Source organism: Capsicum annuum, chromosome 8, assembly GCF_002878395.1.
Source record: "Capsicum annuum cultivar UCD-10X-F1 chromosome 8, UCD10Xv1.1, whole genome shotgun sequence".
Classification (NCBI taxonomy): Eukaryota; Viridiplantae; Streptophyta; class Magnoliopsida; order Solanales; family Solanaceae; genus Capsicum; species Capsicum annuum.
This window is the reverse complement of record NC_061118.1, coordinates 165,785,723-165,854,851: the sequence shown is the minus strand read 5'-3', so window position 1 is coordinate 165,854,851 and position 69,129 is coordinate 165,785,723. Positions and strand designations below refer to the sequence as shown.

General features: G+C 32.9%; 3 protein-coding genes and 1 pseudogene across 4 annotated transcripts; all 4 read left to right on the top strand.

Annotated features, from left to right (window-relative positions):
• Nucleotides 1-8,218: 8,218 nt before the first annotated feature.
• Nucleotides 8,219-10,167, top strand: LOC107840247 (scopoletin glucosyltransferase). Its single transcript, XM_016684051.2, has one exon. The coding sequence runs from the start codon at nt 8,631-8,633 to the stop codon at nt 10,050-10,052; it is 1,422 nt and encodes a 473-aa protein (XP_016539537.1). The 5' UTR covers nt 8,219-8,630; the 3' UTR covers nt 10,053-10,167.
• Nucleotides 10,168-26,889: 16,722 nt separating this feature from the next.
• On the top strand, nt 26,890-60,070 carry LOC107840246 (scopoletin glucosyltransferase). Of its 2 annotated transcripts, XM_047395045.1 has the most exons (2): nt 26,890-27,586; nt 58,669-60,070. In XM_047395045.1, the coding sequence occupies exons 1-2, from the start codon at nt 27,521-27,523 to the stop codon at nt 60,025-60,027; spliced, it is 1,425 nt and encodes a 474-aa protein (XP_047251001.1). In that variant the 5' UTR covers nt 26,890-27,520; the 3' UTR covers nt 60,028-60,070. The 2 variants fall into 2 exon arrangements, with proteins under 2 accessions (XP_047251001.1, XP_016539536.1); XM_016684050.2 differs by lacking the exon at nt 26,890-27,586 and having other exon boundaries at nt 58,419-60,070.
• On the top strand, nt 27,585-29,019 carry LOC107840248 (annotated as a pseudogene).
• On the top strand, nt 46,172-47,876 carry LOC107840244 (scopoletin glucosyltransferase). Its single transcript, XM_016684048.2, has one exon. It carries the CDS (start codon nt 46,199-46,201, stop codon nt 47,732-47,734), a length of 1,536 nt encoding a protein of 511 aa, XP_016539534.1. The 5' UTR covers nt 46,172-46,198; the 3' UTR covers nt 47,735-47,876.
• Nucleotides 60,071-69,129: the final 9,059 nt, after the last annotated feature.

Here is a 69,129-nt window from a genome sequence, read left to right as displayed (position 1 = left end):
TTTTGAGGAGATGGAGAACTCTGAGTTGGGGTCTGGGTTTGTGCATCAGTTTTGCTCACGGGAGTCTGTTGTCTGAGTTTTGTTTCTAACATTTGTATGTGTTTGATTAGTCTAGTGTTTTCCATGAGCAATGACTCTTTCTGGGCATTGAGTGTTTTGAAGTTTTCAGTCATGGAAGAACAGTGATTACAAAAAATAATCTTTCCAGTTTCCTTTTGTAAGTTGTACTGGGGTATCTGATCTGGATTTTGTCTCAGAGAAGGAGATATGTAATAGTTTGGGCCGGATATTGCTGACTTTTTCTTTTATCTTTTGGACTAATTTAATATCTTCTATATTAAAATGTTTTTGTCCTTTGCTACCGGTTTTTGCATATAATGGTCCTGCGATTTTTCCTAAATCTTGAATAAAATTTCGTGCATAATTGACTAATCCTAAGAACTTCCTTCTTCTTCTTCACAACCCCTACCCCCTTCGTTCTTTCATAGCCCCCACCCCACCCCAATTTCTTCTACTTCTTCATTAGACAGCAGCCCCGTCTCCTCCCCTTCCTCCTCCTCCTTCTTCTTCTTCACATAAAAGCACCACTTTTTCTATTTCTTTCACCATTACCACATGTTTTTTCAATGAATTTTTTTCTTCATCAAGTGCAAAATTAACTTGAATTAGTTTGAGCAAATTCATCAATGAACTAAATACAAGTACATGACCACAAAAACACATTAATACACAAAATCTTAAATCCAAATTCTTTCACATTAATCAAAACCCAAAATTTCAAAATTCGTAAATTCCTAAATTTTCAATTTTTTACTCAAAAATGTCTACAGAAATGGCATAAACAGTCCAAAATTTGAAAATGACATAGATGATATTCGCATGACATGAAATTCTTGGCCAAGAATCAAACTTGTTCATCAATCTTGAACCTTTTTTTTATTGTCGAAAAATAAAATTTTGAATTAATTAGGACTTGATGGGAAGGGAATAACGAAGAAACAGGGTGGGGGTTTGAAGAAGATGAAGAAATAGAGTGTTAGGGGTGGGGGTGGGTGGGGAAGGGGAGTGATGAAGAAGATGAAAATGTCTTCTATGAAGACATTTTTCTTTTAATGTTATATATATATGTATGTATATGTATGTATGTATGTATGTATGTATAATAATAATAATAATAAAAATAGCAATAAAGTGGTCTTTTAAAAAAAATAAAAAAATTCACTCGCTTTTTTTTTTGCCACGTCAGCTATAGGAGGGAATTTAATTCATTTGAAAGTTGTTAAGGGGGTAAATAAACGAAAGTTAAATTTAAGTGGCAAAGTAAGTTGTGACGACAAGTTCAGGGGAGGAAAGATATCTTTTCTCAATTATTTACCATGTATGTTATGTTTTATAATATTTCAATGTCATGATAGAAACTAAATGCTGGCAAGTGAAAGAAAGAAGCAGTGTGTTTTATTGTTAATCTTTGCATGAATTTTACTTTAGACCAAACCCATTGATAGCCCCTCAAAGTGGTTCTTAAAATTTACTTAAACCTCTAATTAAGGCTTGTATCTATTAGATCCCTAAATTCTCGAATTTGATTCAATCAGACCTTTTTTGCTTATGTGGCATTCTGCGTGTTGTCCACTCACTAGGAGCGCATGAAGCACGTTTTTTTGAATAATTATCCAATAGAAAGGAGCCAAGTGGCACTGAGGCTCCAAAAAATATTAATTGAAAAATTTATATTTAAATTAATTTAATAATATAATTTTTAATTTCTTAATCTTTTTAAAAAAAACACCCCACCCCCACGGGTGTCATCTTCCTCACAACACCCCACGCCACCCCCTACGTCTTCAACCCCAACCCACCCCACGTCTTCATCGTCTTCAACCCCACCCCACCCCCGCGTTTTCACATGAACAATTTCTTTTTAATCCACCATAATTATTCCAATTTCTTGAACAATTCCAACAAAAATTTCACTTTTTTTTCCTCCACTTGTATCACCATTTCTTGAAAAATTACAACAAACATCATTTTTTTTTTCATTCCTTGTAATTTTTTGCAATAAAGGTCACTTTTTTCTCCTTTAATATCATCATTTTATGAATTTTTTTTAATAAAAATGATTTTTTTAGACCCTCTTTTAAATTCTTGAAGTAGATTTTAAACAAAAATTTTGTGTATGTGTGTTTTTGAGCTTCACAGTGAAGCAAAATTTACTTTAATGGTGAAAAAGATGAACGCGGGGAGGGGGGCAGTGAAGATGAACGCTGGGAAGGGGACCTTGCGGGTAGGTGGGGATTAGTTTTTTATTTTCATTTTTTAAATAATTTTATAATCAATTTTTTATTTTCATTTTTTTAATAATTTAATAAATTTTCATGTAACAATTTTATAATTTCTTTTTAATAATCATTCTTTTATTTTTATTTTTAAAAAAATTTTATAATTATTTTTTAATAATTTGGATTCCTCAATGCCATTTTTTATTTTCATTTTTTAAAATTTTATAATTTTATTTTTAAATAAATTTATAATTTCTTTTTAATAATTAATTTTTTATTTTTATTTTAAAATAATTTTATAATTATTTTTTAATAATTTGGATACTTAATGCCATTTTTTATTTTCATTTTTATAAAATTTTATAATTTTTTTTAATAATCAGTTTTTTATTTTTATTTTTAAAATAATTTTATAATTATTTTTTAATAATTTGGATTCAATGCCATTTTTATTTTTATTTTTTTAAAATTTTATAATTTTATTTTAATAATCAGTTTTATTTTTATTTTTAAAATAATTTTATTATTATATTTTAATAATTTGGATCCTCAATGCCATTTTTTAAATTTTTTATAATTTTATTTTTTAAAATAATTTTATAAATTTTTTTAATAATTTTTTTTTAAAAAAAATTATAATTTCGTTTTAATAATTAGTTTTTTATTTTTATTTTTTAAATAATTTTATAATTATTTTTTAATAATTATTGAACCCACAATGCCACGTGTCAGCTTTCAATTAGTTTTTTTTGCTACATCAGCATGTGTGTGAAACACACACTTTGAGCTTTTAGCTGATTGGGGGGAAAATGCCCAATTGAAATCAAATTGGGAGGGGTTTAGGAATTTAATAGATATAAGCCTTAATTTAAAAACCTAAGTAAATTTTTGGAACAAATTTAAGACACTATAAATGGATTTGGCCTTTACTTAACTACATAAAAGCAAAATTTTGACTAGTTGCTCCAAAGTCGAGTGGCTATTGCTGGCTTCCTCTTTTGACCACATTTCCTCTACAAGTGAGATTTTTTGTTACGTTAATACTCTAAGCCTCTGTTATATTTGTCGCCCTTTGTTTTTTTTTTTAGTCTCTCAAACATAATAAACATTTTAGTATAGTAATAAATAAGACAAAATGACTTTTTGGACTCTTAATTATGTCGTCTTTGTAAGTTAGACACTTCTACTAACATTTTATTATCCGGATCCTTAAACTCATCAAAAAACAACATTTCACACTCTTTGACCGTTGAACTTGCCTATGTGGCATTGAAATGGTGACTAAGACAAAAAGAGTGTAGCCACTCGCCTGGGATGCGAGTAGGGATCAAATTTTGGCCAATTTTACATTAAAATAATTAAAAAATAAAATAAAAATAATATTAAAAATTTAAAAGGATCCTTTTTTTCGCTCTATCTTTTTAAATTTAAAAATATTTTTAAAAATTTAAAAATAATTTAAAAATACTTTTAAAAATTTAAAAATCATTTTAAAAATATTTTAAAAAATTAAAAAAAATTCCCTCCCCACCCCACCCCCACACCTCACCCAGCCCCATCCCACCCTACCCCCACCCCACCCCAACACCCGTCCAGTCCTTCCCCACGCCCACCCCAACCTGTCCCCACCCCCCACACCCTACCCAGCCCCATCCCATCACACCCCCAGCCCCTCCACCCCATCCCATCCCCATCCCTATCCCTCCACACCTCACTAGCCCTGTCCAGCCTCTCCCCACCCCACCCCTCCCCTCCCAGTCCCGTCCCCACCCTACCCCCAGCCTCTTCTAGCACCCCACCCCACCCCAACACTCTTTTAGCCCCCATGTTACTTTTTATTTTTTATTTTAATTTTTCCTCTCAATTCAATTCTTTTTTTTTAAATTAAAGTTAAAATTTGAAATCTTTTTTTTTGGGGGATTAAAATTTAAATTTAAATTGAAAGTGAGTGATAGTGAATATTGAAAAAAATTAGTGAATTTCGCTTGAAAAAAATTAAACTTTTTGTGAATTTGTTACAAATATTCAAATATAAAAAATCAAAAATTTATTATGTTTGTATATATGAATTAATAGTTAAAAATTTAAATTTGTTGGAGAAGAATTTTAATTATTTATAATGGATTTGATGTTTAATTTGTGAGCAAAAATAAAAACATGATTATTCAAATTTTTTTACAATTTATAAATTTTTCATATTTAATTAAATTAATTTTAATATTTAATTTGTTATGTAATATTTTAAAAATGGCTTAGAATTTAATGTAATACCTTTTTTTTAATGACGTGATAGATGACTTGACAGCTGTGGCAGCTGACGTGGCAGCTGACGTTGGGGAACCTGTGTTACACTCACCAAAAAAGAGTTTAAAATATTGTTTTTTAATGGATTTAGGGGTCCAGATGATAAATATGTAACTAGAATTATCCAACTTACAAAATAAGAGTTTAAAATATTGTTTTTTAATGGATTTAGGGGTCCAGATGATAAATATGTAACTAGAATTATCCAACTTACAAAACTGACATAGTACAGGGGTCCAGAAGATTATTTTGCCTATAAATAATTTAATTTAAAATACTTTTTTCCTTAATAAAATAATTTACAATCATACAAATATGAAGAAGTATTTTAAATCAAAAACTTTTAAAGTCTTTTTTTATACATAGTGTTAAATTAAAATATATCATATAAAATGAGACGGAAGATGGGGGAGTGGAGATTAAGTCGGAGATGGTTGAAACTAGAGGTGTGGCGATGGTTCGTCGATAGTACGTTTTCGATAATAACAGAGATGGTGGCTACGTGGTCAGAGTCAGAATTTCAACGAAGGGGGTTCCATATTCAAAGAAAACTTAGTCGAAGGGAGTTCAACACCTACTATAACCACATAAAAAATAATTTTAATCATATACAAATAGTATATTTTTCCATCGAAGGGAGTTCGACCGAACTCCCGAACAGAAGGCTAGCTCCGCCCCTGGTGTTGACCGTTGGTGGGCAGCATTTTCCCAGCAAAATTTTGCTATAAATTAAAACATGAGGGATTTAATTTATTCGGTGTTGTTTTTGGGTGTTGCATTTTTTTTTAAAAAAAAAAAACTTGTTGCAGTGGAGTGGAATTTGTGGTTGCATTTTTTCAAAATTGAATTTGAGGAGATGGTGTAATTAGTTGTTGTTCATTATATTGTGGTTATTGCTGGTGTATTATTATTGGTGTTTGTTGGCAACCCACATCGATGAATTAAAATTCTTGATCTCCTTATATGATCTTGAACTATCCTCCGTGCTAGCTTTTGGATTGAGTTAAGTCTTTTAACATTGGCAGAGGTATGGCCTGATAAAACATCATGAAGATTCCGTATGAAGTAATCACGGTAGTCTGCAGGCAATGACATAATGTACCTCCCATCAAGATGAATTCAACCTTGTCAACACTGTGACCCAATCTCTTTAGTTGATCAATCCAGCTTGGAGCTTGTACATAAGGGTTGTATCTAGCTCGAATAGCTCGCATACTAGTAGGTTCATATCCAGTATACGACTGTGTACTATACTCAAAATCCTAATCAGGTCCACCAGTACAATAAACACAAATATTCCCCGTAGTAGCTATATGCGGACAACCGATGAGGCTTCGACATCACAGCTACAACCGCAGTACCCGAAGCTGTACGAACCGGCTTAGCTCGGAGTTTAGGAAGCAACATTTCACGTTCAGAGTCCGGTAAAGCAGCGATCATCTCTACTAACTTCGGTGCTCTAGAGAGTCCGTATTTCCGGCACGCTGCTGATTTTAACGCGTTTAGGTCAACGTCTTTGCCTCTCCGTGAGAGTTCCACCATGTTAAACCATAACCCACTTTGGGTGTTGTCAAACTCTTAGCATGGGGCGACAAAGTGCATTGGGATGACAATTGAAACGAGGCCAGACTACTGCCTTGGACCTCATCTGAGACAGATGCTTTCTTACAGTTGTATGCGGCTAGAAATTGGAGTCCAGAGCACATATGAGGATGTTGCTCGTGACACCAATAGAGGCCACACTGTAGCAGCTGTGGCTGATTGCTTTTGTTTGGCAAAGGATGCTGGCTTCAAGGTTGTTGCTCATATGATGCCTGACCTCCCAAATGTTGGTGTTGAGAGAGACTTGGAGAGTTTTAAGGAATTCTTTGAAAGTCCTTCATTTAGAGCAGATGGACTTAAAATTTATCCTACACTTGTTATTCGTGGCACGGGACTTTATGAACTGTGGAAAACGGGAAGGTATAGAAATTATCCACCTGAGCAGCTTGTAGACATTGTTGCTAGGATTCTTTCTATGGTGCCACCTTGGACACGTGTTTATAGGGTCCAACGAGATATCCCTATGGGCTATGCCTCTGGTGACTTCTGGAGTTGAGAAAGGGAATCTCCCAGAATTGGCTTTAGCTCGAATGGATGATCTTGGCTTGAAATGCCGAGATGCCCAACACGCGAAGCTGGGATCCAGGACATTCACTACAAGATAAAGCCTAAGAAAGTTGTAATCTTGTGGGACTTAGACAATAAACCACCACGTGGGACATCTTACGAGGCAGCCATGTCGCTGAAAAAGGTCGCACAATGTTTTGGCGAAGTTGTGGATATGTCTGCCTATGCCAATCGCCATGCTTTCATCCATCTTCCTCGGTGGGTTGTTGAACAGAGGCATGAAAGACGACATCTTGGTATTCTTGAACGTAAAGGGGTTGTTACCCCGTCGGAACCTTATGTGTGTTCTGTCTGTGGACGAAAATGTAAGACCCATTTAGACTTAAAGAGGCATTTCAAGCAGTTACATGAAAGGGAAAGGGGAAAAAAGCTCTGTCGTATGAGGTCACTAAAAGGGAGGAAAAGACAGAGATTTGAAGAGAGGTTTGTTGATGGTAATTACAAGTATAGAGATTCCATGTTGGCCTCCATCCTATATTGTCCACGCTTCAAATGTTTAGTCCTGAGCGTGAGGGGGTGTTGGAGTCCCACATCGATGGATTAAAGTACCTTTGATCTCCTTATCTGATCTTGTATAATCTTCCCCTCATGAGGCATTCTACATCGGCGAGTTAAAGAGTCTTTGGTCTCCTTATACGGTCGTGAACAATCCTCCTCTCATGAGAATGGAGAATTAGATAGTCTTGGGCAATACTCCTCTCATGAGAATGGAGAATTAGAAGCGGGTTGTTGGTTGTGAGTTAGGCATAAACATTTTTTAGATTTAATTAGGAGTGGATCGGGTAATAGCCATATTAGGTCGGTTAGTGAGTTTGATTAATTATTTGAAATAAAAATATAAAAATGGAAAAAGAGATAAATATATTTCAAACTATGATAAATGGTGCGCATCTACACTTCGTCATACTTTGGTTACCTATATGAGTCATATACGTATCATTTCATTAATATACTTACCATTTATGATAGTTCGAATTTATATTTATTTCTTTTCCGATAAAACAATGTTAAAGTCGGCTGCTAGTAGGATATACACTTATCAAATGGTCCACCAGCATGGTAATTATCGATTCCAACTACTATATGTCAACCGCTAATTAACAAAATGCTTCTAGATGATTTGTAAACGGTATATACTAGAATCCCATGTCGCAGTCGAACCGAATTCTCAAACGTTAAACGATGTTTTCGTCTTTGAACAAAACACTGCTCTTGCTCTTAAATTATAGGGAAAGGTCTAGGAAAAGGCAAAATTGGGTTGTCACTTGCGAGTTGTGACGGAAGAGCGTATGTCATTGATCCGCGTTTGGGTCTTTGTACAAACCCCTGTTCTGTAAGTTGCATTTCAAAAGATTGGAAATCACACACACTGGTCCCCACCACTTTTTGGTTGATTGGTTTCTGTTCCCTCTGTCAAAACAAACACGTTAGAGCTTACGTTATAAACTCTGCTTCAATCAAAACAAGTTAACTAACCCGGCTAGAACTTTTGTTGGACGCGATTTTGATAAAGCACTGAATTATAAGGAATGATTATATACAGTTTTATTTTATATTTTTACAAGATGCTATACTCACATCTTCGACCACGATGACCTGATCTCATACGTGAAAAATAACTTTAACAGTTACATTAAAGCTCGTTGCTCTACCAAAGCAATTGGAAAAAAAAAAAATATTTCTTCGAGGACAAGTTAGTCTTATGCACCTTCAAAGAAAATTACAAGTAATTCGGTGTATATATAGTGCCGTTGATGCATTAAACACTCGTGCAATTATTCCACACATAACGACCGAAAAGAACCACTCTAGCTTTGCTTCCATTTCTATTTTCAGCCACAACACGTTTCTTTGCTTGTTTCAAAACATTTTAACAAAATGGGTCAGCTCCATTTTTTTCTCTTTCCCATGATGGGTCAAGGGCATATGATTCCCATACTAGACATGGCCAAGCTCTTTGCTTCCCGTGGTGTTAAGGCCACCATAATCACTACCCCTCTCAATGAATATGTTTTCTCCAAAGCTATTCAAAGAAACAAGCATCTGGGTAGCGAAGTCGATATCCGTTTGATTAAATTCCCAGCTCTGGAGAACGGCTTGCCTGAAGATTGCGAACGCCTTGATCGCGTTCCTTCTGATGACAAGCTCCCCAATTTCTTCAAAGCTGCAGCTATGATGAAAGAACCACTAGAGCAGCTTATTGAAGAATGTCGCCCAAATTGTCTGATTACTGATATGTTCCTTCCTTGGACTACTGATTCTGCTGCCAAATTTAACATTCCTAGAATTGTTTTCCACGGCACTAGCTACTTTGCGCTATGTGTCGGAGACAGCATCAGGCGTAATAAGCCTTTCAAGAATGTGTCTTCTGGTTCTGAAACTTTTCTGGTAGCAGATTTGCCTCATGAAATCAAGCTGACTAGAACACAATTGTCTCCATTTGAGCAATCGGATGAAGAGTCAATTATGTCCCAGATGGTAAAAGCTGTCAGGGATTCAGATTCAAAGAGCTATGGAGTTATCTTCAACAGTTTCTATGGGCTTGAACCAGATTATGTCGAACATTATACCAAGGTTCTTGGTAGAAAAAACTGGGTTATTGGCCCGCTTTCGTTGTGCAACAGGGATATTGAAGATAAAGCTGAAAGAGGGAAAAAATCCTCTATCGATAAACATGAGTGCTTGAAATGGCTTGATTCGAAGAAATCTCATTCCATTGTTTACGTTTGTTTTGGAAGTGTAGCAAAATTCACTACATCACAGATGCAAGAACTCGCTATGGGACTTGAAGCTTCTGGACAGGATTTCATTTGGGCTGTCAGGACAGACAATGAAGAGTGGATGCCTGAAGGATTCGAAGAAAGAACGAAAGGAAAAGGATTAATTATAAGAGGATGGGCACCCCAAGTGCTAATTCTTGATCACGAATCTGTTGGAGCTTTCGTGACTCATTGTGGATGGAACTCGACGCTTGAAGGAGTATCTGCAGGGGTCCCAATGGTGACATGGCCAGTGTTTGCTGAGCAATTTTTCAACGAGAAGTTGGTGACTGAGGTTATGAAAACTGGGGCTGGCGTTGGTTCGGTGCAATGGAAGAGAATAGATAGTGATGGAGTGAAAAGTGAAGCAATAGCAAAGGCAATAAAGAGAGTGATGGTGAGTGAAGAAGCAGAGGGATTCAGAAGCAGAGCTAAAGCTTATAAGGAGATGGCAAGACAAGCTATTGAAGAAGGAGGATCATCTTACATTGGATTGACTACTTTGCTTCAAGATATAAGTTCCTATAGTTCCACTAATTAAGTAGTGATTGAAAAAAATATGTATGGTTTCTGTAGTGTGTGTGTTTTGTGCGCTTATTTTGACATTACCCTTGTTTTTAATAATTAATGTCATGAAATGAAGTATTGCAGCCCAAGATGAGATCGAAATCAACCGATCAGTCATCCCTAAATTCAACGTATCAGACATATCCATTATCAACATTAATCTTTCGTCACACAGCATACCGATGACGAACACAAAGAAGATGTATGTTTAATTAAGAGCAAATACATAATTACTCCCTGATGTTAATCGAGATAAATATATAATTACTCCCTGATGTTAGTCGAAATTTTTAAAAATATACCTAATATACCTAAACTTTGAATTCAACCTATTATCTCACGATTCTTACTTAATCCGTTACAAATACATAATTTTTTGCTGAATTTCAGTCACAACAAAGAAAGGGAATACACGTATCAATTAAGTGCTGTCACGTATTAAATATGTTTAATTTATATTTTTTAATAAAATTTTACTTTTTATTAAATTTAACACTCCATTCCACCCCTTTTTCCCCACCCCAACCCTTCTTCCCCCACCCCCCCTCATCCAGCAAATCCCCCCCCCCCCATCCTCTTCCCCCACCACAACCTTTCCCCCACCCCACCTCATCCTGCAAATCCTCTCCCCAACAGAAGCTCCCCTCCACCCTCCACCCTCCACCCCTATTCAGTACCCGTACCCCCGTCCAAAACCCCCACCTCATCAGCATCTTTCCCGAACCCCCAAACCCCCACTCCATCGGCATGCATTTTGTCGCACCTCTTTTTCGCCCGAGAATCGAAGTCGAAGAGTTTTTTTAATTAAAGTGACAATATCGAGTAAGGATTATATTTATCAGAGTCGTCACTTGAAATTGAGTTATGGTGTTTTAAGTCACCCTTTTAAATCTCTAGTAAAAAAGAAATGACTCTTTATCATGGTCTGCGAAAACAGAAGACCGGGTAAGGATTCTGTTGACCGAGGAGAAGGTGTGAGGCACCCCTTGAGTCCCGTGGTTCAAGCACGGTCGCTTTATTGACTTATTTTGACTTAAACTATTTTGGATAAATTATGTTATAACCTAAATTCGCTTTTTTTTTTGTTTTACACTAAACTTATCATTATCATATATTAAATATCAAAGAAAAATTAATTTTAGAAAAATATTTATCAAGGTGCAATTATTCAATCCTTGAATTTTAAAATGTACTGGAAAGATGCGGACGCCGCATTCTTTATTGAGACAAAAAAAATATAAACATTCCTAAAATTTGCTTAGGCTTAAAGATATTTGTTTCGTCTCTTTTAAACTTGAAATAATTTTTCTTATTGATTTTTTACTTTTTTTTTCTCAAATTGACAGTAAGTTTTAGATTAATTCACAACTTGTCTCTCTCATTTTCGCCTTTATTACATATTAAATAATCGAATAAGCCTTTTCAAATGGTTTAGTACCCAGAAAATTCAAATGAGATCATGACTCAATTCCAACGTTTGACCAATTCAAATAGTGATAATTAAAAGTTAGATCAGTTAAAATTCATTTAACTCAATTTTAAAACAAATTGGAGATGAAGTACTCCAAATAGCCATGTCTAGTAAAATATCAAGGTAAATAAATAATTTTTCCAGAAAAGCATATAATAAATAAGTAGTAATATTTTGTGAAATAAACCTAATAGAATTAACCATTAAAACTAGTGTGGATGAAAATTCCATATTCAAACCTAAGGACTTTACTAAACTTGATAAAATCATCCTCTGTCGCTTGTTTTATAAAAGAGAAAAAAAAACTTACGCTTTTAAAACTCAATAGAGGATTAAAATCTAAATCACTAATTTTGAGAATAATCATCTAAGAAAAATTTAATTCACACATGGTCAACAATATGATTAATTATAGTGGTTACATATTGATTTTAAAACTAACTAAATCTAGACCTTGAATTATATCAAAATAAATAAATAAATAAATAAAATGTTTCTGTATCTAGACAATCTTTAACAAATCCTAAAATTTGTTTATTATATTAAAATACTTGAATATTTGGGTAATCCATTTAATAACCGTGAGAAAAAAAATCAATTACCATAAACCACATTAAACAACTCATTACATTACTCCAATCTAACTTTATATGTATTTCAACTACGCAGAAAAACTAATCGGAACAAGAGCAACTCAATAATACATCAAATATCTATTAATTTTGAATTAAAAAAAATTGGTTATGATAATCACAGAGATTTTATATCAAATTCAAATTTAATCGGATCTCAAGAATTCTATTGTATTCTCTTATTGCTAATTACAATCGATCATATACTTGAAAGGATAAAGCACAAACAATCAATTTTTTTTTCTCACACCACATAATATAAGAGATCATCTAAATAACTTAACTCATGTTTTGATTTCTAATAAAATTCATACAATAAATATCATAGGATCAAATAAGAACTTGTGTAATAAGTTAAATAGAAGAGAAACACGAACTCGTCACTAAAAACACAAACGAAAACTTGAAACTCAATTCAGAACTCTTTCTTCTCTTTATTGTCTCATGTTTTTTAGTGCTTCACTCTCTGTTATTTCTCCGTCTATTCTTTTTTTCTGATGTTGTAGTATGTAAAAGTACGTAGGTTTTCTCTCTATGTTTTTTTTTTCTTAGTCTCTGATAGTGTTCATCCGTGTTTTGTCTGGGAGTTGGAAATTTATATGCTGATGGAGAGAGAGGTTGAAAGAAGTTGGATACAGATAGGGTAGGGTAGTTAGATTAGGATATTATTCAATTTCTCTCTTTAAAAAATAAATAAATAAATAATAATAATAAATTAATTTTTATATTTAAAAATATAATAAAAGTTTATAAATAGTCTAAGATAAATATAATTAAGAATAATAAAATTACTAGTCTATTTATTAAAATTAAAAGAAACATATATATATATATATTGAATTTTCGTACTATATAAAATACTAATAAACTAAAAAAATATATATAAGAAATGTAACTTTATTTATTAGTATTATTTTTTATTTATTTTCAACTAAAATTTATCAAAATAAAATAAAAGCTAAGATAAACATTTGACAAAAATAAATATATTTAATGCCAAATATATATATATATATATATATATATATAGAGAGAGAGAGAGAGAGAGAGAGATAGATATTAAACTTGGGGAGGGTAAAAAAATCACATGTCTACATTTTGCCCCTCTTTGTGTGAAATCTCGAAGAGTTTTCATACAAAGAAGTAGACAATATATGATTTTTGATCCTCCGATTATTCAAAAAGTGAGGAAAAAAATAAAATAAAATAAAAGATGTGACCGAGTCCTGGTTTTGGACCGCCTACATATCCCGGGTTTTAAGGAAATCAAGTCACATGTAGTTCAAATGGAGTAAAATGATGTGGCAGTGAGTTAGAGATCGAGTCAGGTTCCATCGAGTTTCCGGTTCACGACATTCTGCTTTTACATTGAAATGAATAACAAAAAATAAAATGAAGATACAAGTGAAAGGTCTTATCTATACTACTTTTCTGGAATCTTGACTTGAATCTTCATGACTTCTCAAATGGTGAGATAGTCGTTATTCTGAGTTGAACTTGAAACACGAAATGTCCCTTCTCGTTGGCTTTTGGCATTAGAGAGGAACTTGATAATTGATTTATCCTTCAAATTTTTCTCTGACTTGAACTTGACAATCTTCACTTTATTCTTTAGGCGGGCTCCTAAACTTGCAATTGATAATGTTCACCCTATTCTTTAGGCGGGCTCCCGGACTTACAACATTTTACCCTGTTCTTTAGGCGGGTTCCTGACTTGTTATTTCTTCACTCTGTTCTTCAGACGGATTCCTGGAGTTACTTTTTCTACACCCTATTCTTCAGGCGGGCTCTTGAACTTTTTTTTTTCACCTTGTTCTTCAGGCGGGTTCCTGGACTTTCTCTTTCTGATTTTTCAAATGTGTTCCTGAACTCAAAATAAAAGGTGACACGAAAAAATAACATCCCATTCTTCAGGAGGATCCTGAGAATAAAATTAAATTTTCATTCTTCAGGAGGGTCCTGTTCCATTCTTCGGGAGGGTCCTGAGCATAAAAAATAAATTTTCATTCTTCAGAAGTGTCCTGAGCATAAAAATAAATTTTCATTCTTCAGGAGGGTCCTGTCCTATTCTTCAGGAGGGTCCTGAGCATAAAAATAAATTATCATTCTTTAAGAAGGTCCTGTCCCATTCTTCAGGAGGGTCCTGAGCAAAAAGTAAATTTCCACACTTCAGGAGGGTCCTGTCCCATTATTCAGGAGGGTCTTGAGCATAAAATAAATTTCCATTCTTCAGGAGGGTCCTGTTATATTCTTCAGAAGGGTCCTGAGCAAAAAATAAATTCTCATTCTTCAGGAGGGTCCTGAGCATAAAATAAATTTCCATTCTTCAGGACAGTCCTGCCCCATTCTTAAGGAGGGTTCTGAGTATAAAATAAGTCGAGTACACGAATAAAATTTTGCTCCAATTTGCATTAATAAATTTTGTGAGTGTAATCAGATCATAACTTTTGAAAAGTAGAGAAAAGAGTGTGAATCAAAGTCCTGCTAAATAAATGGGTCTCATCAGAGTAAAACTGATGATCAAAATTAGGAAGTGTGTCTCCTAAGAGTTAAATTGAAGGACTCGACTAGAAAATGCGTCTTCTAGGAGAGATGGTTCAAGTTAGGAAGTGTTTCTCCTAACAAATGAAAACTGACTTATTCAGACTAGGAAGTGCGTCTCCTAAGAGTTGAATGAAATGACTCGACTAGAAAGTGTGTCTTCTAGGAGTGAAGGTTCAATTTATAAAGTGTTTCACCTAACAAATGAAAACTGACTTATTCAGACTAGGAAGTGCGTCTCCTAGGGGTTGAATGAAATAACTCAACTAGAATGTGCGTCTTCTAGGAGTGATGGTTCAAGTTAGGAAGTGCATCACCTAACAAATGAAACTTGAATTATCCAGACTAGGAAGTGCGTCTTCTAGGGGGTTGAATGAAATGACTTAACTAGAAAATGCTTCTTCTAAGAGTGATGGTTCAAGTTAGGAAGTGTTTCACCTAATAAATAAAAATTGACTTATTCAGACTAGGAAGTTCGTCTCCTAGGGGTTAAACGAAATGACTCAACTAGCATGTGCGTCTTCTAGGAGTGATGGTTCAAGTTAGGAAGTGCATCACCGGCCGGACTAGGAAGTGCGTCTCCTAGAGGTTAAAATGATGAGTTTTTACCATTATTGATTACAAAATCTGTGTAACAGTACTGCCTCTTGTATTTGCAGAAGTGAGAAATTGCAGCTTTTAATAGTTAAGCTTTGAAACCTTTGATATGAAAGTAACATATGTTTTTGTTTCATATAAAGAAAACTTTTTAATTTAAAAATACGGTGGTTGATTTGTGGCATTTGGCTATTGAGACGATCTCTTGCACTTGTCATGTCCAGTTCCATTGCAAATCATTGATAGGTATTGTTGACTTATTCTAGTATTGACCCCAAATTCTGACTACGAAAATATTTTGACTCAAATCATATTTCTCTTGCATGATGCCTCGGGATTCAGCTTTAAATACATCTTTTATACTTTTACGAGTCCAAAAACTGTCGGATGACAAGCATTCTCGAGTACTTTACTTTATTTTTGAAACATGTTATCTTTGTGTGTTGGTCTTTTGTCTTGCTTTGCACAACTAAAGGAGTTGGTAGCAAGTTTTGAAGTCCTTCCTCACTTATCTTGATAAAATTTTGACTCAAAAATACATGAAAGATGATGATAGTGATTTTCTTTTGACCACAAAGACATAAAAATAAAAAATAAAAAATAAAAATAAAAATAACAAAAAGAATAGGAAAGGACAATAGATATCTCTTCTTTACAAAAATTGTCAAAAAGAAAATTTTATCTAGGTGTGGCAGCTGATTCTAGTGATTATGACATGCATTTTGAATTAAACAATCTGAACTATCCAAACTAATCAGTATCACTTTTTGCCCACTTATTGAATTCGAAAGGGAGCCATTCTTGAACTTGTTCCCTCTGGATTATAATCCTCTTTAGGCTAGTGACACCTCGATGGGTTTTCGCCAACAAGCCGCTCTCATTTTCTTTTTTTTCAACTCATTATCGTTTTATGGTGCCCACAAAGACTTTTACCAATAAGACTCTCATTTTTATTGATCTCACAACTCACGGTTGCCTTATGATGCCCAAAAGAGTTTTCACCAATAATACTCTCTCATTTTTTTATTTTTTTTTAGAAAATAACACTCAAAATATGAAATATCATGCACCCATAACATGTTTAGCCTTGACATTCTCAAAGATTGATCTGAAGGTCTTTCTTTGGTTGTAACTTGACTTTTGAAATGGGATAGAAAGAAAGGTCGGCATGGGGATCAAAATTTACACAACATTGGGTAAAATATATAACTTTTGGAATCGACTCTTTTAAGGAAATAAACTTTTTCCCCAGTGTTATTTCATTCTGAGTAACTTGAATTTTTTTGTTAGACCGAACCGCAGAGTAGGGCTGCCTACGTATCTTGTCATAGCAAGAATCAGGTCAAACGTAGTTCAGACAAGTCATTCTCTTATTTTTTTTTGAAATGAACCTGGGCTCTCTCGTTTTTTTTCTTTTCTTTGATTCTTCTCTTTTTGAGATCTTTTTTTTCAAGTTTATTTCTTTTCTTGACATTTTTTTCTGACTCCATTTTTCTTGACACCTTTTTATTTTTTTCAAACTCTATTTTGATTCCGAAAGAGGGGTATGAAATAAAATAAAATAAAACTAAAGCTCCAAAGGGGTAACAAAGGATGACACAACATTTGGATAGCAAAATGAAATGCCTTCGTCATATCAATCCTTAAAAATGCAAGCACTTAACATGCAATCTGTGAGTGAACATAAAGATCATGTATAGTCTTTTTTCAATATTGACCTTTACTGAATACGTATGTCACTATTTCTTATGCACTTGTCAAACAGAAAGGTCCAATTATATTCGCATTCCTCCCACTAAAGGACTCATGCGTTTTTAAGCTAACTTCTATTTGCTTCTCTTGACAATGAAGACTATATATCTTCTAATCGCTCTCATTTAAAGTGTTTGAGATTGACCTTCTCATTGATGACCAAGTCATTTTTAATTCACAAAGTGATTGCCTCAATACATTCAAAAGAGATTGTAACTACCTCCCCAAATACCTGAACACTTTACTTATTTTATTATATATTTTTTTCTTTCAACTCTATCTTCTTATCAAATGTTTCAGGATTAGATTGAATTTAAAGATCATTTTGTGAATTCAAGATGCATATCACATCTCTAGAATCACCATAGAAAGAGCTCTCTAAAGAAAAGAAAAAAGATAACAAAATAATATATAATAAAAAATAAAATAAAAATAAAAAGGACACACATTTGTTGACCAAAAGATAAAAGGTTTTGAATGGAAATTATAATAAAATAAGATAAGATATATCTCAAATTCCAACCCTAAAATAATTCGGAAAGTAGAAAGAAAATAAAAAGGACTACAAAAAATTCTTCCTCGTGGGGAGCAGATTGACTTCTAAATTACCGAACTTAATATTTTAGCCATTGAATTGCACGTCGGCCTTAATGGAGTCTCCACAATTATTGCTACATCATCTTTTTTTTTTCTTTTTGAACTCGATCATTTTGAATTTATCACCTCAAATTCTCTCCAAAGTAAGCCATCAGCAATTTCTCTTTTCCCCCACTCCTCTTCATTGATTACAAAACTTTTTCATACGAGTCAAAGGATCACCATGACCCTCGTACATGTTCAACTTTGCTGTTATGGAGTTTAGAGGCAAGTGAACATTGAAACATATAAAAATCCTTGTGAGAACTCTCTTTTTCTCTCTCAGTATTTGCATGTTTCTCATATTTTGCTCCAAATTTCTCACATTTCAGATCATTTCTTATTATTCCTTATTCCTAACAATTTACACCAACTCATCTCAGACCCTATATCATTTTTTTGTGGGTCATTTTACTTGTTCTTTGAACATGGTGTTGTATTGATGAGATGCCAACTTAGCCACAAACCAACCACCTTAACACTATTTTGATTTTGAAAAAAATTAATGTGTCAGAGTTCAAAATTTTCTTTTTTAAGACCACCGAATTCATGAAAGACTGCCTGTGTATCTCATTAAGATGAGAATCAGGTGTGCGTAGTTCTTCAAAATTAGAGATACGAAGAAATATACCTTTTTTTTAATAATGAGAAATTTATTTATTTATTAAATAATATATTTTTTCATTTTTGAAAACTTTTTTTTTAGTTTAAAAGGAAAGATAACCATTTTTTTTAAAAGATCACTGAATCCATTGAGGAGTGCCTACGTATCTCAATAAAATGAGAATCAGACGTGCGTAGTTCTTGAAAATTATGTTATACAAAATTTAGCCTCAAGACCCCTAAAGGTTTAGGGTTATTAAGATTTATATTTTTTGTAAAAACTTAGCCTCATGATCCTTAAAGATTCAGGGCTATTAAGATTTATATATATTTTTTTATTTTGTAAAACTTAGCCTCATGATCCCTAAAGATTCTGGGCCATTAAGATATATATATATATATAAATTGAACTTGAGAATAAAAATATAATTGCGAAAGTAATCATATTTTCAAAACATTCCCCAATAAATTTATGAATAATTTTTCAAAAGATAGGGTCGTACCCCGAAAAAGGGCTTCCTATGTATCTCAATTAAGAGTGAGAATCAGACCCTCGCAGTTCATGAAGATCGTAAAATTATGTTGCTGTATATTTAAATTTTTTCTTTCTTTTAAAAATAAAATTTTTCTTTGAAAAATGATTCACTAAATTTGATGATAATTTAATCTCTTACATTTTAAAGTTACCTAAAGCCGGTCAACAAACAAATAGCCTTCCAAACAAATGTCAAAGAGCACGTAGGATGCACATGTTAGTCTTTATAAAATAGGTCACCTGTCTTAGACAGACCCAGCCCCTGTGCCGAGTCCTGCTAAGTCAAATGCATATGATGCAAATAAAACGGCACCTAATAGGGATAACCAAATTCTGAGTTTTCATTTCTTCTAAGTTTAAGCCTAACAGGGATAGGTGTCTAGACTGGCTTACCCGAGTGGACACTCGAGCTGGGGAGGGACAACTTGATCGGTAGCAGGGCAACACCACCTTCGTTGTCGATCTGAACCCCGCCTAACATGTGTGACTATAATCCTTCACCAGGTGCCTTGACACTCTGGCTATCTCAAAAAGAAAGTAGGATGCATGCGCTGCATTCCTTCTATCCTATTTCAGAGACTCAGAGGGAGTGCACAAGAGAAAACAATATATAATACAGTTCAATCAATATCAAAGCGGTAAATAAGCGACAAGTAGCACATAAGGCCAACAAACACAATATCACAATAATTAAAGCAAGTATAAGTCAATATCAAAAGCTCCAATTCTCATTATTCCCCAACAGAGTCGCTAGAGATGTCACACCCTTTTTCGCCCGAGGAATCGAAGTCGAAGGGTTTTTTCAATTAAAGTGACAATATTGAGTAGGGATTATATTTATCAGAGTCGCCACTTGGATTTGAGTTATGGTGTTCAAAGTCACCTTTTTGAATCCCTCGTCAAAAGGAAATGACTTTTTATCATGGTTTGCGAAAACAGAAGACTGGGTAAGGAATTCTGTTGATCGAAAAGAAGGTGTGAGACACCTCTCGAGTCTCGTGGTTCAAGCACGATCGCTTTATTGACTTATCTTGCCTTAAACTATTTTGGATAAATTATGTTATGGCCTAAATTCACTCATTTTTTTTTATACTAAACTTATCATTATCATATATTAAATATCAAAGAACAATTAATTTTAGAAAAATATTTATCAAGGTGCAATTATTGCATCTTGAATTTTAAAATATACCGGAAAGATGCGGACGCCACATTCTTTACTGAGACAAAAAAAATGTAAACATTCCTAAAATTTGCTTAGCGTTAAAGACATTTGTTTCGTCTCTTATAAACTTGAGATAATTTTTCTTATTCATTTTTTTTTTTTTTCAAATTTACAATAAGTTTTAGATTAATTCGCAACTCGTCTCGCTCATTCTTACCTTTATTACATATTAAATAATCGAATAAGCCTTTTCAAATGGTTTAGTACCCGAAAAATTCAAATGAGATCATGACTCAATTCCAAAGTTTGACCAATTCAAACAGTGATAATTAAAAGTTAGATCAGGTAAAATTCATCTAACTCAATTTTAAAACAAATTGGAGATGAAGTACTCCAAATAGCCATGTCTAGTAAAATATCAAGGTAAATAAATAATTTTTCCAGAAAAGCACATAATAAATAAGTAGTAATATTTTGTGAAATAAACCTAATAGAATTAACCATTAAAACTAGTGTGGATGAAAATTCCATATTCAAACCTAAGGACTTTACTAAACTTGATAAAATATCCTCTGTCTCTTGTTTTATAAAAGAGAAAAAAAAAAAACTTACGCTTTTAAAACCCAATAGAGGATTAAAATCTAAATCACTAATTTTGAGAATAATCATCTAAGAAAAATTTAATTTACACATGGTCAACAATATGATTAATTATAGTGGTTACATATTGATTTTAAAACTAACTAAATCTAGACCTTGAATTGTATCAAAATTAATAAATAAATAAATAAAAAGTTAATGTTTCTGTATCTAGACAATCTTTAACAAATCCTAAAATTTGTTTATTATATTAAAGGACTTGTATATTTGGGTAATCCATTTAATAACCATGAGAAAAAAAAATCAATTACCATAACCACATTAAACAACTCATTACATTACTCCAATCAAACTTTATATGCATTTCAACTACGCAGAAAAACTAATCGGAACAAGAGCAACTCAATGATACATCAAATATCTATTAATTTTGAATTAAAAAAAATTGGTTATGATAATCACAGAGATTTTATATCAAATTCAAATTTAATCGGATCTCAAGAATTCTATTGTATTCTCTTATTACTAATTACAATCTATCATATACTTAAAATGATAAAGCACAAACAACCAATTTTTTTTTCTCACACCACATAATATAAGAGATCATCTAAATAACTTAACTCATATTTTGATTTCTAATAAAATTCATACAATAAATATCATAGGATCAAATAAGAACTTGTGCAATGAGTTAAGTAGAAGAGAAACACAAACTCGTCACCGAAAACACAAGCGAAAACTTGAAAATCAATTCAGAACTCTTTCTTCTCTTTATTGTCTGATCTTTTTTAGTGCTTCACTCTCTGTTGTTTCTCTATCTTTTTTTTTTTTTCCTGATGTTATAGTGTGTAAAAGTAAGTAGGTTTTCTCTCTGTGTTTTTTTTTTCTTAGTCTCTGATAGTGTTCATCCGTATTTAGACTGGGGATTGGGAATTTATATGCTGATGGGGAGAGAGGTTGAGAGAAGTTGGATACAGATAGGGTAGGGTAGTTAGATTAGGATAATTATTCGATTTCTCTCTTTTAAAATAAAATAAAATAAATAATAATAATAATAAAAGAATAATAATTAATTAAATTTTATATTTCAAAATATAATAGAAGTTTATAAATAGTCTAAAATAAATATAATTAAGAATAATAAAATTACTAATCTATTTATTAAAATTAAAAGAAACATATATATATATTTATTTATTTTTATTTTGAATTTTCGTATTATATAAAATAATAATAAAATAAAAATAAAAACTATATAAGAAATGTAACTTTATTTATTAGTATTATTTTTTATTTATTTTCAACCAAAATTTATCAAAATAAAATAAAAGTTAAGATAAACTTTGGGAAAAAATAAAAATATTTAATGCCAAAAATAATAATAATAATAACACACACACACACACACACACACACACACACACACACACACATATATATATATATATATATATATATATATATATATATTAAACTTGGGGAGGGTCAAAAATCACATGTCTACACATTTCCGTCTATTTTTTTTTGAGTAAATACATAATTACACCAGTGATCTTGTCCTAGATTTTCAAAAAGTCACCTAAACTTTAACATCGACCTATTACCCCACGATTCTTCTTTATTTCGTTGCAAACGCACCACTTTTCACTGAATCTCAGTCACAACAAAGTGAGTGAAGACACGCGCCAATCAGGTGCTACCACATGTCAACTACGTTTAATTTTATATTTTTTTTAATAAAATTTTTCTTTTTATTTAATTTAACACCCCACCCACCCCCTCTTTCCCCCACCCCATCCAGCACCTCCCCCCGTCAGCAGCTCCCCTCAACCCCCACCCCTATTCAGCACCCCCACCCCTCATCCAACACCCTCACCCCCATCAGCATCTCCCCCCTAACCCCTCCCACACTCCGTCAGCTTGCATTCCCGTTCTTTTTTTTTTTAGTTCAAATCACTTCAAAAAATAGTTTTATGATTGAATTGAAAGTTTTATTATTGAATTGAGTTTTAAAGATAGTTAAATGATATGATTTAATTGAAAAATGAAGCTTTAATGATATGATTTAAAAAAAAAAACTTCAATGGAGGAGCTTTAACGGTGACATTATGTTGAAGAGCTTTAATGGCGTTGAAGAAGACATTGTGTTGAAGAAGAAATGATGGGTAGTTAAATGATATGATTTAATTGTAAAATGAAGCTTTAATGAATGATTTAAAAAAAAAAAAAAAAGCTTCAATGGAAGCTTTAATGGTGAATTGAGTTGAAGAAGAAAGAGTGGGTGGGTTGGGGGAAGGGGCGAAGAGGGGTAGGGATAATTTATAAAATAAATAAATATTATTTTTTAAAAAAAGAATATAAATTATATATCAATTATTTTACACGTGACAGCTTTTGATTAGTCAAAAAAGTCAAATTCGAGCCCTTTCACGCGCCTGTGGCGCGTATATACACGCAAAGGTCAAAATGGTGTGTTTGTAATGGATTAAGTAAGAATCGTGGGGTAATAGGCCGATTTCAAAGTTTAGGCATCTTTTTGAAAATCTTGGCCAACATTAGTGGGATAATTATGTATTTAATTATTTTCCATGTATGTTATGTTATATAATGGCCAAACCCATCGATAGGACTTCAAACTTGTCCTGAAAATTCACTTAGTCCCTTAAACTAAGGCTTATACCTATCAAATCCCTAAACCCCAAATTTTGTTCTAATTGAACCTTTTTTGCACAATCAGAAAAATGTATAGAGTGTGTGTAACACACTAGCCTTACGTGGCAAAATTGACCAATAAAAAAAATACACGTGACAAACGATTTTTTTTAAAATCCAATTAAATAAAGATAAATGTTGTGAGGGTCCAAAAATAATTTTAAATATATTATAGTTTTTCAAAAAAAAAAAAAAAAACTAATCCCCCGACCCCACCCCCTGCCCCCACCCCACCCCTTCCATTCTCTTCTCCAGATGTAGAAGATGAACTTTTAAAAAAAAAAAAAAATATGTCCCACTAATTTAAGAAAAGAGTATCAATTTAGCAAAATTATTTCTCTACAACGTCAGTAGTCTATTTGCAGTGAAATCTAACAATTCTAACCAAATTTACCCTAATTCTAATCGAACAACCTTGAAATTTCGAATTGATTTTTCGGCCAGTCTAGCCGGAAAATGCATTCAGAAACGGCTAAAGAAAATGATGAATTTTTTGGCCTGTCGATCAGTTTTCATTTTTCAAAATCTGTTCTTGCTTTTTTTTTTTTTTTTTTTTAATTCTTTGCTTGAATTTTATTTGATAAGTCTTCGTTGGATTTTCGGATGGGTGGATATAATTGGTGTTTTACGGTGAAAGGAGGATCGATTTTAGTTGATGGGTCGTTGGAATGGAGCTGGGTTCATCGTTTTCCTCTCGCCGGAGCTCCGACAAGCTTCGACAGTGATAGAAAATGGAGAATACTATCACTGAATTCCATTACAAATCAGTATCAATGAATTCCATTACAAATATGAGGAGCTTGATTCAGAGGCGAACCCAAGATTTGAGTTTGATGGGTGCACCTTTATATTTAAACAAAATAATTAATAGTGTCAAAGTTCGACATAAAGTTCTTTGAAAATCTAATATTATTGAATATCATTAATTTGATTTAATACGACAAAAGTGTGCTATTCACCATACTTGAATTCGATGCGCCATTTTTTTTGTACATTAATAGAATATTTTTGGAAAATAGAAAATTTGAGAGATTTGTTTGCTAGATGGTTTCTACAAGAAAACGTTAGAATTAAGCCTATTTCAACCATTAAATTACTAATTTTTATACAAAAAATAAGTCGATGATTAAAAGATAAAAATAAAATAAACATTATATAGTATAAGATAGGGAGAATGGTATTGCAATAGATGAACGGTAGCGCAACAGATGAACCATCTGATGCAAGAGATGAAATATCTAATGCAACAGATAAAACATCTAATGAAACAGATGCAAATATCTACCTTTTAAAGTTTGAAGGAAGCTTGCATTTTTGGAATAAAATTAAAATACATAAATATTGTGTGTCTCTCTCTCTGTATAGATACTCCCTCCATCCCATTTTACTCATCCCAATTTGATATTGCACATTGATTAGATAAAATAATTAATAACATGACTACTTTACTATAGTACCACTATTATTATCCCTATTAAATGATATTTATATTTTAATTTAGAGAAAAATAATTAGTACTAAAAGTAAAAAAGAAAAAAGAAAATTGTCTTGTCTTGATTAATGAAAAATGACAAGTAAAATGAGAAATCAAATTAGGAAATTTGGGACAAGTAAATAGGATGGAGGAGTAATAGATGGAAAATTTAAAATATAATGTTGTCGAAAATGGGAGAAAACTGATGAGCAATAAAACAATTGTTGTTGGTGGGTATCGACCATCCAAAAGGAGTTTTTTGACAACAACTTCAACCATCTCACCAACCGAATCTATTATCTTATTGGGTGCACAACATATATTTATATATATATTCTAATAAATATACAGCTATACACACTATATATATAGTATACAGTATTTTTCTCGAGGCTAGCGGGAGCACGTACACCCCCTAATCTCAATGTAGGTCCGCCTCTGGCTTGATTCGATCCTTTGAAGTTTCCGGCATTTCTAAATTCGTAGGTAGCTTTTTAATTATCAGAAGGAAATGGGGTGGGGACGGGGGAGGGTGAAGACGATGGGGGGGGGGGGGGGGGGGGGGGGCTGAAAGATGATGATGCAGTGTGGGGGTGGGGTGGGGTGAAGACGATGATGTTGGGGGAAAGATTGAAGATTTTTTTTCTTTTTAATTAGATGTTATTATAATTAAAAATTATATTAATAAAATAATTTAAGAATAAGATTTTTAATTTAAAAAAAGTAAAATATTTTTTTTTCTTCGATTCATGCGCACTCTCCTTGTCAAATTAGCATTTTGTGCCTGATAGGTACCAATTTTAGTATTTGAGGTGCATAATAGGTACAAGCCTTAGTTTAGGGGTCTAAATGAATTTTTGAAACAAGTTTGAAGGGCTATCGATGGATTTGACCTTATATAATATTATAATGTCACGATAGAGGGCAAGTGACAGAAAGAAGCAGTGTGTTTTATTGCTAATCTTTGCATGAATTTTACTAAACTACATAAAAGAAATTTTTTGACTAGTTGCTCCAAAGTCGAGTGGCTATTGCTAGTCAATGTTTTTGTAGTCAAACGCCTCTACATACACTGGAAATTGAAATTTGGAGTTAGAATTATCAAAAATTGAATAACACTAGTTGATTGATTGAAGATGATGTCTGTCCCCAATTGTTTGGACTCTTCCAAAAAGACCAGAGACTTGTGAATGATTCATTTTCAAAGTGGTCTCGTGCCTCCATGTCCTTGAAAATAAATGGCATCCTCTTCTGACCACATTTCCTCTACAAGTGGGATTTTTTGTTACGTAAATTCTCTAAGCCTCTTATATTTGGCGCTCTTTGTTCTTTTTTTTAGTCTTTCAAAAATAATAAACATTTTAGTATAGTTATAAATAATTTAATTTTAAATATTACAATCATACAAATATGAAGAAGTATTTTTAATCAAAAACTTTTAAAGTCTTTTTCTATACATAGTGTTAAATTAAAAAATGTCATATAAAATGAGACGAAAGAAGTATATATTTTGCTTTTGTGAGAAATTACACTAATTACATATTTCAAGGACTATATAATGTCCACCATTGTAACTATAGTATTCCCTATGATCACATTTACTTATCATATTTGAACTTGACCATCTATTAAAAGAAATAATTATTGACATAATTATTTTATCATATTATTTTTATTAATTGATACACTTTTCCTCTCATTTTATGTATCGCTATTTCACTGAACACAAAATTTAAGAAATAAATAATGATTATGTAAACTTTACAAAATTGTTCTCTTAAAGTCCCTTTAATATTTACTTTTTAATTTTTTTTGTTATTAAGTGAGACAAAGTAAGAATAAAATAAGGAAGACGTCATTAAATGGTTGCCAAATAAAGAATGAATTAAAAAGAAAATGGCTACATATAAAATGAAACATAGGGAGTATTTAATATTGGTTCTTGAAAAATGGTTTTAAAATAAATAATAAATGCTAAGGATAAAGTATAAAAATAAATAATTCTCTTTTCTTAAATAAACAAGTTCTTTCGCTGATAGATTGAATTACTCAAATAGCATGAGTTCAATACCATCAATGTGGTGTTTTATATAGGAGCGGTGGCGGCCGAAATTCCCTTGGCTTTCTTGCTTCAAATCCCACTGGAACTTGGTCAGAGAATTCAATCCTATCGTTTTCACAGGCTGTTGACAAAAAGGAAAAAATAATCCCGAGTCAATCAGAGGTTATAGTCCAATCACTGATTCAGTGATTCTTGATCATCAAACTGTTAAAACATTCATAAAATACATTAGGGACGAACTCAGAGATAAGAAGTCATTTGCTCACAGGAGCTACCACAGTGTATGGTTCAGTGCAATTCTTTAGTGAGAAATATGGTGAAGTTGAGTGGTGAGAATGGAGTTGCACAACAATCTAGCTCAAGTGTGGCTGACAATTTGAAATCAGAAGTCATTCTCAAAGGCAGTAAGCCTTGTAATATGCAAATATTGAATTGACATTAAGTAAAGTTGGGTGTGTATACTGTACTTCAGTCAATCTATGGTGTAAGATAATGCACTCTACTTCAGCAATAATGATTGAGAAACTTCTTTTACTAAGGGAAAGTTAATCGTACACAGCTTCAACAAGTCTATAATAAGTCATATATTATGCAGTCCTTAGAATATTACAACTGAAAAAAACTTGGCTCGTTGCAAACAAAACAAAAAAATTGAAGGCATGAGTCAACTTCATTTTTTCTTCTTTCCCTTGATGGCTCATGGCCACATGATCCCTACACTTGACATGGCTAAACTCGTGGCTTCACGCGGTGTTAAGGCCACCATAATCTCAATGAATCAGTTTTCTCCAAAGCTGTTGAAAGAAAAAGCATTTGGGTAACGAAATAGACATCCGTTTGATAAAATTTCAAGCTGTGTAGAACAACTTGCCTGAAGGATGTGAGCGTCTCGATTTCATCCCTTCTCCTGATTTGGTAAACAACTTCTTTAAAGTAACAGCTATGATGCAAGAGCAATTCAAGCAGCTTGTTGAAGAATGGCATTCCAATTGTCTAGTTTCTGATATGTTATTCCCTTGGACTACTGATACTGCTGCAAAATTTAACATTCCAAGACTTGTTTTCCATGGCACATGCTTCTTTGCCCTTTGTGTCGCGGAAAGCATCAGACATCATAAGCCTTTTAAGAATGTCTCCTCTAATTCCGAAATTTTTGTTGTACCAAATTTGTCTCATCAAATCAAGCTGACCACAATGCAATTGTCTCCGTTTGATTTAATCGAGGAAGAGACAATTATATTCCAGATATTTCATGAAGTCAGGGAGGCGAATTTGAAGAGCTATGGAGTTTTCTTCAACAGCTTCTATGAGCTTGAACTGGATTATGTCGAACGTTATACCAATGTTCTTAGTAGAAAAATCTGGGCTATTGGCCCTCTTTTGCCTGTGCAACAGGGACATTGAAGATACAGCTGAAAGAGGGAAGAAATCTTCTATGAATAAACACGAGTTCTTGAAATGGTTTGATTCGAAGAAACCTAGTTCCATTGTCTACGTCTGTTTCGGAAGTGTATGCAAGAACTTGCTATGGGACTCGAAGCTTCTGGACAAGATTTCATTTGGGACTTGGGTTATTAGAACAGACAATGAAGAGTGGATGCCCGAAGGATTCCAGGAAAGATCATAAGAGGATGGGCACCCCAAGTGCTGATTCTTGATCACAAATCTGTTGGAGCATTCACGACTCATTATGGACGGAATTCAATAGGAATATCAGCAGGGGTGCCAATGGTTACATGGCCCCTATTTGCCTAGCAATTTTTCAATGAGAAGTTGGTGACTAAGGTTACGAGAACTGGGGCTGGCATTGGTTCAGTGAAATGGCAGGCAGCAGATAGTGAGAAGTGAAAAGAGAAGCAATAGCAATGGCAATAAAGAGAGTAATGGGGAGTGAAGAAGCAGATGGATTCGGAAGCAGAGATAAAATCCGTATAAGGATATGTTGGGTTCGCAGTATATGAAAGAAGTGTGGATCGAAAAATGGAGAGTAAAATGATGGAGGGAAGGAGACACTAAAATGAAAAGTGTACTTCCAAATTAGAAAGTTTACTCTTTTTTCCACATTGGTGGAAGAAGAGAACTTGAAAGTGTTTATAATCAAAAACACTTACTTCACATGATAAGTGATGCAAGAAATAAGAGATGCATTGAGCCGTCGTCACTCGCTTGGCATTTGCTTTGGCTTTGGAAAAATGATTGATCGATGAGATCTATCTTTTTGGACAAACTTTATTTGACGAAATCTGATCAATAACAAAAATACAAAAAATTCTGTGTGTTTAATATTACATTTATATGTATGCAGTAACAGTAATAGATGCAATGTTCGAACTGAACTGATGCTTCAGAAAAGTTGCACTGTTTCAAACTGATGCTTCAGAAGGATGCAATTTTCAACGAAATGATACATTGATTCACGAAATGACATGCCTGTTCGGAACAGACACACTATTTGGGCAAATGGACATGAATTTTTAAAAAAGGTTGCACCTTTTGAATGAACCATTACCACTTTTCAGAAGAGACATCCTGTGGCTATATAAACCTTCTTTCATCCACAGGTTTTGGTACTAAAATTTCAGAATAAAAACACTCTTCTTTCCTTAAAAATATTTTGTGTGATCACTCAAAACGTTCAGTGAGTTCGAAGATATTCCAGTTGTTTGAGGTACCACTACAATTGGTTTGTTTGACCATTTTATCCTAGGAGGAAAATTCCGCAACCTCGGGTACAGTGAGGGGAATTATTTCCTTAAGGAAAGTCCGTGAATTCGGACGACTTGGCCATTTCTGTTTCATCTTTATTTCTAAAAATAAAATACACCTCTTGGAAAGATCACTTTGATCTTGTGTTGAGGGTATTTTCTGCACTTCATTGTGTTCTTGGTTTATAAACTTGAACCAGTTGAAGTGGTTGTTTCTAGTATACAGATTCTTGTACCCGTAGAAGGAAGACAACAGGATATGGCAAGACAAGCTATTGAAGGAGGAGGATCATCTTACCGTGGATTGACTACTTTGCTGCAAGATATAAATTCATATATTACCACGGCTCATTAAGTAATAATGATTGAAAAAACTTGTATGGTTTTAATACCAGTTTGTTTGTACGTTTTCTGTGCGCTAATTTGAGCATTACCTTTTGTTAGGATCGAGAATCCCGGATAGTGCGAAATTAAACAAAGTAATTTTTTGAAGACGATAACAAAACGATAATAACGATAAGTTGAGAAAATAAAGGAGGCACAAATTTAACGTGGTTCGGTCAACTTGGCCTACGTCCACAACCAAAAGAGAAGCAACTTCACTAAACACCAATGGAACAAAAAGAGTACAAAGATACAAAAGAGAGTACAAAATTAGAGTAATTAAATACTCTAATAGCCCAAATACCCAAAAGACTAACCTCACAAAGATCACTCCAAAGAAGAGGTTCACTCAAAGTATTTCCCAACACAACTCTCTTACAAATACTCTCTACAAAGAAGAAAACAAATACAACTAAATCTTCTTTAAATGTTGGTGTTCTTCTCTAAAATGGTATATTCCAAAGAGGGTGGAAATGCCTTTATTTATAGACACAAAATAAACCTACGTTGATGTCATCAATGACATCAACACACTACTTTGCCAACCAAATTTGACAAGAAAACAACTTCCATACAATGTTGGACTAGCCAGCCAAATTTGACAAGAAAAAAATTGCATGCAATATTGGACTAGCCAACCAAAATTGACAAAGCCAACAAATGATCTTGCAAGTGCTTGGTAGCAACTTTGTTTGACCAAGTGTGAATCCAAGAAACAAACAAAAGGCCACATTACAAATCTCCACCTTGGCTTGAGTTTGTTTAATATAGTAAATTTGCTCCACCTTCTTCACAAAGCCTCAAAGGACTTTCAAAATTCCATGACGTCAGAATCAGATGAATCTCCATCTGAAATTGAACCAGTAGCAACACCTGTAATAGTAGATCCCAACAGTGTGTACAGCGTCCCAGACTTGCGTGCCTTCATAACCACAAGACCACCTCGAGAGACTTCAAGAACTCCACCTTTACCTGTGTATTTGCACCCAAAAGATTATAGAGTACCCAAAGAGATGAGATTTTTCTTCAACTCAGGAACACATCTAACATTTCTGAGAGTTCTTACAATACCATCATGCATTTTAATTCGGACGGTACCTGTTCCAACAATTTTGCAAGCAACATTGTTGCCTACCAAGACAACTCCGCCTTTAACAGGATCATAGGTAAAAAGCAAGTCCTTGTTAGGACACATATGAAATGAACAAGCCGAATCTAAAATCCACTCATTGTTAGAACAAGAAATATTTTCGGTTACTAAAAATATTGCTCCTTCAATCTCATCAGCAGCAACACTTGCTTCAGCGGTGTCGGAATCCCCGTGCTCATTTTTTTTTACTTTTCCCTTGTTTTGCAACTTAGGACAATTAAACTTGATGTGGCCTTTTTTATGACAGTAATAACACACTGAATTACTAAATCTAGACTTTTCATTAGATCTACTCCTGACAAATAAATCGGACGCCTGATTTCCACTACCTTCCCCGGTAATATCTCTATCTATCTGACCTTTAGATTTCAGCATAGATTTGATTTTTCTATAAGAGATAGTTTCTTTCTCATAAAGTATAGTATCTCTAAAATTCTTAAAGGAATGGGGTAGGGAACATATTAGCAAAATAGTTTGATCTTCTTCTCAACCTTGACATCTATATTACTTAAATCCATAAGAATGGAATCAAATGCATCAAGATGTGACATTAGGGAAGTATTTTCATCCATACAAATTTTATAAAGCTTTTGCTTCAGGTAGAGTCTATTCTCTACCGTCCTTTTCATATACAGGCTTTTCAACTTTTCCCGCATGTCTTTGGCAGTGGTTTCCGAAGCTACTTCACGTAATACATCATCAGAGAGATTTAGTATAATACTAGATTTCGCCTTTTTATCAAGGCTATCAAACTCCTCGTCTGTCATTTTTTCTGAAATTTTATCCTTTCCTTGCAGTGCCATATCTGAACCATCCTGAACTAGGATAGCTTCCATTTTCAACTACCACATACCAAAGTTTGCACTTCGGTCAAATTTCTCAACATAAATCTTTGTAATCGTCATGGTGACTACTAAGACAAAATCAGGATTAACCTCGCCCCGATACCAATTTGTTAGGATCGAGAATTTCGGATAGTGTGGAATTAAACAAAGTAATCGTTTGAAGACGATAACAAAACGATAATAACGATAAGTTGAGAAAATAAAGGAGGCACAAATTTAACGTGGTTCAGTCAACTTGACCTACGTCCACAACCAAAAGAGAAGCAACTTCACTAAACACCAACGGAACGAAAAGAGTACAAAGATACAAAAGAGAGTACAAAATTAGAGTAATTAAATACTCTAATAGCCTAAATACCCAAAAAAATAACCTCACAAAGATCACTCCAAAGAAGAGGTTCACTCAAAGTATTTCCCAACACAACTCTCTTACAAATACTCTCTACAAAGAAGAAAACAAACACAACTAAATCTTCTTCAAATGTTGGTGTTCTTCTCTAAAATGATATATTCCAAAGAGGGTGAAAATGCCTTTATTTATAGACACAAAACAAACCTACGTTGATGTCATCAATGACATCAACACACTACTTTGCCAACCAAATTTGACAAGAAAACAACTTGCATGCAATGTTGGACTAGCCAACCACATTTGACAAGAAACAAATTGCATGCAATGTTGGACTAGCCAACCAATTTTGAGATGATCTTACAAGATAGCAACTTTATTTGACTAAGTGTGAATCCAAGAAACAAACAACAAACCACATTACACGTTTTGACGTTAAAGGAGACTGTTGACTAATTGCTCCGAAGTCGTACTACCTCTCGATATCCATCAAGCACCATCCCATAAATAGGAGAAAATATATATAATCAGAATTGTATGACACGACGTGATTTATTGAAGATGTCTCTGCAATTTTTGGACTCTTCCAAATGACAAGAGGTCTTGTGTTTCCTTGAAAATAAATACTCTCCTCAATTACAATTTGTTTCTCTTTTAAAACCTTGTACAGTGGTGTTAGCTTTATACAAAAATAAAATAACAATGTATCGCGAATTACCCTAAAAATCTAACCATCTATAGAAGTAAATGGGTAGTATGTAATTTTACAATGTACCTGACGAAAGCTCGAATTACACAAACCAAAGAAGGCGATATGTACCAAATTCCATTAGCTACCAAATTCTGTTGGTTTTTATTTAGACTTTAGACGTGCCAACTTTAATTTTTACAGCACATGCATGATGAGACTTTTGTTTTTTTTTATTAGGCAACGGCTTCTTCTTAATTAATTTGCTTTAAATTTTGAGTTTAAAGTGCTCGTTAAAAATGTTATAATAGCTATTTAAGGTTGAACGATTCAAACTATTAATGATGGAGACGTATTGCTACTTCTAATAACAACAATAACATACCCAGTATATTCTCATATAGTGGGGTCTGGAAAGGGTAGAGTGTACGCAGATCATACCACTACCTCATGTGAAGTAGAGAGGCTGTTTTCGATAGACCCTCGGCTCAGGACCGACAACAGTATAACAAACACAAAACATACATGCATATAAACTCGTACAATATGCAAAATTAAACTAACACCGCTAGCCATAGGATAATACAAAAAATTATCTATCCTAAACCAAAGACAACACTCAACACCACAAACAAGAAATATCAAACATAAATCTATCAAGGATCCTCTACCCTCTACCCTAAACTGCCCCCTAAACATCTACCCTAATCCGCGTCCTTCGCACCTTCTTATCAAGGGTCATATCCTCCGTAAGCTGTAACTGTTTCATATCATGCCTAGTCACCTCCCTTCAATATTTCTTCGGTCTACCTCTAAAATTTTAAGTCTTTTAAAATTAGGGAAAAAACCAAAAAAATCCTATAAGAAAAAAGATTACATACTCCCTTCATTTAAAAAAGAATGACTTATTTTTCTTTTTAATTCGTTTAATAGAGAATGACTCATTTTTTTTTTTTGGCAATAATTTAATTTTAACTTTCTTATTTGATGTTTAAAACCACAAAATAAAGAGCATTTTAGTACATTTGATATAACTTTAATTTAGGACCACAAGATTCAACATTCCTTTTTATTTTCTTAAACTTTATGCAAGGTCAAACTAGATTATTCCTTTTTAAACGATAGAGTAAGGATGTAAGATTCTAAGCCTAAAATTGTTAACTATTGTGATTTATAATACATTTTTATGGTTTCTAAATATTTAAATTTTAGTTTTTAAAAATGTATATCAAATTTCACACTAAACATCTTAGTGTGGTTGTAATGCAGGGGCAGAGTCAGCCCTTTGGCAGGGGTTCATTCGAACCCCCCTTTGATGGAAGAATATATTATTTATATATGATCTAAATTATTTTTATGTCTCCATAGTAGGTGTTGAATCCTCTTCGATTTTTTTTTTTTTTTAAACGTCTCTGTTGTAATGTGGTCATATTTTTGCCTAATATTTTATTAAAAATCTCATGATATATTGAAAATCTTAAATAAGAGTTTTTTCATGTGGATGAGATTATTTTAAGTTTTTCTCTTTTCTCCCAAGAATCTACTGCATAAATAGAGGAGAGTTCTTTCCTCTTAAAATACATCAATTTAACAAGATTTTAGTTATGTTTGTTTTCTTCTTTGTAGAGAGTATCTATGAGAGAATTGTGTTGGGAAACACTTGTGTGAATCCTTTTTTAGAGTGATCTTGTGAGGTTATTCTCTTGGGGTATTTGGGATATTAGAGTTTTTAATTACTCTCTTTTATGCTCTTGAACTCTCTTTTATTTAATTGGTGTTTAGTAAAATTGTTCCTCCTTTTGATAGTGGACGTAGGTCAAGTTGATCGAACCACGTTAAATTTGTGTCTCCCTTATTTTCTCAACTTATTGTTAGTATTGTCTTTAATTGATTACTTTGTTTAATTTTGCACTAGTCACGATTCCAGATCCTAACAAATTGATAATAGAGCCAGATTAATCTCGATTTTGCCCTAGTAGTCACCATGACGATTATGAAGATTTATGTTGAGTAATTTGATCAAAGTGCAAACTTAGAAATATGGAAGTTGAAAATGGAAGCTATCCTAGTTCAGGATGGCTCAGATATGACGCTGTAAAAAAAGGAGAAAATTTTAGAAATGACGGTCGAGGAGTTTAATAGCCTTGATAAAAAGACGAGGTCTAGTATTATACTAAATCTTTGTGATGATGTACTACCTGAAGTAGTTTCGAAAGTCACTGCCAAACGCATGTGGAAAAAGTTGAAAGGCCTATATATAAAAAGGACGGTAGAGAATAGACTCTACTTGAAGTAAAAGTTTTACACATTTCGTATGGATGAAAATACTTCCATACTCTCACATCTTGATTTCTTTGATTTCATTCTTATGGATTTAATGTATAAACTACTTAAAACACAAGTGTTTCATATATAATTACCTTCTCTCCCAACATTTTACAAAATTACTGAAAATCCCATATATGATACATTACTTAATTAACTGATACATTGTGGTATGATACATAAGTAGCTTATTAAATGCAGTTAATTATTTAATGTGCAGTAATTAAGCCAAAGGTTGTTTAATCAAATCCCCAAAAATAGGAATTGTCGTTTTGTAATACATTAATCACGTAACAGAACCTTTTGTTTTTTGAATTTTGAATGTCATTTTCATTCTTGTTTCAGCCTATTGGTTCCCAAAAATATTATTTTATCAATTCTTTCATACAATTTTTTGTCATGAATATTTCAGTTTTGCTGAGACATTCTGGTTTCTGGCAAAATAAAATTATTTATGAAAATTACAAGAGCAATGAAATTGTAGTTAGCGAAAGTGTTTCGTATTTCAGGTTGATTTCTGTTATTGCGACGGAACTTGAGATAGATCTAGCAAAGAAAAATATAGATATTCGTTATGTTGTTGATGGAAATACGGCTCCAATGATTATTAGAAACGACAGTGGTGTTAAGGTTTACATTGAATTGAAACAAATTTGCACAGATTTTGTAATGTATCCGTTATGCATTACAATCAGTGATAAATCGACTGAAGAGCGAGAATTTGATGCTGAAACTGGTGCGATAATGTGCGTTGAAGGAACGGAATCAAATGCAGTTGCACTGGCTGTTGTTGAGTCGAATAATCGATATTATTTGTATGTATCAGAAATTAAAACAAGAAAATTCATCACCGATTGTCAAAACACTGAAGTTAAGGTGAAACAGTTGTATAATGATAAGAAAACTCTGAAAGTTGTAATGGAAAAGTATGCCTTAGATCATAATTTTAATTTTCGAGCATCAAGATCTGATAAGAAAAGGCATTATAAACTTTGTCATTAAAATAGAGCCATTTGAAGTCGGATACTGAAAGTCCTCAATGTTTGAGGTGCAATTTAAACCACTAATGATAGCAAATTCAAATATAGTAAATTTCAGAACTGTTCCCTTGACCCAAACATGAAATTCATTTGGGTTATCTTGTTTACACTCAAGCATCAACAAACACTTGGTTATTTGACCTTGAAAATTTGATTTAGACATATCAACAAACAAACCAAAGCATGTCTCCTTAAACATATTGAGAACTTTTTTACCCACAAATTACTCAACATCAGTAACAAAGTTACGGTTGAACGAAATGTCAAACCTCAAAGGATGATGTGGAACCGTTTTAATCACATATTTCATTCCCTGAACATTAAAAAACAATAATGTATCATAACACATTTAATGACCTTATGATATATAAGTAATGTATCATATTATAATACATAACTATAACATATGTATAGAACATACTGATAAAATTCTTACTTATGTATCAGATTGTACCAGACATCCTAGTAAATTTCTTACTTACTTCTAAACAATGATGTATCATAGCACATTCGCTTATAGTTATGTACATACGTAATGCATCAGATTAACAATTAGCTTTTAGAGTTGTTACATCACAAATTATGATACATAACTATAATATATGTATCAGACTTATTGATAAAATTCTGAAATATGTATCATAATAACAAAATTTGTGATATATCATAATGCATGCACAAACATTATCTTCCTCGATATGTATCATACTAATTAGTAACACTAACATTTGTTAATAACAATAACAAATTATGAAAAAATTCGTCAATCAAACACATAAATACCATACCTTTGGTAATGGGTCTCTTTTAACAACTTTCTTTTTTTTTTTCCCTTTGAAATAGCAACAATAGTCATCTTCCCTTTAACAGTAGCAGCATCCCGTAACTTTTTCATGATTGTCGGATCGTTCCGATGCTTAGATCTATTTTTATGAAAATCAACGTCTTCATAAGCAAAACTATTAGGAACAAACCCAGATATATTAATTTCATTAGAAGTTGACTCAATTTGAGTAAGCGCTAAACTAAAAGAGGGTCCTAACTCCATTAATAATCTTATAATGTTTAAAGAATATAAAATTAAAAAGGAATTTGTTCAATTTCAAAATTAATAAACAAAATTATCAACTATAAACAACTAACCTCCAATTAAATTTGGAATAATTAAGATAATGGAGTAATTGTAATGGAAGATAACTGTTGTTACTTCAAGATCGGATTTTTGCTTCAAAATTGAATTTTGGCAAAATCTTTGCCATTAATTCCGTGATTTTATGCTAGAGAATAGTATTTGGGTATTATGTTGAGCTGTGGGTTGGAATGTATCAGCAAGAGCGCGTGTGTTGTGTATTAGAAGGGATTTTTGTAATATATTTAGTAGAATGGTATTTAAAGTAATATAGAAAAGTTAAGGTATTTAGTTAAGTAATTTTTCCTTTAATTAATATAGATTTCAAGATTGAGGCAGAAGATCAAGTTGTTTTGCTAATATGTTCCTCACCCCAATCCTTTAAGCATTTTAGAGATACTATACTTTATGGGAAAGAAATTATATGTTATAAAAAAATCAAGTCTATGTTGAAATCTAAAGATTAGATAGATAGAGATTGTCACGCCTCAAATCCTATTGGGGCAGACTGGCACCCATAACCGAGGAGGTCCGGGAGAACCATCTTATAACCTTATACTTCCCATGCATACCTCTTTGACAACCCGAAATTCGGACAGCATCATGTCGCATATAAAAGGAAATAATCACCTGTATAAGCTCGAGCACACATATATATGTATATACAATACTTGGCCGTTGGAGCCATCACGTCTATTAACAAAACACCACCTTAACTGTACATTAGGTCTACAAAGCCTCTAGACAATACACAGAGTTTAACTAAGGTCGGGACACACCCCGCCATATAACTAACTTCTATACAATACCAAAAGTGACTGGATATGACACGGAAAGCCCCGAAGCAAACTAGAGCTCACCAAAAGCAGCTAGATATCCTGGCTCCTACTTGTGCGGTGTATGAGCTGAGGTACCTGTGCCTGCAGCATGAAATGCAGGTCCCCCGTGGGGGACGTTAGTACGAAATATGTACTGAGTATGTAAATCTATAGATAATCACATATGATATAGGAGCTCAATAGAAATCAGAAACAAGTGAAGAAATCGTAATAGGAGTGGACCACACTTACTAGAACTTGTGACAACCTGTACATTGTATTTATTCAATCACTTTACCTTTGTTCTTATTATCTTTGTAATCATTACTGTACTGTACTGTGACCATTAGGCTGCCTCCAGTACATATCAACTGGGATCGACCCATGCTAGGATTATGCCCCTGGGATACCACCCATAAACACATAACTAGGGATCGACCCATGATAGGCTTATGCCCCTGGTATACCACCCGATAAGAGAGAACTTCCATCACTTAGTTCAATTAATCTTTGAGATTGTTATTTTGGTCGCCACCACATTTTTGATACTTTGAAACAATGATACATCAATAAGAGACATATAAATAGACCATCAATGCAATAACAATGAAGTAAGAACTCATTGGCACATCAATAAAGTGTTTTGGAGTCATCAATGCCATAACAATGAAGTAGGAACTTATTGGTATATCAATGAAACGTTTTGGAGTCATTAATAGCACATGGATCTTGTTCGAGTAACCGGATACCTTCTGACATTCATTAGTGCAATAAACATGTAAGATTTGGAAAACAAGTAAGTATTAGAATGTCTTGACATCTTGTAGGGTGGAAACAAGTTCATTGATAACGTAGGACATCATACAAAATCATTATGGATCACATGTTGCTGAATAACTTTGGAAACTTTCTTAATAGAACAATTGTTCACTTTCATGCCAAAGACATGGTATAGAGTATGCTTTACATACCTGACTGTCAACCTTCAATACTAGTCCCAAATGGACTTCTCATCTTTTCGGATTACTTATCTACAATGAAGATATATAGCAATCTAGTATTAGCGACCAAACGTCACAATTCAATTATTTGAATTCACCAAACTAGTGGTTAAGTAGTAAGCCTTGATTACACCATAAAGGGTGTCACTTTAACCTTCTTATACTCCAATTACATTTACATGTCATGCATATTCATACAACATCCTCCAATATCAAGTTTGGATTCATTTATCCTTCCAACCAATCCATTAAATCAAATTGAGCCATAGACATAAATAATCATCAATTCAATAGTATATCACCATATCCACCTTCCATAACTCAATTACCATATCCACCTTCCATAACCCAATTAACATATCCTCCTTCCACAATTCAATACAACCAAACCATGCAAAATAGTCCATAACCCTATTTCTATCACCTTTCAATAACAACCAATACATATAATCCTCTATCACACATATACATATGGAATAGAACAAAGGCAAACAATATTCATACCTTAGAATTCACCTCTTGATTATGCAATCCTGTTTGCACAAATAATAGGTGCCGTTCGAAGCTCTCGAGATGAAAAACGCAGTTATCGGATTACTTTGGAATTTCTACGGTTGAATCAAAAGTAATTTAAAGGTCAAATTTGGCTAGGGTTTGTTCTTTATCAATGATTGATGATGAAAATGAGTTTTTGAACTCATATACATGTATATGTACACATATTCCCGTCCATAATATCATAGGGAATGACCAAAGTGCCTTTAAAATTTAAATAATGTCAAATCTGTCCTTTGGTGGACTGTTTTGATAAGTTAAAGTAGATCGACCATAACTCTTTGCTCCGATATCGGATTTGGGTGAAATTGGTATCATTGAAAAGATAATTTAAAGGGATTTCATTTCATATAAAGTAGGCCACCCAGTTCGTCCTGTACAAGGAGTTATGATCATTTGAAGTTGACCCTAAAAATCTGTTTTGAGAGGCTGAAGTAAAACGAGTATAACTCCTTACTTAGACGTTGGATTTGGATAAAACCAATTGCATTGGAAAGAAGACTCAAATATCTTTCTTTTCATAGGTCGCAGCTCTCCCAGTTCATTATATTAAGGGAGTTATGATCGTTCAAAGTTGACCCAAAAAATTGGCTGGCCTCAGTAGTTTGTGTGTAGGAAATTTTCCTGCACATTTACTATTCCCAATATCCCGGCCACCGTTTTATAGTTTCGAACGTGCTCGATTATATCCGAAACCTATCCGTTTTTGGAAATCTTTATATCGTTGGAAAGCTTATTCAATAACCTTCGTATGGAACCATCGATGGGCAAATTTCGGTATAAATAAAATAAAATAAAATAAATTCCATATAAATAAGACCAATACACATACTTGAATACGCCAATACACGTACTTGAATACGGGGTGTTACAGATATATTACGGAAGAACGTAGTAAAAATCAGGCGTTCAATTTATTTATCAGAAGTAGATCTAATGCAAAGTCCAGATTTAACAATTTAGGGGTCGTTTAGTAGGCCGTATTAGGAGAAATAGTCCATGTATTAAGTGTGGTATTAATTAATACTATGTTTGGTAGGATTTTGGACCAATGTATTGCTAATACCATGTATTAGTTATACACCCTACATGGTATTATAGGGTGTATTACTAATACATCACATATGGTGGTATTAGTAATACATGGGTTTTAATACCATGGGATTAGCATGTGTAAAGATAAGAATATCCCTCAATTCTTTTAAATATTTTTTTATTTTCTAAATTTTATTTTTTATATTTTTACTAATAAATTTATTCAAATAAATTAGTTTACAAATTTTATTATTATCTACAAAAATGTCCTCAAATTTTTTAAATTTTTTTCTAAATCTTTTTCAATTTATTCAATATGAGTTACTTCTTTTCAATTTATCAAAATAATAATATCCCTCCAAATAATTTTAGTTATAAAAAATTACTCCATTAACTCAAAAAATATTTATTGGTCAAAATCCGAAAACAAATTGCATATAAACTTTAATTTTGTAAATAGGATATTCATAAATTATTTCTACTTAGTTTTAACACACTATAGAATACAATTTAATTTTTATAATGATTTTATTGTCTCATCCAAAAGTTATACGTATCTCCCCCAACATAAAAATAACACAAAATGGGAACAACAAGCAAATAATGAACAAACAAAGAAAAGATAATAAAAAAAATAATTTTTGTAAGTGAAAGATTAAATCTTAAAATTCTAAAGTAAATAATTAGTTATATTGTTAACTTTTTTTATTCTAAAAAAAGAATAATAAACTTTTGCAAAAAAAATACACAAAGTTATAGTATGTCGAGGGTATTTTTGTAAACAAACAATATTCTTTTTAAAATATAACAATACGTATTACTTTCAATGAATCAAATCAAACACTACATAAAAAATAATCCCAATATTACTAATCCCTGCACAACTAATTCCAGTATTACTAATACAACATATTCAGTATTATCTTATACACTCTACCAAACTAGTCCTTAGTGTGTTGTTATTATCATAAAAAGGTCACATCAAATTTGATTGTCCTAAGTTGAAAAATAAAAGAAAAGAAAAATGAGCATGAGGATTCTGACACTGCTGAAGCAAATGTTGTTGATGAGATTGAAGTAGCAATACTTTAATAAATAAAAATAATTCTTGTTCTAGCAATGAATAGATTTTAGATTTGACTTGTTCGTTTCATATGTGTCCAAACAAGGACTTGTTTTATACATATGATTCTGTTGAAGATGGAGTTATCTTGGTGGGCAACAATATTGCTTGCAAAATTATTGAAAAAGGTACAATTTGAATTAAAATGCACGTTGGTATGATAATAACTCTCACAAATGTTAGATGCGTTCCGAGTTGAAGAAAATTCTCATCTCTCTGGACACTTTAGAATCTCTTGGGTGTAAATACATATGTGAAGATGGAGTTCTTGAAGTCTCTCTATGATTATGAAGACACGTAAGTTTAGGATATTGTGCACACTGTTGAGATCTATTGTTGTATGTCTTGCTACTATTTTGATTTCACACGGAGATCCGTCTGATTCTATCATCTTGAAATTTTGAAAGCCTCTTAGAGCTTGGTGAAGAAGGTGGAACATATTACTATATAAGTCAAAATTGAGCCAAAGTAGAAATTTGTAACAAGGTCAATTTTTATCAATATTTTATAAAAAATCTCATGATATACTGAAAATCTCTAACAAGAGTCTTTTTTTTTTTTCTCATGTGGAAGAGATTATTTTGAGTTTTTCTCTTTTCTCCCAAGAACCTCCTCTTATAAATAGAGGAGAGTTCTTTCACCTTAAAACACACCAATTTAAGAAGATTTTAGTTGTATTTTTTTTATTTTTTTTTGTAGAGAGTATTTTTGAGAGAGTTGTGTTGAAAAAACACGTGAGAGAGTTTTCTTCTTCGTGTTTTTGTGCTCTATTTTGTTCCATTGATGTTTTAGTAAAATTGTTCTTTTTTTCGATAGTGGACGTAGAATAAATTGATCAATCATGCTAATTAAATTTGTGTCTTCTTTATTTTCAAAACTTATTATTATTATTATCTTTAATTAATTCTGCACTATCCAAAATTTCCAGTCCTAATAGTGGTCATAATACTCAATCAAGCCAAACAACCGGCCAGTTTCAGTCATTCATTTTCGACCCATTCCAGACAAGTGGACTTATTCGTTTGATAATGTTTTTTTCTTTTGTCGGGAATTACACGTAATACAAATTTCAAGGACTTGTAATAACCCCACATTTGAAAGGGCATTTTGGATACACAAATTTGGCAACAGAAATTAACATGACTGGCTAACGCAAGTTTAACCCAAAAAAACAAAAAAAGAAACACTAATGTAAGTTACTTGGCACAAAAAATTAAAAAATTCACATGAGTGCATGCGTACTTACTTTACTTCAACTAACATAATTGGGAAAAAAAAAAAATTAGGACAAGCTAGAGTTAATTCTTCAAAATGTTATTCAACTTGTGTAAACATCCCACTAAAGTAACTTTTGTTTCTTTTAAGACAATATTGTCACTGAACAATGCACTTCTTTCCATTATAAAGTAAAACTAAGAAATTGTTAAGAATATATTCGGAGAAAGTGAAATTAGATGTAATTACATAGTTCAACTATCAATTAGGAATAGAGAATTAGGTGCAATTACGTGATGTAATTACAAAATTACATTTATTTCTTTTTTAAATTTTAATTTCTTTTTCTTTTAATTTTATTTTTTATTTCTATTATTTTAATTTCTTTTTTATTTTTATGTTTTTCATTTTACATTATTTATCTTTCATCTCTCTTCTTCTCATTTTCCAACCTTTACTTCTTATGATTCAATATAATTACTCGTAATTTTTTTCTTCATTTAGCGCATTATTGCATTTTTATTCTAGTGTTTGAATTAAAGTAGTATTTCATTATTGAATGAAATGACTTATGTGTTTTCCTTTCTTTTGAATTATTTACTCGTTGAAATTTTATATAAGAGTATTGTATTTTTTTCTTGAATTTTTAATTTGTGTTTTGTTTTATGTTTCAATTTATTTATTTTAGTACTATAGACTTGTTATTTTATATTGCATGTCACTTCAAATTGTCGAGTTAATTTTCCAAATTGCCATTGAACTTGTGCAAACATCCTACTAAAGTAACTTTTATTAATTTCTTTTAAGAAAATATTGTCATTAAACTGTGTACATCTTTTCAAAATAAGGTGAAACTAAAAAATAGTTAAGGACATATTTGGAAAGCCATAGAAAAATTAAAATTATATGTTATTAGACCATTTGCAGTGACATGCAATATGAAATAGCATGTCCATAATACTAAAACAAATAAACCGAAACATAAATTCAAAATATAAGAGAAAAACATAATACTCTTGTATAAAATTTCGACGAGTAAATATAATTCAGAAGAACGAAAAACACATAAGTCTATAATCTCATTCAATAATAAAATACTACTTTAATTCAAACACTAGAATAAAAATTATAAAAATTCAATAATGCAATAAATAAAGAAAAAAAAAAGATGAGTAATTATATTGAATCATAAGAAGTAAAGTTGGAAAATGAGAAGAAAAGAGATGAAAGATAAATAATGTAAAATGAAAAAAAGTAAAAAATAAACAAGAAATTAAAATAATAGAAATAAAAAAGAAATTTAAAAGAAAAAGATATTAAATTTTATTTTAAAAAAATAAAATGTAACTTTGTAATTACATCACGTAATTGCACCTAATTTTCTATTCCTAATTAAGAATCAGACTATGTAATTACATCTAATTTTATTTTTCTTGTGGTTCTCCAAACATATCCTTAACAATTTCTTAGTTTTACATTATAATGGAAAAAAGTGCATAGTTAAGTGACAATATTGTTCTAAAAGAAATAAAAGTTACTCTAGTGGGATGTTTACACAAGTTCAATGGCATTTTGAGGAATTAACTCGGACAAGCTAGTAGTCTAATACACATGCAACGAAAGTCCCAAGTAACTCCACGTCTATATAAATTGATTGATGAGAGACCCTCGACTCGTACCTTACACCCATTAAATACTCATGCAATTTGTCCTTCAAACCCATCGATAGAACCTCAAATTTGTCCTGAAAATTCACTTAAATCCCTCAACTAAGGTTTGTACCTGTCAAGCACCTCAAGTGCTAAAATTGGTACCTATCAGGCACAAAATGATGATTTGGCAAGGAGAGTGTAACACACCATTCTTGGGCGCATGAACAGTAAATTAAATAATATTTTACTTTTTTCATTAAAAAATTTATATTTAAATTATTTTATTAATATAATTTTTAATTATTCTAATATTTTATTATTTTTTTTAAAAAGAAAAGCTCCCCCCCCCACCCCACAGTAATCATCTTCCCCCCCAACCCACAACCATCTATCCCCCCCCCACAAACCCCCCCCCCCCCCCCCCCCCCCCAACAATTATCAGTGAACAAGATTTGAAGAATTGAAGCTTCATTAAGCACAACAACAAAATTCTTGTCAATCTTCATGATTTCAAGACAACGAGATCCATCAAATCAGTTGAAAATTAACAACTCCATAAACAACAGCAAAATCATTAATCAATCTTCATCATTAAAGACAACATAAAAAAATGAAGAAACTCCTTTAAGCACACAATGAGTAATCATTTTTCACCGTTATCAACAACATCAAAGATTTGAAAAAAAAATTCTTTCTTTTTTGGAGTTGATTTTTCGGCTCTCGCCGAAAAATATTGACTGTGTTGCTGCTCTCGTGTGAGTGAATGTGTGTGTTTGTGAGTGAACTGTGTGTGTTTGTGAGTGAACTCTGTGTGTGTGCGCGATTTTGGAGTTGATTTTCCAGCGAATCTCGCCGGAAAATGTTGACTGTGTTGCTGCTCTCGTGCATGTTTGAACTATGTGTGTGTGTGAGTGAATGTGTCTGTTTGTGTGTGAGAGAACTGTGAAACGCCGGGAAAGGGATAGTGTGAAGATGACAGGTGGGGGATGAGGGTGAAGACAATTGGAGGTGGGGTGGGAGAGGGGGTGGTAAAGATGATGTATGTGTGTGAGGGAAGACGACGGAGGGGAGTGGGGTGGGGTGAAGAAAAAGATGATTGGGGGGGTGGGGGTGCTTTTTTTCTTTTTTTTTTAAATTTAAAAATTATTATTAAATATAAATAAAAAAATAAAAAAATCAGCAATTTTACATATATTTGTTTTGCCACATTTTTTTTTTATTGGACATTTTTGCCTTGTCACATGAGTGAGTGTACCACACTCTCTATATATGTTTTGCTGATTAGGCAAAGGGGGTGAATTTTCAGTACAAGTTTAAGTCTTTATGGGATTTGGCCTTCTTTATATAATAGTAACCGTATACAACCACTCTATTCATTTCTGTTTCTGCTTTCAGCTACGACACCATTCTTTGTTTCTCTCAAGAATTTTTCACAATATGGATCAGCTCCATTTTTTCTTCTTTCCCATGATGGCTCAAGGCCATATGATTCCTACACTAGACATGGCCAAGCTCTTTGCTTCTCGTGGTGTTAAGGTCACTATAATCACTACCCCTCTCAATGAACCTATTTTCTGCAAAGCTATTCAAAGAAACAAGCATTTGGGTATCGAAATTGACATCCGCTTGATTAAATTCCCAGCTGTGGAGAATGACTTGCCTGAAGATTGCGAACGCCTTGACCTCGCTTCTGATGACAAGCTCCCAAACTTCTTCAGAGCTGCAGCTATGATGAAAGAATCACTGGAGCAGCTTATTGAAGAATGTCGCCCAAATTGTCTTGTTTCTGACATGTTCCTTCCTTGGACTACCCATTCTGCTGCAAAATTTAACATTCCAAGAATTGTATTCCACGGCACAAGCTATTTTGCCCAATGTGTTGGAGCGAGTATCAGACTTAATAAGCCTTTCAAGAATGTGTCCTCTGATTCTGAAACTTTCGTTGTACCAAATTTGCCTCACCAAATCAAGTTGACCAGAACACAGTTGTCTCCGAACGAGCAATCTGATGAAGAGCTAGGTATGTCCAAGATGATAAAAGCGGTCAGGGAATCGGATTCAAAGAGCTATGGAGCAGTCTTCAACAGTTTCAATGAGCTTGAACCGGATTATGTTGAACACTATACCAAGGTTTTTGGTATAAAGAGTTGGGCTATTGGTCCACTTTCGCTGTGCAACAGGGATATTGAAGATAAGGTTGAAAGAGGGAATAAATCCTCTATCGATAAACATGAGTGCTTGAAATGGCTGGATTCGAAGAAACCCAGTTCTATTGTCTACGTTTGTTTTGGAAGTGTAATATATTTCACTGCAGCACAGATGCAAGAACTCGCTATGGGACTCGAAGCTTCTGGACAAGATTTCATTTGGGTTTTTAGAACCAACAATGAAGATTGGATGCCAGAAGGGTTCGAGGAAAGAACAAGAGGAAAAGGATTAATCATAAGAGGATGGGCACCCCAAGTGCTGATTCTTGATCACGAATCTGTGGGAGCTTTTGTGACTCATTGTGGATGGAATTCGATTCTCGAAGGAGTATCAGCAGGGGTGCCATTTGTTACATGGCCAGTGTTTGCGGAGCAATTTTTCAACGAGAAGACGGTGACTGATGTTATGAGAACTGGGGCTGGCGTTGGTTCGATGCAGTGGAGGAGATCAGGTAGTGAAGGAGTGAAAAGTGAAGCAATAGCAAAGGCAATAAAGAGAGTTATGGTGAGTGAAGAAGCAGATGGATTCAGAAGCAGAGCTAAAGCGTACAAGGAGATGGCAAGACAAGCTATTGAAGAAGGAGGATCTTCTTACACCGGATTGACTACTTTGCTACAAGATATAAGTTCATATAGTTCCACAGCTCATTAAGTAGTTATTGAAAAAACTTTTATGGTTTCTTTTCAGTGTGTTTGCATGTTTTCTGTGTGCTAATTTGAGCGTTACCTTTAGTCACTGTGACATTAAAGAGAACGTTTCAGCCCAAGATGAGATAAAATCAATTTATCAGTTATCCTGTGATTGAATGCCAATATTATTGACATATCAGATAATATCTCGGTTATCAGCATTAAACTTTCATGAACCCCATGGTAGTAAAACACAACTTCTCCATGTATTGCAACTTTTTATGTCACTATAGATGCTAAAAATTAAGTGAAATAAAGTGGCCGTGTGTTTAATCGTCCATCGTTGCATGAATATTTATGACATAAAAGAGACTCTTGACCAATTGCTCCAATGTGTCACTATAGATGTATTGCAACTTTTTATGTCACTATAGATACTAAAAATTAAGCGAAATAAAGAGACGGTGTGTTTCATCGTCCACCGTTGCATGAATATTTATGACATAAAAGAGACTCTTGACCAATTGCTCCAAGGTGTCACGATAGATGTATTGCAACTTTTAATGCTGCAAAAATATGAAACCCCAGATCTTAAAGTTTAGTTGGTTCGTTCATTTAAAGTTGGAGTAATAATTTGTCTGACAATTTTTTTCACTGTAATTTCCCCCCCCCCCCCAAAAAAAGCCTGGTGCTTCCTTGAAAATAAATAGTACTGTGTCTACCAGTTCCTATCTCTCTCTTTTAACATTACAAGCGGGCCTTTTGGTTGGCTGCTAAATGTTCTTTTCCTTCTTTGGTCAGGAAGTACACGTATTACAAATTTCAAGGACTATGTCATGTCCACCCATTGTAACTACCTACTATTGAAATAAGAAAAACAGAGATATTTATACACACTGCCATAGCTTAGCAACCATACAGTGGAGGGCATTTTGGATAAGTTTGATCCCGAAAATTGTAGGCAACAGAAATTCAGAAAAGAATAGGATGTGTGCGCGCTCTTCATCAAATAAAGATGTGAACTATTTTTGTTTTATTTCACTACTGAACTGTAAAATTATTGTGTTGATTTTGTTAAGAATTCATGCCCTATTGATTATCTTATTTTCGTCTAACTGTTGCTTATTAATGGAATGGGTTGTCTGAAGTGTTCCACTGACGTACTCCAAGGAAGCCGTAAAACAGAAAGTAAAGAACACAATGATTTTTACGTGGAAAACACCCGACTCAAAAAGATGTAAAAAACTACGACCTATACCTCTACAGGATTTAACTCCAACTTCACTAAATAACTCTGAGCCTCAACAACGACTGATTACAAAACTCTTGTAACCAACAAATAGAAATTATAAACTCTAATCTCTATAACTCAATAACTAGAAATTATAAACTCTAATTCCTTTAACTCAACAACTAGGAATTGTAAACTCTAATTCCTAACTACACACACACCTCTCAAGGTATGCTTTTCCAAAGTCTCTGAGTTTTCCCCAACTCGAAGACTAGCTCCTAATTCAGTTTATAACACACTGAAACTAATATTACATCAATAGTTCAAACATAATGAACAACTCTAAAAATCAACGCTAAAACTCTTAGCTGGATTCTATACTTAGGACCAGGTTCTTCAATGTGTTTCTTCAATGATTGAGTAGCACTTCGTGAAGTCAATCTGTCGATTGTACTTTTCTGTTTTGTAAGTGCGTTACTCTGAATGATGCATCTTCAATTTAAGCACAGCTCTCCAAAGAGTCATTCTTTATTTTAAATTACTCCTTTAATCAAAACTCTCATTACATAGAGTTCTACTTCAAGTGAGACTTCTTCTTCAATTCCAATTCTTGTCTCCTTAGTGTTGGAGTTCAACTTCAACTCTTTAAATCAACTTATCTTCAAGTATTTTACTTAACCACAACTTCTTCAATTTCTCACCTGATCAGGAAGTTGAAGTTTTCAGTTGCACTGAATTAACTCATATCAACTTGTTTCATTCATATTGTCATTCATCAAAATTTTAAGGTTCCAACAAATTCTCCCTTTTTGATGATGACAAACTTATTGTCTTTGTGCATTCAAATATTTTCACCTGTAGGCACTAAAGTATAAAATACTAGAATGAAACAAGTTAGTCAATGGGTTATAAACATTACACAACCCTCTTATCTTTCCCCTTTTGGCATCATCGAAAAACCATTTCAATGCAATAATATACTAGCCAAAGTGATTTGTTATGCTATTCACGGCCACTAGGGCTATCACCAAAACAATCAGACAAAGATTTTAGCCAACCTAGTAATGTATTAAAGAGAGCAAAAATATGAGTCAATTTAGCAAAGATAACCATTCCATTTAACTGACAGAGCATACAACAACAACAACAACAAACCTAGTGTATTCCCACATAGTGAGGACTAGGGAGGGTAAGATATACGCAGTCTATATCACTACTCCCAGGGAAGTAGCAAGGCTGTTTCCGATAGACCCCTGGCTCAAGACAAGGAATAGTAATCAAAGTCATACCAAAAAATCTGGAACAAGACAAAACATAGAGACGCCACATACAGGGAAAGAGTAAACAAAGACTAGTAAACAATTATAATACTACAAGCAAAAAGAAATCATAATAAGAATACTACACCCACCAAGTAATGCCCTACCCAACCTACCCAAAAGGGCACTAGCCTTCCATCCTAATGCGCATCCTTCAGATCTTCCTATCTAGGGTCATGTCCTCAGTAAACCATAACTGCTCCATGTCCCGCCTAATCATCTCTCTCCAGTACTTCTTCGGCCTACCCCTGCCCCATCTGAAATCATCCAAAGCAAGCCTCACATACCTACGAACCGGTGCCTCCGTGCCACTCCTCATCACGTGTCCGAACCATCTCAAACGAACCTTCCGCATTTTGTCCTCCACCGAAGCCACTCCAATTTTTTCTCTAATAGTCTCATTCCGAACTCTATCACCCCTAGTAAGCCCACATATCCAACGCAACATCCGCATTTCCGCCACCTTCAATTTCTGAATGTGAGAGTTCTTGACTGGCCAACACTCTGCTCGATACAACATGGTCGGGCGGACTGCCACCCCATGAAATTTGCCTTTAAGCTTGGGCGACACCTTCTTTTCAGACAACACCCCTAAGGCGAGCTTCCACTTCATCCATCCCACCCCAATACGGTGAGAGACATCCTCATCAATCTCACCATTCCCCTAAATCATGGAACCAAGATACTTGAAACTATTTCTCTTACGCACCACCTGAGACTCCAGCCTTACTACCACGCCATCCCCCTCCCTCGAGGCATCAAACTTACATTCCAAATACTCGGTCTTGCTCCTACTTAACCTGAACATTAAACCTAAGCTAATACTGAAAAAAGAAAAATAATTGAGCATTAAAAAATACGGTATAAAAGTGGGACATGGCTAAGGATACAAATAGTGAGGAGCTGATGAGGAAGGTGGAACAGGTGATATCAACTGTGTCAATTGATGAATGACTTCAACATTTTCATCCCTCTATCAATCAAGGTTAAGTTTCATGGTCATGATCCTAGCCTTAAGGACCTCTTATTCCAATTCATGACTGTCTTGTGCAGCTTCTAGTTCCGTGTTTTTTATTTGCCAGATTTAGACTGCTGGATCTGCTTTTGACAGCAACTGGACATTCAGTGGTTGGATGTCCAAGATTTTCATAGATATAGGACAAGTCTTGATAAGCATCAAGACTTTTGTGAAAATCCAAACCAGCTTTTTCATTGTGATATCTTTCACTCAAGTTTTAGTTTAGAGACTTCTTGACTCAGTTTATTCACCATTTCTGTTGCATTATTGCACTCTTTTTTGTACTTGACCAATTCAAGTTCAAATTTTTATTGTTCTTTACTCTTGGAGTTTTTTTCTTTTTCAGAAAGTGTCAATTTTAGAACTTTAGACTTAAGATCATTATTTGAAGAATCAAGTTGCTCAACCTGTTTCTTGAGATAGTAGTTTTCCTGTTCAACAGTGTTCTTGCAAGCTTCTAAATCAATAAAATCAAATTTGATTCTTGTAAGACTATTGAACAGCTCATCCCTATCAGAAGTTGATTTTTGAAAGTCATCAATTAGTGCACTCGTCAAGGAAATAAGTTTTGTTTTAGAAAGCAAATGCAAATTTTCTTTAAGTTCAAGTATACTTACCTCAGAAGCATCATCTTCTTCCTCCAAGTTTGAATCTCCAAGAGCCATGAGTGCTACTTCATCAACTTCATCATCATCTGAGTCAAATCCCCAAGTTGCTACCATTGCATATTTTTCCCTCTTTTTGGGTTTTTATTTCAATTCCTTTTCAGCCCTTTCCTTTCTCCATTCTATTTCCTAGATAGGACAATCCTTGATATGATGATCAGTCTTACCACAATTGTAGCATCCATTTAGATTGTCATTTGACCATTTTTTGCTACATGTTTCCTTCTTTTTTTTGAAGAATTTGCTGAAGTTCTTAGCTATAAAGACAACTTGTTCTTTATCAAGTTTAATTTCTTCATCACAGTAAGATGCCTTCAGAGCTAAGGTATCCTCTGGGGCTTCCAGCACATTAGTTCCATCAATTTTCATTTCATAAGTTCTTAAATTCCCCACTAATTCATCCAGGGTCATGCCTGCAAGTTCCTTATTTTCTTCCCTGATTGCAGTCACCTTAACATTCCACTTTGATTTTGGTAATACCCTCAGTACCTTCTCGACTTGTTCTTCTTCAGATATAGCTTTTCCTAAGGAGGTCAGCTCATTTTTTAAGGCAGTAAGCCTTGTCATCATCTCATGTAAGGTTTCATTCTCATTCATCTTAAATGCCTCATACTCAGTGAAAAGAAGAGAAATTCTGAATTTTCTTACTTGAGACGTGCCTTCATGGGCATTTACTAGAGCATCCCAAATTTGCTTAGCAGTGGTGCATGTTGATACCCTGTTGTATTCAGCAGGTCCTAATCCACAGACCAAAATATTTTTGGCCTTAGCATTTTTCTTTAATGCCAATAAGTCATCAGGTGTGAATTCACTTCTTACTTTCTTGATCTGTTTCCCATCTTCTAACTTCATTGGAATAGTAAGACCATCAATGATCCTATCCCATAACTCGTAGTCTTCCCCTGGAATGAATGTTTCCATCCTAGCTTTACACCAAATGAAGTGAGAACCATCAAAAGGTTGAGGTCTAATAGTGGATTGACCTTCATTGTGACCAGTAGGTGGTGCGGAATTCATCATATTGATCTTTGACTTAAATGCTAGCCCTTTTTAAGAAAACCTCGCTCTGATACCACTTGTTAAGAATTTGTGCCCTACTGTTTATCTTATTTTCGCCTAACTGTTACTTATCGATGGAACGGGTTGCCTGACGTGTTCCAAAGAAGTAGTAAAACAGAAAGTATAAAACACAATGATTTTTACGTGAAAAACACCCGACTCAAAAAGGTGTAAAAAACCACGACCGTACCTTTACAGGATTTAACCCCAACTTCACTAAATAACTCTGAGCCTCAATAACGACTTATTACAAAACTCTTGTAACCAACAAATAGAAATTATAAACTCTAATCCCTATAACTCAACAATTAGGAATTACAAACTCTAATTCCTTTGACTCAACAACTAGGAATTATAAACTCTAATTCCTAACTACACACACACACCTCCCAAGGTATGCTTTACCAAAGTCTCTGAGTTTTTCCCAACTCGAAGACTAACTCCTAATTCAGTTTATAACACACTGAAATTAATATTACATCAATAGTTCAAACACAATGAACAACTCTAAAAATCAACACTAAAACTCTTAGCTGGATTATATGCTTAGGACCAGGTTCTTTAATGTGTTTCTTCAGTGATTGAGTAGCACTTCGTGAAGTCAATCTGTCGATTGTGCTTTTCTGTTTTGTAAGTGTGTGAGTTATTGATACAAGATCGACAAGGAAGACACTAACACACCAAAATAGTCTATGATTTGATGAACCGAGGACCCCCTTTGGTGACCCCTCTTGGATTCACTACACAATAACAATACAAGCACGATAACAACAAGATTCTGAGGTGTTCAACACCTATAATAAGCGAGCCACAAACTAAGATTACAACACAATAACAAGAACAAAAATAACACAACAAGGTCTCGAGTTTGGACACCTAAAATCGAGAATGAACACAACAACAATAATAAGATAGAATGATAGATAACTTGACACACAATGCACAAACTCTATGAACCAAAGTGTATATTGAACACTAAGACCAAAGAATTCATACAAATAACATCAAGTTCTTACGGTGACCTCAAGAGAACGGAATCAACAAGCAACCAACGTTTCAAAACCAGCAACCAACACAAGTGATTTCACACTTGTATGAACACTCTCAAAGAGCTCTCAAAATATCATCTAAGTTATGACAAAATGACCTAACATGTTCTATTTATAGCCTAGGTATCAACTTAATATAAAATGACTAGAATACCCTTAATGAGCCAAGATAAAAGAGAGGCCTTGGAGTTTGCATATTAGATGGCTTTGAAGTGTTGGGACTTGTTCTCTACACTTCAAATCTTATTCCATTAGTTGGGCAGCCACCCAAGATCGGTCTTTATGTATTGGTTCACAATCATGATCGTACTTGTATCATCCTCCCCTTCTTGAAAAAGTATTCGACCTCGAATCCGAACCTTGCAAAACAATAGGAAGGACAAGCAAACACAAGTTCTTCAAGGTATGAGGGTTAGGATTAGGGTAATCAATCATAGCATCTTGCCAAGGTGGCTCAAACTTCACATACACCCAAACATCCCTCTTACCCGAATACCCTCCCAAGAAAGAGTCAACTAGTCTATCCACACAAGTGTGACAAGAAACAAGGAACAAGAGTTGCTCATCAAGTGGAAAACATAGACTCTTCTTGGAACAATAAATAGGCTTAAAAGCCGAGATAGTAAGGCCATAAATTTCATGCGCATTCAAGTCATTCCAAAAGACATCCTCATCACCATACTTCAAATGATCACCGGGATCAAATGGGTGGAGTGTCAATGGACACGGGTTTAGGATGGATTTCCTTTTCCCAATACTACCACTAGTACAATCATATATCCCATCTATTCTAGCATGGTCTACAGCAAAAACAACTAGAGGGTCATCCATAGTCAATCAGACAATATGTTCAACATTATCATTTTCACACACAAGTTGGTCTGCATGACTTCCATAAGACAATGTACTATCACTTGCCACAATGGCCTCAACACTATATGGATCAAATAGTGTATCCACAATCTCAAGTTGTACATTATCTTCACCAAATGAAGGCATATTCGGCTCACCTAAAGACAAACTACCATTCACACTTAGTTGGATACTAACCTCATTCACTAGAGTGCGAGAGTTAGTTTGATTACTTTGTAGCTCATGTGTAGCATGTCCACTCACAAGAACCTGATTAGGAAGGCTTGGATTCTCTATCAAGTTATCCAACTCCTTGCAAAGAGAGCTTTCCGTTCCTTCCATTCTTCCTTCCACTCGGTCCATTATTTTTTCCATTCTCTATATTCAGCTACTAAGGTCATGTTTCATACCTATTATGGCAGCTATCAAATCATTCATGGTCACCTTTTCCAATGCCATAGTTCCTAACAAAAGAAATTCTAAAACAAAAACACAAAAAACAACAAACTAATTAATGTTAGAAAAGAAAACAAGCTCTCAAGCTCTCAAGCTCTCACACTTTGAAATGTCTCTCAATTGGCCTCACAAGTGTTGGTAACTCGTTCATACTCCAAGGAGATTACTTGATACCAATTGGGACTCGAGGTCGGAATAGATTCTCTTTTAAAACAACTCAAATAAAATACGTACGAACTTGAACCAAGAAACTACAATGAAATTCAAAAGATAAAAGCACACAAAGAAACGTAGACACAAATGAACGAACCCAAAAACTAATTTACAACCTAGTAGACAATTACTAGTTTGTTAATTAGCAATAGAATTAACAAATTCCAACTAAGAAACAAAGATTAGAAACAAAGAAATAAAAATTTGAGCCTAAATTTGTCGTGTGAACAGTAAAACGTGACGTGGCAGCCACGTATTGGTTGCGGTCTTAACAAATTTTATTTTCCAAAATTGTAAGTCTTGAGCAATTTGTGATTTGGAATTGGTGGAAATTTATTTAGGAGGGAATTAGGAGGGAAACAAGTCTTGAAATCCTATTGTCAAATTCAAAAGTGAAAGACTTGACTTTTTTGTACCATCCCCCTTAAATCAAGGAAAGTTGTTGGGAAGTGATTGACTAGTTGATGGGTGATGGAAAGTCTTTCAAGACTAACAAGCTTTCACCTTTTTCTCTTTAACTTTATAGATCTAGTATTCACTTTATTTTAACAAGTCTTGAAAGGGATGAAGAACATCAAGAACAACTTCAACAATCACCAAGAACACAATAATCCCAACAACCAATTCCAACAACAACAAGGCCAACAAATCACGGCCAAGTCCACCAAGATGACAACATAATCGACTAAGGCTTTAAGTTCACAACAATACTTCAACAAATGCAAGCTCAAATTTATATCTTGACTCAAGAGTGTTAGTGATGAAGAAAACTAACACTTGAAACACCAAGACAAACAAAATGACTCCTAGATCTAATGTTCAAGTTTCGGCCAAACACAACAAGAACACAACAAACTTTCGGCCAAGATCCAAACTCAAGAACACTATTTTTTTTTCGTATTTTCAAGAAAGCTAGCCCAAGATTGATCTTGTGAGAACAAAATCAAGCCATGCTTTGATACCAAATGATACAAGATCGACAAGGAAGACACTAACACACACCAAAACAGTCCATGATTTGAAGAACCGAGGACCCCCTTTGGTGATCCCTCTCGGATTCACTACACAATAACAATACAAGCACGATAACAGCAATATTCTAAGGTTTTCAACACCTATAATCAGCGAGCCACAAACAAAGATTACAACACAATAACAAGAACAAAAATGACACAACAAGGTCTCAGGTTTGGACACCCAAAATCGAGAATGAACACAACAACAATAATAAGATAGAATGATAGATAACTTGACACACAATGCACAAACTCTATGAACCAAAGTGTATATTGAACACTAAGACCCAAGAATTCATACAAATAACATCAAGTTCTTATGGTGACCTCAAGGGAACGGAATCTCCAAGCAACCAACGTTTCAAAACAAGCAACCAACAAAAGTGATTCCACACTTGTATGAACACTCTCAAAGAGCTCTCAAATATCATCTAAGTTATGACAAAATGACCTAACATGTTCTATTTATAGCCTAGGTTTCAACTTAATACAAAATGACTAGAATGCCTTTAATGAGTCAAGACAAAAGGAATGCCTTGGAGTGTGCATATTAGATGGCTTTGGAGTGTTGGGACTTATTGTCTATACTTCAAAGCTTGTTCCATTAGTTGGGCAGCCACCCGAGCTCGAGTCTTTACGTATTGGTCCACAATTATGATCGTACTTGTATCAATTACTCTGAATGATGCATCTTCTATTTAAGCAAACACTCCAAAGAGTCATTCTTTATTTTAAACTTCTCCTTTAATCAAAACTCTCATTACATAGAGTTCTACTTCAAGTGAGACTCCTTCTTCAATTCCAACTCTTGTCTCCTTAGTGTTGTAGTTAAACTTCAACTCTTAAAATCAACTTATCTTCAAATATTTTACTCAACCACAACTTCTTCAATTTCTCACGTGATTAGTAAATTGAAGTTTCCAGTTGCACTGAATTAACTCATATCAACTTGTTTCATTCATATTGTCATTCATCAAAATTTCAAGGTTCCAACAGATTTCACTTATGGTCAAACATAATTAATACTGATTAAAAACATTTTAGATAAACGAACTCAATCAGTTTTTCATAGTGAAATATTTAACTAAGCAAAATTACAGCTTTTTTTTCTTCAACTGTATATTTATTTGTCATAACCTAATTACAACGTCACTTTTGTGAACATTTTTTTGCCTCGAGCATCTCGATATTTTATATTTTCTTTTATATAGTGATTGTTCATTTCCATCTATGAATGTAGGTCAATTGCTCATCTAACTTATCATCCATCAGAGTTTGCTTTGTTAGCTATCACATGTCGCTTGTTTAATTCGATCTTGATCATCAAACTGTTGGACCATTTATCAGATACATTATGGATACACTCAAAGACAAGAAAACATTTGCGCAGTTGCAACAGTCGCAATTTTTTAATGAGAAATATGGTGAATTGTGTGGTGAGAATAAGAGCCGTAATATGGACAGAACAACGTAGTGCAAAAATTCAATGGACATTAGAAAAAATCAACACACATATATAGTAGTCCAGCCGATTGTGTTTCTCCTGTTTCAGACAATTTATCGTGTAAGATGACGCACTCAAATTCCACAATAATAAATGAGAAACTTTTGTTACGAAGGAAAAGTCAATCTTACACAGCTTCAACAAGTTTATAGTATTCTCATAATAAATAAATTATTGAATTTTGATACATAAATTAAGAAAAAATTATTAAAGATATAAATTTAATATAATTTATTATTTTGTACCTCTAAAAAGGAAAAAAATTAATCATGTAATATCTTTTTAAAAGTTAATTAATTGTTAAATTATAAGGGCAAATTTAAAAAAAAAATTAATAATTTACTTATTTTGAAACACCTATAAATACCTCAGCAATTCACTTATTCCGAAACGAAGGAAGTATGTAATAAGAGTCCCATATGATACATCAAAAATCTTGCAATCCTTCAGATTATTACCACTGAAAAGAACTAATATTCCAAAAAAAAGAAAAATAAAAATTGAAGGCATGTGTAAACTTCATTTTTTCTTCTTTCCCTTGATGGCTCATGGCCACATGATCCCTACACTTGACATGGCTAAGCTCGTGGCTTCACGCGGAGTTAAGGCCACCATAATCACCACTCCTCTCAATGAATTGGTTTTCTCCAGATCTATTGAAAGAAGCAAGCATTTGGGTATCGAAATTGACATCCGTTTGATAAAATTTCAAGCTGTAGAGAACAACTTGCCCGAAGGATGTGAGCGTCTCGATCTCATCCCTTCTCCTGAATTGGTAAACAACTTCTTTAAAGCTACAGTTATGATGCAAGAACAATTCGAGCAGCTTGTTGAAGAATGTCATCCCAATTGTCTAGTTTCCGATATGATGTTCCATTGGACTACTGATACTGCTGCCAAATTTAAAATTTCAAGAATTGTTTTCCATGGCACATGCTTCTTTTCCCTTTGTGTGGCGGAAAGCATCAGACATCATAAGCCTTTTAAGAATGTCTCCTCTGATTCCGAAAGTTTTGTTGTACCAAATTTGCCCCACCAAATCAAGCTGACCAGAACGGAATTGTCTCCCTTTGATTTAATCGAGGAAGAGACAATTATATTTCAGATATTTAATGAAGTCAGGGAGGCGAATTTGAAGAGCTACGGAGTTATCTTCAACAGTTTCTATGAGCTTGAACCGGATTATGTCGAACATTATACCAAGTTTCTTAGTAGAAAAAACTGGGCTATTGGCCCCCTTTCCCTGTGCAACAGGGACATTGAAGACAAAGCTGAAAGAGGGGAGAAATCCTCTATCCGTGAACATGAGGTCTTGAAATGGCTTGATTCGAAGAAACCTAGTTCCATTGTCTACGTATGTTTTGGAAGTGCAGCAAATTTCACTACAACACAGATGCAAGAACTTGCCATGGGACTCGAAGCTTCTGGACAAGATTTCATTTGGGTTGTTCGAACAGACAATGAAGAGTGGATGCCCGAAGGATTCGAGGAAAGAACAAAAGAAAAAGGATTAATCGTAAGAGGATGGGCACCCCAAGTGCTGATTCTTGACCACGAAGCTATAGGAGCGTTTGTGACTCATTGTGGATGGAATTCAACGCTGGAAGGAATATCAGCAGGGGTGCCAATGGTTACATGGCCTCTATTTGCTGAGCAATTTTTCAATGAGAAGTTGGTAACTGATGTTTTGAAAATTGGGGTTGGGGTAGGGTCAGTGCAATGGCGGGAAGCAGCTAGTGAAGGAGTGAAAAGTGAAGCAATAGCAAAGGCAATAAAGAGAGTGATGGTGAGCGAAGAAGCAGAAGGATTCAGAAGCAGCGCTAAAGCGTACAAGGAGATGGCAAGACAAGCTATTGAAAGAGGAGGATCATCTTACACTGGATTGACTACTTTGCTTCAAGATATAGGTGCATATAGTTGTAAAAGTGATTAGACATATTTGATCATCCACAAATAAATGTCTTGTTATTTTGTGTAATGTTTATGTTTTGTCTTTTCATTTTAATCATCATTAAAGTAATTTGACTCATTTGGTGAACGTGATGCAGAAGCATCAAAATAAATGACATTGCATCCTGTAACAATCAATCTCTAAAAAAGAACCGACACTAGTATTTTTCAAGTTTGTTCCACAAACCAATTTAAATCAATAATAAAATAGGTTCTAAATTTTTTGTACAATACAAATGAAAAAAATTGAGAAGAAAGAGGAGCATGTACTAATTTTCTTTAAGAGGATGTCCGGGAAAATTTATTACCCAAATTGATCCTATTTAAGAGGATATCCGGGGAAATTTATTGCCCAAATTGATCCTATTCATCAACGAAGCAATACATTTGCCGATTTTTTGTCATTGCCACCCAGAAAAATAATACTCCCCGTTTTCAATTTATTTTACTTAATTTATTGTTTACCTTGTTAAGGACCTTTTCCCTATTTAGCAGTTATTTAATTTTAAATTTTCACATGACATATTTATGACCACAAAATTAAATAATATTTTTATATGTTTTATCTGTCATTAAATTAAAACTCACGATTCAAAAGTCTTGTTTATTTTCTTAAATTTTGTGGCAAATTTAAAAAGTCAATTAATTAGAAACGGTAGAAGTAGCAAATAAATAAACTAATACTTTTTTTGGGCAAATCACATAACTATACAATGTAAGAGTCAATATTACAAAAACTACAACTAGTTTTTAATTTACAAAATATAACAAAATCTACCAAAGGTTAAAAAAAAAAAAAAATAGTTAAAACAATTTTTAATGATTGAGATTTTATCTTATAAATTCTCCTACTTTATTTTTCAACCAAGGTTTTTGAAAAAATAATAGTAAATGAGATAACCGAAAAAACAACACATTTATTTGATATTTTTTTATGTTTTTAAATTTAATTTATTTAATTCAATGAACATTAATTTTTAATACTTCTAAGAAAAAAATATCATTAATGATAGTAAATTCTCTGATTGATTCAAACCACATCTTATACAAATTTCATACACCATAAATCGGTCAAACAACTTAAAAATAGATCAATTTCTATACATTTTAGACATCATAAAATTATTGATATATATATATTTCAAACACTATAAAATTATTATTATTTATACACTTGTTTCTAAAAAGTTTAAACACTATAAAATTATTGATACACCAATTTTTAAGACACCTTAAAATAAATTGATGATATACCAATCTCTATATAATCCAGACACCATAAATTTATTAATATATCAATTTTTAACTATTTCAAAAATCATAAAATTATTGATACACCAATTTTATACAATTCATACACCATAAAGCTGTTGATACACCAATTTCTATATAATTCAGACACCATAAAACTGGTGATACACCAATTTCTATACAATTCATACACCAATTTTTATACATTTCATACACCATGATACACCAATTTCTATACAATTCATGCACCATAATATCATTGATGACCTTCACTTGTCGGTGTCATCGAAAAATTTCCTAAACCCCTCAAATATATATATACACACACTATAAAAAAATATTTATATTTGTCTATCCTTAATATAAGAAATATAAAGAGTAGCAGATAAAAACTTTACATATTTTGGTTTATCTGCAAAATTTTACTCTCATAATGTGCTTTACTTAGAATTCTTGGTAAGAACACTTTACAATCTATTTTTCGATGTATCATCATTTATTAACAAAAATATAAACTCAACTTAAATAGAGTAAATGTCTGTTCCCTTATCTTTTCGCTTTTGAATTTGAATTTGTGTTTATGTGTGTGTTATTTGGAATTTACGAAAAAATACAGAACGAATGAGATAAAATTTGAGAATTAAGTCAGGGAAAGAAGAAGGTGAACAAAAAAATTTTAAAAAGCAAAAGACATGCAGGAAACTAAAAAAGGGCAAATCACATAAGTATTTTTTGACCGAGAGAATGAGAGGAGAAAAATAGGAAGAAGGGTAGGAGTTTTTGGATTAAATTTTTACTGGAAAAAAAGAAATTGAATAGTTGGTGGATTTTGTAAATATTGATTACATTTTATAAATAAAAAATAATAGTGGCAGATTTTGTAATATTTACTCTTAGAGTGTATATTTATATGTTTTTTCCTACTTTTTTATATATTTAATATCTAGCTATAATTATTTTTGGCGAGCAATCAAATGACTTTAAAGCCCATCCATTTACATGATTTTAAAAGCCCAAAGGCTTCTTCTGCACCCCTGAGCCCAAAAGATATTGTTTCTGAAACTTTGGGCCCAAAGTAGCTGTGGCCTGTGGGCTACATGAATTAATGCTCCATTAGGCATTAACTTCGAAATTTTGGTGGTTCAACTTTCATGTTTTCAGTCAGTCCACCAAAAGAGAGTCCAGAACCAAAGTATGTCCTGCAACTAAAAAAAGAATCATTCTATATCATATAAAAAAAAATACTAAAATAGATTTTAAGTGCACAATGCTTTTCTAATTTAACAACAAATCCATTCATGGCGTCAGAGAAAGTCAAACTTAGATTGTGCACTTTTTAAGTGCACAATCCATTTTTTTATGGATTGTGCACTAAATAAATGCACAATTCTTTTTAAAATAGATTGTGCACTTAATAAGTGCATAATATTTTTAAAATAAATTATGCACTTGTTAAGTGCACAATCTCTATTCACTTTTTACGCATGGCATTTTCATTTTATTTATTTATTTTTTGACTGTGCACTTTTTTAGTGCACAATTCATTTATTTATATTGTTCACTTTTTTGCACAATCAATGAATTGCTGTGATTTTGTGCTTGTTGAAGAAGATTAACAAACAAAAAAAGGAGCTGAAGGCCAAAAGAATCTTAAAGCTAATTTTGAGCATTAGTGTGATATGTAATCTGATGATATTCATTTACCTTTTGTGCCGTTGAAAAAGAATCGTCTATGTATGATGTTGTATTTTGATGAATATAATAGTATTTCTTTGTTAAAGTACAAATACTCTTAACACGAAAAATTTTATGGTGGATGAGGTGTGCCATATCATATTTGTGTGAGTCTTTTCATTATTTGACAAGTGCACATTGTATGTTCCGTATCATTATTATCCTTTTCACTTTTTATTGGAATGTCATACTTTTTTATTTTTAAATTTATTTACACAAAATCAAATAACATGAATGAAATAGGGTGAAAAAATTATCATACAATTTTTTTTATTTTTTTATTAATATAAATTATCTAACTTTAAAGTTTATCACACATAAATCACTCTTTTATTTATTTATTTATCATATAAAAAGTCATCCACTTTTAAGTTATCACAGTAACTTTTTTTTTTCTAATTTTTAAAAGGCAATGAAATGATATAATAAAATTATTTATCATTATTTTATTTAATAAGATTATTTTGATTAATAGATTTATCTTACAAAGTAACAATATAATTAAAAGCCACACTTAGAAAATAGGATAGTTTGTAATTAGCATCCTTAATATATGCTTTTTATTATTATTATTATGGTGAAACTGTTTAGTTTGAAAGCTTATAACAATTATTATTACTACTACTACTACTATTATTATTATTATATTTATTTATGTTTTTTATTTTATTTTATGTTTTAAATGGCAATTTTTTTTTTTTAATTATTGTTGTATTTTAAATAGATTACCTTTTAAAAACATAAAATAAAATAAAAATCATATATGCTTATAACAAATTATCATATCCATACTATAATTTTTTTTGTATATAAATACATATATATAATAATAAACATTTTAAATGTTAGCTGTAAAAAGAGAATAGAAATTGTGCACTTAATAAATGCATAATCTATTTAAAAAACGTTGTGCACTTAATAAGTGCACAATCTATTTTTAAAAGAATTGTGCACTTATTTAGTGCACAATTCATAAAAAAATGAATTGTGCACTTAAATAAGTGCACAATCCATAAAAAAAAAATGGATTGTGCACTTAAAAAGTGCACAATCTAAGTGTGACCTTCTCTGACGCCGTAAATGGATTTGTCGTTGAAATAGAAAGGCATTGTGCACTTAATAAGTGCACAAAATCTATTTTGATATTTCTTTTTTATATGACATAGAATGGTACTTTTTTTTAATTGTAGGACATACTTTGATTCCGGACTCACCAAAAGAAAACTGAACAATACAAAAGAAGATAAATACTAGTAGATGCAATTTTTTTATGTTACCTTAATTTCATTTTTTCTCTCGTTCTGTATCAAGTATTCATATCAAAATTCGATTAATTCAAACCCGTACTGATTAAGACCCATCTAAGGGTAACGGTTCCTATCAATAATTTTTTTATTTTCGAGACTCGAAATCGAAACTTCTCATTAAAAGACGATCAACTCTATCTTCTGTACCACTGTGAACAATCATTTTATTTGATTTTAGATTGAGATCATTCATTTTAGAGAATCTAAAATTATTTATTTGGCCCTCGGCAATTTAAGTAGAACTAAACTAAAATGATTAAAAATGAATGGTTAAATTACTTTAATTTAGTTCTGAGATATATTAATAGGATATCAAGCTCAACGCATGCCACTTCAATTCAAAGTAGTAAACTTTGCTTAAAATTATAAAACTCTTGATTATCAACTAATAAAATAATTGAAGGATCAAGAAAAGATTAGAAGTAAAATAGTTTTTTTTTTCTTTTTAGAAATAAATTTTATGTCATTCATGTCACATAAAAAATGTTACTAAATTAAAATTTTCTCCAACTTAGCAATTTAACTATGTCCTAAACTCGTGAATCATGATGTACTCATGGAATTTCAATATTGGAGGTAAATATTGTCAACTGGCGCGAAGATTATTCATTTTCAACGGTTTATAACTTATAGAGAGCACAAATTTGACACATGACTGAGGTTTAATATCAATTATCTTAATAATCATAATACTAGTTAATACTCTTTATGTATCAATTTATTTGACACCTTTTTATTTTTAATAAGTCCAAAAAAAAATGTCATTTTCTATGATAAAAAACCATTCAACTTTAATTTTATTTTAGTTTTTCATTAATAAATTACCAACTTATAATCACATAAATATCTAAGATTTATTTTAAATTACAAATAATCTTAAATATCAATGTTAAGTTAAACGTTATTTCGAAAATGGATTCCCCTACGAGTGCCAGTGTGATTAGTGGTGTCAATATGGTGCAAAGCACCATTTATATTTTTAACTAAAGTACTAAGTATTTAATAGTAATAAATTTTGGGAGAGACGATGTGCAGCTCATGCATTAGATATATTTATTAGAAAAAAAGAATGTATTTCTTGGAAGTAATTTCAAACACATATAATTCATTTTTGTTTTTAAAAATAATTTAATAATTTAATCTTTGAATATGAGATTATTTTCTTCCATAATAAGATGAAATTTACCTTTATTAAAATAGTGGTGCGACAAATTCTATGCAAACAAAGAGAATAATTGAAATTGATGCTCAAATATGAGACCTACGTATGTACTACCAAAAATAGGTATGATTGAAATGGTGTGACTGAAAGTTACATTTGATCAAAATTGAGGGGATCGACGATGATGACATGAGGACTTACCTTATTTTCAATGACAGAGCTAAAAGTCCAAATATGATTTCGACTGAACTCAATAATTCTTACTTAAATAATATATTTGTAAATTAAAATTTATTAAATACATACAGATATTATATTTAGGAACATTCTATAAGATAGTATGGAATTGTGTTTCCTATACAAACCCAACAGAATTTTATTTTTCCTCATATACGAAACAACATTCCTAACATAAATGAGCTTCTTCATTTCCTAATGACACCACAATATATACTCAATAATGTTTATTTTGACGTAAGACTGGTACATTTGATAATAGTGGATGGTTGGTAATGCCATGGCCCATGAGGGGGCGTTGTTTGAAGACTCGAGAGCAATTGTGCTCTTATTTTTTCTACTATATAGAAGAGAGAGTGGAGAAACGACCAAGGGTATATTTGTCAATTCACACCATAACATCATCCTAGAAGGCACAAGCAGTTTATTATTCTCTTGTTCAAACGACAGACGCCATTTGCTTTTCCTTACAAACATGTAGTTCTCTTCATCTTCTCTTGCAATTGCAGGTAAGTTTTATCTATTTTTGCTTTAATTTTCTCTTAGTTCTTTTTAAATTGCTCAAGATATATAAAAGGGTAGAGTTTCAGAAAGTGTGACAAGAATGAACTAACAGATTATTGATGTACCTCTATTTTCTGGTGTATTTTCTTCTTCTTATAATATAATTTTTATGTATCACATTTGATTTCATTATAGAATTTTATTTGTTGCTTGAGACTCCAAAAGTTTTATTTGTGGTATGCATCCAACGTATTTGATGAGATGCCCACTTTCGTTTTTTTCTTGATGAAATTAAAAATTCTGTTTCGTGATTTATGTGTAATTATCATAAGATGTCGTCGCTCCTGATTTCGGAGTTCTCAATACAATGGTGTCACATTTTATGGTGAGACTAGAAGATGAAAATATTACATATGGTCAATGCTTCTTTCAATCTTTTAGTGAACTTTTGTGTTTAGGCGAAGAGGGTTAATACTCTATTTTCGCAAACAAAGGTTACTGAACTGTCTATGATTTCTTTTTTTTTTTTTTTTACAGAGAAACTCATGATTGTTCTATTGAAAATGCAAATAAATCTATGAAGTTATAGCTAGAAACTAACTGTAGTTTATATGATATATATTATACAGACATTGTCGAAAATTAATTTTACTTGGGTAAGCAACTGTGTTTGTTCTATAAAACTGCTCTGTTGCTATAAATAGTTTCATATTTTATTTATGAATTGTTTCTAAGTAATTGCTAGCTTTAATAGTTTATACATGCATTTTTCTACTATATTAGAAGTGTGAGTAAGAATTAGAAGATCTACATGGCTGCTACTTGTCATTTAAATTCTTTTCAAGGGAATATTTGTCATTTTAATTCGTTCGGTCTTTCACTTGGTGTACACGTACACCATCTAAAAAGAGGAACTTTTTTCATCTAAAATGTGCATATATGTACTTAACTTTCAAATAAATGGCCCAAGTGAGGAGAATTTAACGATCATATCAGGAATATTTATTTAGATAAAGAGCAAAGGAAAGTAGAAAATATTTGCTTTGTTAGTGTTGATCCTTTGGTGCAAGTGAATTATGACTAAAATTCAGAAAACTGTGAGGTGATTTCCTGGAGGAGGGACAAAAAAGTCTATTTTCCCATGATATACATGTGGGCATTTGAAAAACGTCTATACCTTAAGTGTTTAGTTGTAGTTTGATACAGATACGGCTAAATTTTGTGATTTAGACAAGAATTTATTAAAGTTACAGAGGCTTATTTAGTTGGTACACATATTGATGCTTTAATAGTAAAGATTTTCTGATGGATGATAATGCTTAGCATGAATCCTTGCTTGATTGTATTTTTTATGGCTTAAGTCATCGAAATGCACTTAAAGTTGTCCCAAAAATTTACTTAAACCCCTCAACTAAGACTGGTTCCTATTAAACACTTATACCGTATAGAAAATTGTTCCTAGTAGGCACTATCGAATATTTATCAAAAATTATAAAGTGTGTGTAATACACTTGCTATTACATGGCATAAAGGGCTAATTGGAAGATGACACATGGCATTGTAGGTCCAATAATTATTAAAAATTAATTAGTATAAGTTTTTTAAAAAAATAAAAATAAAAATAAAAACTGGTCCCCCTTCAACCCTCCACCCCACCCGCTCTTTCATCTTTACTCCATTATCTTCTCCATTTTCTAATTATTTTTTTTATATCTGATTTGAGAATCAGTAAAGATAATTAACTTCTCCATCTTCTAATTAATTTTTTTAATATCTGATTTGAGAATCAATGAAGATAATCAACAAGTCTCTTCATTCAAACTGGTCCGCCATCTTCTTTCATATATATAAGACGACGGCTACGGGAGCCTTTCATCTTTTCGTCTATTGATCTTGACTTTTCACTTCCATTGTTTCTCCATTTTCTCTCAATGGCTTTTCCTTCCTCCTTTCTCTTCTTGTTTCAAGCCATTCTTTGTATTTCTCCTGTCTTCTCTACCAATTCTGAAGGTGAATTTCACTCAAGCTAATCTAATTTTTTAATGTTTTCTTTTTTTCTCTTCATTGAAAAGGTTCAATCTCGTTATGGACCCATTTATGAAATTATACTAGTTATATTATTGTTTTTGTAATTGGCAATTCTTATGATTGTTCTTTTAATCTTTGAAATATGTAAGGATTTGGACAATACTAATATTTATTTTTGGTGAAATTACTTTGGTAGGTTGTTTCTCATCTCTTTGTGTATATATATAAGACGACTCTACGGGGGGTGTTTTTTGACAAAAATTTTTTACTTTTTGAGAGAGTCGCCACTTAATTTTGAAAAGGAATTAAGAATCCATTAGCGAGTTACTTCAAACGATTCAAAACAGAAAAATCATTTTAAGTTAAAGATTCTAGATAAGCGGTTCCTATTAACATTTTAGGAAGGTGTTAGGCACCTAAACATCCGCTAACTTGCGATTATCCGGACTGTTTGAAAACATCTTTTGATTAACTTCTGAAAAGATTAATTTGTTGAAATAGTGATTTGATTTAAAAAAAAAAAAGGACTTGTGTAAAATAGATTTAGGCGACTTAGTAGGGATTTTAACTAAGTTGAAACAAAACTGATAAACAAATAAACAATTAAAAGGGGAAGGGAGGAGAAAGTAAAGGATTTAGGCCATTGGGCCTAAATTAACGAGACCTGCTCTAATCTAGTTGGGCTTTCGACCCATTTCACATATCCTAATCTAATTGTTGAGCCTTTGGCTCGAATCTTGCTCCACCTATATTAGATACAACCTTGGCTTCGTGGCCCGAATGAATGCATAAATAAACAACTAAATGAATAAAAAACAATCAACTCAACGCTAAATAAACTAAAGAAGATGAGACTTTTTGC

Bases quoted from the DNA above. Each gene is read 5' to 3' on its own strand.
- LOC107840246 (XM_047395045.1), top strand. From the start codon at position 27,521: ATGAGTCAACTTCATTTTTTCTTCTTTCCCTTGATGGCTCATGGCCAC. The intron at 27,587-58,668 runs ATGGCTAAACTC...CCTACACTTGAC, and splicing joins ACATGATCCCTACACTTGAC to ATGGCTAAGCTCGTGGCTTC.
- LOC107840244 (XM_016684048.2), top strand. From the start codon at position 46,199: ATGGGATTTGGCCTTCTTTATATAATAGTAACCGTATACAACCACTCT.
- LOC107840247 (XM_016684051.2), top strand. From the start codon at position 8,631: ATGGGTCAGCTCCATTTTTTTCTCTTTCCCATGATGGGTCAAGGGCAT.